Below are 72,089 nucleotides of genomic sequence, written 5' to 3' on the forward strand. Positions count from 1 at the left end.
CAGGGTTCAATTCCCACTGCGGTCTGCATGCAGCTTTTATGTTCTGCTTGCGTGGGTTTCCTCTGGGTGTTCCAGTGGGGTTCCTCTGGGTGTTTCAGTGGGGTTCCTCTGGCTGTTCCAGTGGGGTTCCTCTGGGTGTTCCTGTGGGTTTCCTCTGGCTGTTCCAGTTTCCCTCCCACAATCCAGACAGGTTTCAATGCACACACGAGACAGATAAAGCCTATCTTTCTGTTTCTCTGAAACCAACCGCACTTGTTACCCCTCAACTATCAGGCCCCTGAGCAAAAGGGGGATAACTACACTGACTTGCCCATCCGTTGAGATGTTCCCACAGCCAGTGGCCTCACTTTAACATCTCTTTATCTCACTGTTATCTCATGTTCTCATTATTTATTGCTATTATTTATATTTGCATTTGCTCAGTTGTCTTCTGCACTCTGGTTGATCTTTCACTGATCCTGTTATAGTTACTATTCTGTAGATTTGCTGAGTATGCCCACAGGAAAATGAATCTCAGGGTTGTATATGATGACATATCTATACTTTGATAATAAAATTTACTTTGAACTTTGAACCATGAATGCTCCACGGGCACTAATTCTTCCTTCTTTTTTTTGCATTATATATTTATTTTGGAATTGAACTATCTTTATTGTCTTTGCATCGTACAATTTGTCATGCACCAATACAATGAAAATGAGTTTGCAACTCTCGTACTCAATGCTATAAAACAACAAATAAAATAAATAAACAATAAATAAAATCAAGTAACCAGCCAGTACAAGCAATGTCCAGCAGTACAAGAGCACAACTCAGATGCCTGACAGCCATAAAACCAGTATTAAAGTAGCAGTATAACAAATTTATGGATGATGCTTGATCGACTGGTTCAGAGCAATTGTAGCTCTGGGGGGGGGGGCAGTTATTTTTCAGTCTGGAAGTGCGGGCATAGAAAATTGGTATAGTGTTTTGTCTCTGCACTTTACTGATGCTGCAAGTTTCATGTCATACCAATCAGCGATAATAAGCCTGATTCTGACTTGGGGTACTGCGCTCAGTTCTGTTCACCCAACTATAGGAAGAAGCTCAGTCAGCTGGAAGAAAGTGCAGGGAAGATTCGGGGTGATGTTACTGGGAATGGATAAGGAAAGATTCCGTAGGCTGGGGCTTTCTCATGCATAGGATTGCAGGAGGCAGAGAGGGAAACCTTATGGAGTTTATAAAATAATACAAGGCATCTGTGGTGGATAGTCAGAGTCTTTTCCCCGGGAAAGGGGAATCCAAAACTAGAGGGCATAGGTTTAAAGTGAAGGGTCTTGATTGGGAACATCAATGGTCCATTTTCCTCCCCAGATGCTGCCCGATCTCCAGCATCTTGGCCAGAATTGATGGGTTGGCCAAAGGGCTTGTTTCCATATTGGATGACTCTGTGACTTTAAGATTAGAGGGGCAGGTTTAGGGGAGATGTGTGGGACAAATTTTTTTACACCATGAGCGGTGGGTGACTAGAACGAGCTGCCATGGGGTAGATGCAACTGCGGAGGTGAAGAAGCACGTAGTCAAGCATATTGACGATGTACAGACAGAAGGGATTAGACCATAAGGCACAGGAGCAGGATTAGGCCATTTGGCCCATCGAATCTGTTCCACCTTTTCGTCATTATCAGCAACGCCAGCATACCGACTGCTGCAGAGCATGGAGAAACAAGTCAAGGGCCATCGCTATATGGCCTAATGAGGCAATCTCTATGCTCCAGGACTGCTTTGACTGGATTAACTGGCAGGTGTTCAGGGAGGCTGCCACAAATGGAGAAGACACAGACCTTGAGGAATATGCCTCGGCTGCATCAAGTGTAGACAACACTGGTACCTCAAGATTAGCCATCTCACACCTGCAGCAGAAGCCCTGGCAGAACACGGAGGTGTGCTCCTGGCTAAAAACCTGGGATGCTGCCTTCACGTCCAGCAATAGAACAACTCTCACAGCAGCCGAGAGAAGCCTCATCTTAGGCAGTAGGAGGGCAAAGACACACAAAATAATTCAGCAACACCTGTCTATTAACAGTCCCCAGTGTATGTGGCTGGGCACCAAGGAAACACACCATCGACCGTACCAGAGGCTCGTCCCTCCCTGATGCTCTAAACAACTTTGATGCATGATTCGAGGGGTGCAACGCAACACCGGCCATAAAAGCTACCCCCCCACCCCCGTCCCAGGTGAGCAGCCCCTGTCTGTAACAGCAGCAGATGTGAGAAGGACCCTGCAGAGATCCTGCCCCTGTAAGGCAGCTGGGCCAGGCAAATCGCAGGCCGAGTGCTCGGGGATTGTGAACAGCAGCTCGCTAATGTCTTCGCGGGCATCCTGGCCACTGTCCCCCAAATCAGCCACCATCATCCTGTACCAAAGATTCAGAACTAAACAGTCACCATCCAGTGGCACTGATGCTTTGTACACAGATATCGACAACTCCACTCCTGCCACGACGGACACTCGCCAATATGCTTACTGACAGAACCACTCTATCACAGATGCCAGAGCATCTGTCATGCACCTGGCCCCGACACACCCAGAAAACAAGACACTTATGTCAGAGTGAGGTTTCTGGATTTCAGTTTGGCATTCAGCACTATTGTCCCACAGACCCCAGTGAACAAACTCCTACTCTTCAGTCTAGGTACCCCACCGTGCAACTGGGGTGTATTCAGGACCTCAGACAGTCAAGATCCACAATCACTCCTCCCTCCCCATCACCCTCAACACCAGTTACCCCCCAGGGCTGTGTGCTGAGCCCACTGCTGTAGGCTCTGCACGCACACAACTGCACGGCCAAACACACGAGTGATCACATTGTCAAGTTTGCCGATGACACGACTGTGCTGGGGTTCATCACCAACAACGATGAGACAATCATCAGAGAAGAGGTGGAAGAGCTCGAAGCCTGGCACTAGGCAAATAACCCCTTCCTTAACGTCAGCAAGACAAAAGTGATGGTTATCGACTTGAGGAGAATTTGCCCCATTCACACCCCTCTCTATATAGGTGGTACAGCAGTGGCAACTGCAAGAAGTTTCAAACTCCTGGGAGTGCACAGCAGATACACCTTAACTGTGGGTGCCACCGTAGGGTAGCGGTTAGCGCGGCACTATTACAGCTCTGGCCATCAGAGTTCAGAGTTCAATTCCAGCGCTGTATGTCCTCCCCATGGGATGTGTGAGATTTCTCCGCAGTCCAAAGACGCACCGGGCAGGTTGATTGGTCGATGCAAATTCTCCCGCCATTAGGTTAGGGTTACATTGTTGGCTGTCAGGGGTTGCTGGGATGGCGTGGGTTGATGGACCAGAAGGCCTACTCCACGCTGTATCACTAAATAAATAAACAAACAACCTCTCCTGGACCCAGAACACAGTTAACAAAACTCATCAATGCCTCTGCTTTCTGAGGAGGCTGAAGAGAGTTGGGCTTTGCACATCTCTGCTCACATCATTCTACAGAAGTCTGGTTGAGAGCATCACTGCAGGGTACGGAAACTGCACTGGGGTGGACAGGGAGGCTCTACAACAGGTAATCAAAACTAAAACTACCCAATGTATCACTGGCACCAGCCTTCCCACCATCAAAGTACAAAGAACATTTATTCGTATACTACTGTGTCAGGGAGGGGTAGCACCTCTGGCGGGGGAGCATGTCGCGTCCTTTTCAAGGCGGGTAGCCCACCTTTGGTCCCCACGTGGCACTCAGCTCTCACCTGTGGCTCCCCGTAGCTGTTTGCATGCGACAGCAGCCACACCCTGGGCAACGGCTGCGACAAGCTGGCTAAACCAGGTGAGGGTAGCCGACAGGTCTCAAACCCTCGGTGAGGTAGGGAGTTGTCTATACCAGCATGTGAAGACAGACTCTGGCGGATTGAGCGGACGAGACCAATGGAAGGTCCAACGGTCAAGAAGGCGGTTTCTGCAAGCGTCGTGGAATGTGTAGAGCAGGACAAGACACAGAAGATGTCCTGGTCATCCACTGCGCCTAGTCCCATCTCCAGGAAGAGAGAGTGAGGCTGACGCTGCACAACTCTCCCTCACTTAAATCCAAATCACGCACTAGTCTCAATACCATCATAATGGTGTTGAGGTCCTCATTGACATTGACGATGGACGAACACACGTATACTATATACAACACTGAGATTTATCTTCTTACAGACAGCCACAAAACAAAGAAACCCACAAGAATCCATTAAAAAAAGACTATTAAACATTCAATCAATCTATGTATACAAACTATCTTATGTATTTATATTTATGGTGGTTTTGTTATTATTTTGTTTTTTAATCTTGTGATTTTTTTGTACTGCGTTGAATCTGAAGTAACAATTATTTTGTTCTTCATACACTTGTGTACGGGATATGACATTAAGCAATCGTGTGTTTTTTTTACCCCTCTCAACCCATTCTCCTGCCTTCTCCCCGTAACCTTTGATCCCCTGTAACAACCTGCATTGCCAGAAGGATGTGGAAGCTTTAGAGAGGGCACCGAGGAGATTTACCAGGATGCAGCCTGAACAGGACAGCATGTCTTATGAAGGTAGGTAGATAGAGCTAGGGTTTTTCTCTTTGGAGAGAAAGAGGATGAGAGGAGTACAAGTTGATAAGAGGCATAGATCGAGTGGAAGACAGAGAATTTTTCACAGGACGGAAATGGGTAATACCAGAGGGCATAATTATAAAGTGGTTGGAGGGAGGTATAGGGGTGCCAGAGGTAGGAACTTTACACAGAGAGTGGTGGATGCGTGGAATAAGCCAGGGGAATCGCTAGAGGTAGGTATGTTAGCGGGCTTTTAAAGACACATGGATGACAGAAAACAATTGAGGGTTGTGTAGTAGGGGAGGGTTAGAGTAGGGTGAAAGGTCAGCACAACGTTGTGGGTCTGTACTGTGCTCTGACCCATCAAGCTCCGCTTTAAAGTTTCATCTGCATCAGGGTCGGCACAGGCGGGATGGGCCGAAGTGGCTGACCTTGTTTTGTACTGCTCTGAGCGCTCTCGCCTCCTTTAAACGGGTTTGTGTGTTGGAACTGGGAATTGTTTGCCTGGGAGAGCCGAAGTACAGAGGCAGATCCCGGCGCCTGATGACGCTGGGGGTGTGAATCCGGCCTCGCCAATTGAAGACTGGTTCGTGAATTTAGAATGGGAGGGCAGGGACGCTGGCAGAGACTGTTTCAAGCAGGTGTTCTTCACTTCTCATTTTACAGCCAGGACTCTGAAGAGTTAAATGCATTTTTTTGTTCTCCCGTCTCTAGATCGATTGAATCCGAGGTCCGCTCCCCAGCCCCACCCCTCTTTCCCTCTGGACGCTGTCAGTGTAGGGGAGGGCAGTGCCCGCGGTTCAAGATGCTAAACAGAGAGCGCCGACTCGCCCCTCCGCCCTGGGCCGCCCCGGATCGCGGCAGAGCCGGCGAGAGGCTGCGGGCGGCCGTAGCGGGACTGCAGGAGCTGGAGCTTCTGAAGGTGCGGCAGAGGGAGCTCGTCATGAGGGCGCTGGGGACCGAGGCTGCCCCGGTGCAGGTAGGCGCCGAGGAACAGCGGCTGGAAGCCACCCTCAGCGCCTTGAAGGAGCAACTGGTAAGGACCTCTCTTCCAGCTTAAAATGGTCCTCACACGCAGCGGCGGCTGTAAAAATTAATATTTACAACAGATCTACACGTTAGTGTTTATATGATGGGTACTCTTCAAACGTTTTACTTCATACACCGCGAACAAACTGGAGAGAGACCTCTCCGTAAAGTTTGTTAAAAGAGTAGAACAGCTCAGGAACAGCCCATTCGGCCCACAGTGATGCGCCGAACCAATTAAACTATTAATCAAACGGTCGATTAACCTAATCTCTTCTTCCTATACAATATACATTTTTTTTCTCATTTTCGTGTGCCTATCCAAAAGTATCTTTAAAATCCTTAATGTATCTACCTCTACCGCCACTTCGGCAGCGCACACCAGCCACCCACTACTCTCTGTGTGTAAAATAAAATTTGTCCCTCGCATCTCCTTTGAAATTAGCCCCCCTCATCTTAAATGTAAGCTGTCTGGTATTAGGCGTTTCAACCCTGGGGAAAATAGATATTCTGTCTACTCTGTCTATGCCTCTCAGAGTCGTATAAAACTTTATCAGATCTCCCCTCACCCTCCGCCACTCCAGAGAAAACAACCCAAGTTTGTACAGCCCCTCGTTATAGCACTTGTGTGACATACATTTATACAAAGTACCTATTTGTCTCAATTTCTTGCGTATTTAACTCAAAATTTACTGCTAAATGTGTTAACCATACATTGATAAATGTATACTGAATCCGTCAGAAATGTACTTCTATCAGTTTTAAAGACGCGGCTAGCGAAGTTTTACGACCCGTGTACTGAGCTGCTCTGATCTCTTCGGGATTAATGTTGCGAAGGTTGTATCTGACAGAACCGCGCACTTCAAAGTGGCCACAGGTTCAACAAGGGCTCCAAAAGGGTTTTGCCCGCGGAGAGACTAACGCAATGCAAGTCCTTCTATTGTTTAATGTCTGGGCAGGAATTGCCCAGCGCTTTAACCCTTTCACCTTTGTGTTTGTGAGTTATGTGTTCAGAAGGTACTGGTGATAAAAGTGAATTTCACCTCTGATTCTGGATGGGAATTTCAGTGCTTGAATGTGCTTAACTTAAATTTATATGAAGGCACCGGAGGTGATGGATTAAAGGTGAAAGCTGCAATGATTAAGGGGAGAATGAAGGGGAACTCCTTCATCAGAGAGTGTGGAACGAGTTGCCAGCACTAGTGATGGATGCGGGGTCGATTGTAACATTTAAGAGAAATTTGGAAAGGCACATGGATGCAGGTGGATGGGACTAGGAAGAATAATAGCTCAGCACGGACTAAGATGGGCCGAAGGGCCTGTTTCTGCGCTGTCCTGCTGTATGGCTCTGTACCTCAGACTGGAAAGCCAGGGTTTATATATAAAAAAAATCGCTCGACACCCACAGAAAGAAGAACTTTATGGAAGTCACTGAATACCTAGCAGTTTTTATGTGTCGGAATCTCACCATAAGGGATAGGTGCAGAATTAAGCCATTCGGTCCATCGAACCTGTCCCGCTATTCGATCATGACTGATTTATTATCTCTTCTCCCTTCTCCCCGTAACCTTTGACGCCCTGACTAATCGAGAACCTATCAACGTTCGCTTTAAAATATAGCCGATGACTTGACCTCCACGGCGATCTGTGGCAATGGATTCCGCGGGTTCACCACTCCCTGCCTAAAGACATTCCCCCGAATCGCTGTCCTGAAGTGATCTCTCTTCAGTCTTTCCTTGGTAGTGAACACGTTGACGGGATTAAAAGTTTAACGTACAAAACACCTTTGTTTCAGTCGCTTTCGGTCAAACGGTGCCAAGAAACGGCTCATCTATTCCAGTGATGCCCACGGCGGTTGGATAGTCCGTCGAGACTCAATCCACATCGAAGGCAGCCAACCCATCAGCAGTTCATTAGCTGGGTGTGAATTCTCGGCGGGTCACCCGGACCCGGCTGTTTCTTTGTCTCGCATGACTGCTGCTCCGGATCACGGAAATCTATCGAATATTGAAAGGCCTGGTTAGAGTGGAGGAGCCTAGGAGCAGAGGGCACAGCCTTAGTACTGTACATTCATTTATAACAGATGAGGAATTCCTTTAGCCCGAGGCGAGTCTGTGGAATTCGTTGCCAAAGGCGGCTGTGAAGGCCAAGTCATTGGATATGTTTAAAGCTGAGGTAGATAGGCTCTTGGAGTCAAAGGTTACAGGAAGAAGGCGGGAGATTGGGATGAGGGAGATAATAAATCGACCATGATGGAATGGACTTGATGGGCTGAATAGCCTAATTCTACCCCCCGCCCCCCCCGTCTTGTCTCATGTTCATCCTCTGCAAATGCACGTTCCACTAGCCCCCAGTCCCATCCCCATCCCTATCCCCTCCTTTAGCCTTCCCACTGGGGAAATCACAGCAGAGGTTTCCACTCAGTAAATGGCCAAACTTTCTTGAGAAATGCCTTTTATGTGGCTCTCCTCCAGTCCCCCGCTAAAGAGAATCTCTGTCAGGCTTATTATCACTGATGCAGGTCATGAGATTTGTTTTCAGCAGAACAGTGTGCTACAGAAAATAAATCACTATAAATTACAGCAAATAAATTAGACATGCAAGGATAGTTAGATGTACAGAGTGTGAAAGGGAAATAGCAAGCTAGTGTTCACTGTCCATTCAGAAATCCGATGGCACAGGGGAAGAAGCTGTTCCTGAAATGTTGAGTATGGGTCTTTTGGGCTCTTGTACCTTTTCCCCATTGGGTAGGAATGAATAAAGGAGATGTCCCAAATGTCCCATTAATGATAGAATGAGCTTCTAATGATGTCCTTGATGGTGGGGAGGGTCGTTCGTGCCTGTGATGGAACGATCTGGGTCTACAACCCTGTGCGGTGGAGCCCCATACCAGATGGAGTGCTGTCCATGGTGCACCTGTAGAAATCTGCCAGAGTGTTTGGTCACAAACCACATCTCCTCAAACTCCTCTTGCGTTACAGCTACTTCCACCCTGACTGCCTCAAAGTGCTGGGCCCATGGTTGAGCCTGGTTTGGAGATGCAAGCCTCCTAAGGGACGTAACAGAGCAGGAGTGGGAGCAGGCCACTTGGCCATCAAACCTGTCCCTCCATTCAATATGATCCGCACCCATCTCCTGATCTGTGCCAGTTTTCCTTCACCCTCCGTTCCATGATCTTTCAAAGCAAAGGCTGTCTGCCTCTTACAGGGACAGTATAACACAGGAACAGGCCCTTCAGCCCACAACCTTGTGCTGAACCAACTAGAAAAGCAAATTTTAAAAAAATACCAAAAACTAATCCCTTCTACCTACACAATGTCCATATCCTTCCATCCTAAGTATAGGCATATTCAACATCTCTTAAAAGCCTTTACACCAAACTAGGCAGCATGTTCCAAGCATCCACCACTCTCTGAGTAAAAAAACAATTTACCCACCGCATCCCCTTTGAACCTGCCCCCTCTCACCATCAGTGAATTCCCTCTGGTGTTAGACATTTCTATAAACACCTCCAATGGTGCACCCTTCACAATCATCTTAGGCAGAAGATTTAAGGGGCTCAACAACCTCTGTGAGAAGTTCCTACACGCCCCAGTTCTAAATGATTTTCTAACTATGTGCCCTTGCTAGAGCTTCTCCCATCATTGGAAACATCTTGCCATCTACCTGGTCATATCCCCTTAGGTAGTTAGCTGTATGTTTCGGTGAGACGTCGTGACCAACACAGTTAATGTGAGCCGAATGGCCTGTTCCATTGATGTTTTAAGCTCTCCCCCATTTTCTTTTAAACTCCAAATAATATTTAAAGATTAGCTTTATTTGTCACATATACATTAAAACATACAGTACTATTCATTGTTTGTGCAATGATTAACACAGTCTGAGATAAGCTGGGGGCAGCCCACAAGTGCCACCATGCTTCCAGCACCAACATAGCATGAACACAACTTACTAACCTGAACTCATACGACTGCAGCACGGATGTGAGAGGAAACTCGGGTATCTGGGGAAGTCCATGAACGTACAAACCGGTTACAGGCAGCAACAGGAGTTGAACCCTGATTTTACCATCGCCTGTCTTGGCAAACATTACATTGTCTTTAAATCCAAGTTGTAAATTGGTTGATCGTTGTCACATGTACAGAGAGTAGAGTGAAAAACTGGGCATGCTCTCTTCTCTTTCCCCCTCCATCAAGCTGAAGGTACAAAAGCCTGAAAGCACGGACCACCAGACTTAAGGACAGCTTCTGCTCTGCTGTTATAAGATAATTGAATATTTCTGTGTATGATAACATGGACTCTTGGCCTTACAGTCTACCTCGTTGTGACCTTGCACATCAATGTCTGCACCACACTTTCTCTGTAGCTGCTACACTTTATTCTGCACTGTTACTGTTTTACTTTGCTCTACCTCAATGCTCTGTGTAATGAATTGATCTGTATGAATAGTATGCAAGACAAGCCTTTCACTCTACCTCAGTACATGTGACCATAGTAAACCACTCCCAATTCCATCACTTTCCAATTTCATCTGCACTTTCTTTGTGAGAAAGTGCCATGCAGGCAAATGCTCAGAATCAGGTTTAATATCATTAATGTATATTGAGAAATATGTTGTTTTACAATAGCATTACAGAGCTACATATATATATATATATATTGCTAATTACATCTGAAATTTGATGGCAGTGGGTAAGAAACTGTTCCTGAAATGTTAAGTGAGTGTCTTCAGGCGCCTGTATCATGTCCTGGGTGATGAGGGTCCAGCATTGCCTTTTGACGGTGTCCTAGATGCCGGAGAGGCTAGTGCCCACGATGGAGTCGGCAGAGTTTTCAAACCTCTGCAGCTTTTCCGATCCTGTGCAGTGGCCCCTCTTTTTCCAGACAGTGATGCAACCAGTTAGAATGAGTTAGATTGGGAAATCTAATTCCTTTAGCTACCTCTAATTGGACTGTATGGGACTTGTATCCGCTTCCAAGGGTGGATATAAAAGATATCATGGCCACCTTGTTAGAGAACCAGGAGCTGGCCCAGTGCACTCACTGGGGTAAATGTACAAGATGATAAAAGGCATTGATCAACTTTTCCCAGAGTGGAAATGGTTAATAACAGCAGACATAACTTTAAGGTGTTTGGAGGACAGTATAGGGGAGGGGATGTCAGAGGTAAGTTCTTTCCACAGAGAACGGTGGGTGTGTGGGATGCTGTTCCTGTGGTGGTCATGGAGGCAGTTACATTAGGGGCATTTAAAAGGCTCTTGGATAGGTACGTGGATGATAGAAAAGTGGAGGAGGGAAAAGTTAGATTGATAATAGAGTGTGTCAAATGGTGGAACAGATTCAGAGCACAGTACATGGCGACCGTTTAATCTAACCTGTCTCTCCCACATAGCCTTCGAATTTTCCATCAACCATGTTTAAAGATCTTAAAAACTGATGGTGCCTTCTGATTTTTTTTTAAATTGTAAACAGAATGGGTTGCTATGGTAATGCAGGAAGAGCAACAGTGAATTTGTTGACAACACAGTCCAGAATCAAAATCAGGTTTATAATCACATTCTTGTATTACATGACATTTGTCTAGTGTTAGCAGTACTAAACAAGACGTAAACTTACCATAAACCACAAAATACATGTGGAACAGAAAGGAATGGTGAGGTGGTTAGCCTTTTACTCTAATAAACCTGTGACCTCTAGTTCGGTCTCATCCAAACTGAGGGGAAAAATGCTTGCATGTAATTACCCTATTGATACCCCTCAGAATACCTCGCAAACCTCTATTAGGTCTGCCCTCATTCTCCTACCCAAGTCTCAACTTCTTCCCGTAAATTGGGTCCTCAAGTTCAACAACATCAACATCTATAGGAATTTGCTAGAGTCTTTAGTGACGGTACCAAATTTCCTCAAACTCCTAATGAAGTCGTGCCTGTCTTTGTGATTGCTTCAATATGCTGGGCCTGGATGGATCATCTGACACACAGCAACTAGAAGCTGCTGACCCTCACTGAGGACCGGTGTGCGTTCTCCCGACTTCCCCTTCCTGAGCACCTTCAGTTCCTTGGTCTTACTGATGTTGAGTGCAAGAATGCTGTTGCAACGCCACCCAACCAGCTGATCTATCTCACTCCTGTACACCTCCTTGTTGCCGTCCGAGACGTCTCGCACAAAAATGGGATGGCAGAGGTCTGAAGATGAATTTTTGTTATGCTGAGTGAGCGATTTAAAAAAATTAGGTTGGGACGAGAGGGAGCACCCTCTATCATCTGCTTATATTTGTTGGATTGCTCAGGTGCTCCAGGGAGGGGGATAGGGCCTGGTCTTGGTACAGCTGGGACAGCAGCCGACGCACAACATCCGGGGTTCCGTTCTGACCTCTGGTGCTGTCTGAGTGGAGTTCGCACGTTCTTCCTATGACCGACTGCACGGTTTTTCTTCAGATAGTCAATATTCCTCCCACATCTCAAAGTCTGGGAAATTGGTGGGTAAATGGGTTGCTGTAATTTGCCCCTAGTGTGTGTGTGTGTGGGGGGGGAGTTAATGGGGATGCGTGGAGAATAAAATGTCACCTTGTAGGATCAGTGTACATAGAACGTAGAACACTCCAGCACAGTACAGGCCCTTCGGCCCATGATATTGTGCTAACCTGTTAAACTACTCCAAGATCAATCTAATCCTCCCATCAACATGGTCCTCTATTTTTCTGTCATCCATGTGCCTATCTAAAAGGTTATCCACCACCTCCCCTGGCAGGGCATTCCACACACTCACCGCTCTCTGTGTAAACAACCCTACCTCTGATTTCCTCCTTATACTTTCCTCCAACCTCTCTAAAATTATGCCCCCTGGGGAAAAGGTCACTGGCTATCCACTCATTCTGACACTTGTCATCTTGTACACCTCTATCAAGTCACTTCTCCTCCTCCTTTACTCTAAGGAGAAAAGCCCTAGCTCATACAACCTATCCCTATCAGACACGGTCTCGAATCCAGGCAGTATCTTGGTAATCTCCTTTGCACAATCTCTTAAACCTTCCACTTCCTTTCTATAATGAATCGACCAGAACTGAAGTGTAAGCAGGTGGTTGGTGGTCAGTCTTGACCTGCTAGGCTGAAGGGCCTGTTTCTGTGCTGTATCTCTCCAAGGCTGTGAGAGAGAGGACCTTTGGCAATGTAGCCTCTCCTTACTTGGAAGTCATCCAAGTTGGAGGCAGGAGGGAGGGAAGGTGTGAAATATTTCAAAGCATCTGGATCCAAGAGATTGCTTTACTGATAGACAGAAAAGATAAGATAAAAATGTTTAGGAAATGGAAATCCTCGGAGAAGAATAGGGCATTGAAGAGGAGGGAATGACCTCGGCAAACATTGACTCTACCTGTTAATTAAAGGTAGACAGGGAACAATTGCCTTCAAGGCAAATCTCTCTGGCTCACTGTGCCTAATTTAAAAAAAGCCCTGGGCTGACAGGTTCCAGATAACACAGCACTTCCGGGTTGAATCAGAATCGTGCTTAATATCGCCAGCATTTGCCGTGGAAATTTGTTGTTTCACGGCAGCAGTACAGTGCAATGTGCGAAATGTACTATAAATTACAATAAGAATATAAAAATGTGCACAACAAGAGAGCGAAATGTGAGGTGGTGTTCATTGATTCATGAGCCGTTCAGAAACTGTTCCTAAAACGTTGAGTGTTCACACCTTTAGGCTCCTGTACCTCCCCCCGTTGATGGTATTGAGAGTGGGGCATAGCCAAATGGTGAGGGTCGTATGCCATCTTGAGGCCCTGCCTTGTGATTGGTGGGCGGCTACAGCTGACAGAGCTGGCTGACTTTACAACCCTTTCAATTTCTACATTGGGGCCTCCGTTCTAAATTGTGGTGCCATTGGCCAGAATGCTCTCCATGGTATACCTGTAGGAATTGGGACGAGTCTTTGATATACCAAATCTCCTCGAGCTCCAAGTGCATTACAGGGGCTGGTGTACCTCCTTCGATGTGTTGGTCCCAGGATAGATTCTCTGAGGTGTTGACGCTCAGGCTGGGGACAGAGGGCTACCTTTTCCCTCTGGATTGTTCTCCTGCCCCTGTGTGGACACCTCCTGCCAGGTCAGAGAGCTATTCGCTCTGGGGGCTGGACCCCAGCTTTGTGCATCTACAACCCAAACAAAGTGCTTGCTGGCAGAGCTCAGCAGGTCAGGCAGCGTCTATGGAGGGAAACCAGCAGTCGACAATTTGGGCCAAGACCCTTCATCAGGACTGGACAGGGAGGGGGAGTGCATGTACATTTTTTATTGGGAGGTGCACAGCGAGTCATCAGTGCTCAGGAGTGTGCACCTCACCCCCATCCCACCCTCATAGACCCTCTCTACCCTGGCTCTGAGGAACCACTGATATCCTCTAATACCCATCCAACAGAAGCACAGAAATAGAAGTGGGTAGTTTATCTTTGTTATTCCAGTATTTGTCCATATACTTCCTAAATACTGTGGAAAAACTTGTGGAACTTTTCAAGTCTGGTGGTGGTGGGGCCAAACTGCCAGTTAAACGGAGAAGTCTTTTACGTTAACAAGTATAGTACCGTGTGCTGTTCTGGTCACCCAGCTACAGCAAAGAGGTCTATAAGATTGAGGTGTGCAGACAAAATTTACAAGGATGTTGCTGGGACTTCAGGACCTGAGTTATAGGGAAAGGTGGAATGGGTCAAGACTTTACTCCTTGAAGTGTAGAAGAACGAGAGGAGATTTGATGGAGGTGTACAAAATTATGAAGGGTAAAGAGTAAATATAAGCAGGCTTTTTCACCTGAGGTTGGGTGAGACTAGGTGAAGAGTGAAATGTTTAAGGGGAACCAGAGGGGGAGATCTTCTTCACTCAGAGAGTGGTGAGAATGTGGAACAGGCTGGCAGTGGAAGTGGTGGATGTGGGTTCCACTACAACATTAAAGAGAAGTTTGCAAAGGTGGGAGGGCTCTGGGGGGGCCTCCTCCCAGATGATAGTAATACAAAGGTGGCGTGTCCTGGATGGTGAGGGTGCTTTAAGATCAATGCTGGCACTGCCTTTCGAAGATGTCCCTGGTGGGGGCCTGTGCCCATGATGGAGCTGAATGAGTCTATATCCTCCTGAAACTCTCCCAGATCCTGTGCATTGGCACCTGCATTCCAGACAGCAATGCAGCCAGCTCTCCGCTGTACGTTTTGCTAGAGTCTTTCCACAAACCTCCTCAAGCCAGCTGGACTGTTCGATTGAAGAGCTGGCAATGCAAATTTCCGTGGCAATTGCTGGTGATATCAAACTTGGGGAGCGCACCATCAAGTTGGGCCGAAGGGCCTGTTTCTGTGCTGTGTGACTCTATGGCTTGGTGTCATGGAGACATTTGACTCTTGTCTGCTGTCCACTTGGAGTATGCACATTCTTCCCATGGCCACCTGGGTACCACTGTTTTGTCGGGGGGGAGGGGGGGCTGCAATTTCCTCCCATGTGCCAAAGATTCAGTCAAAGCTTATTCGGTCTCGGTGCATTGTCCCCGGTGCAGGAGGTGTCTGGAAATTCATGGGGAATAGTTGAAGGGCAGGTTAGAGGGAAGTAAGTGGGGAATGGGATTGCTTTCATGGCCAGCATAGACTGATGGGCTGAATTGCCTCATTTTGTATGAAAATATGAAAGTTGTCTTCCCTGTGCTTGTTTACAAATATGTCTCGTTCCTTTATTTCCTAATTTTTACACTTTAACTTTTCTTTCTCCCTCTTTCACCCCATCCTCCCTCTCACTCACCCCCTTCACTTTCCCTCCATCTCTCCCCCTCTTCCCTGTCCCTTCCTCCTTCCTCTGTCCTTTTGCTCTTGATTTGCCTTCCTCTTTTCTTTGTCTCCTCTCTGCCTCGTCCACTCTATCCCCTCACACCTGCCCTCTGGTTCCCCCTCTCTTGCTCTCCATCGCCACCCACCCCACCCCACCCCCTTTCTGAAGCTGTAATTGGAGGAAGCTGAATCCTCTCCTCAGGTAATCACGATTAATGCCTTTGTTTTTCTGGAAATGGTTGAAATGAGATCGTGGTGATGTTCTAAATTATCAATGACCGTTGTATATCTTCAGGACAGTTTCTGTGACCCGGAGCCATCAATCAGGACTGTCTAGACTGGGACGCTCTGGCAGTGCATTATTCAATTCCTAGAGTGGATTGGGTCATTGGAAAACTATAAACAAGACACGTGAGAATAAATCACTTCACAGTCTGTCATTCCAAGGGGTAACTCCATCTCTTTTTTTCCATCTCATTGAGTAGTTTCATCTGGGGAAAGAGATTGAAAACAGTTAATATTTCTGAAACAATAATCTCCCTTGACTGCAGTGAGACCACTCATTCATTCACAACAAGGAAGGTGGGTATTCAGTAACTAGTCTGCTTCGAGCTGCACCCTATAAATTCTTGTTTGCAAACTGCCAGAGAAAGAGTGGGTTAGGTCAAGAAAAGGTTATTATCACGTGCACGAGTACAGTGAGGGGAGGGAAGATGATAAACTGCTTGCAGCACTACAGGCCAGGAGGATCTTCACTGACACGAGATGGTGGAAATGTTGGAATTGTATCTGTACCTGTAAGACAGAGCAGAATTAGGCCACTCAGCCCATTGAATCTGCTCTGCCATTCCATCATGGCCGATTGATTATTCCTCTCAACCCCATTCTCCTGCATTCTCATCGTAACCTTTGACACCCTGACTAATCAAGAACCTGTCAAACTTCATTTTAAATACACTCAGTGATTAGGCCTGCACAGCCATTCCACAGATTCATCGCCCTACGTACTAATGCGTCTGACGATAAACTTGATTTCCCAACCCTTGAGCCTGCTCCTTCACTTCCGGAGATCGTTGTGATCTCCACGCACCTCTTTCTTCCTCATTACCTTTCCTCAGGTTACAAAACAATCTCGTGTGTAAAATAAGCACTTGACCTTGAACTTGTTGCCACTGGGCGAGGAGCTCTGGATTTTAACCTCGGTGTACGCTGATTGCCGAATTCACCCTTGAGCAACCCCCGCCTTGAATCCGCAGACGATCTGCACTGTTCGGGTTCTCAAATCTGCAGAAAGCGCAGCACAGTAGTTGTTAGTGGAATGCTATTACAGCGCTGCCAGCAACCCGTTTTAGATTCCAGCCGCTGGCCGTAATCTTCCCGTGACCATGTGGGTTTCCTCCCACATTCCAAGCACGTCCAGGTTAGTAGGTTAATTGGTCACATCGGTATAAATGGCAGGCTCATTAGTTGGAAGGGCATGTTACCATGCAAATAACTGTCAAGAAAAAGATAGATATATAAACTTTTTATTTCCCAGCAGAATACTAACTTATGAATCTTGTTAACTTGTGTTTGTGCTTTTTTTTTTCGAGTAACCAGTCCTCATTTGCTTTCCAGTCACATCTACGAAAACAAGATGTTGGGTTAAAGGTTCACCTGCAACACCTGGACCGACAAATTAATGAGCTGAAACTGGACGTCAGCAAGGCATCCTCAGAGCAACTGGAGACTGACAGCAGGCCAAGTTCAGGTGAGTTTCGTGTGGTGTGGACGAGGGGTGTTGGTTCCTGTATTGTACTATTCTATACTCAGTGGTCACTTTATTGGGTAAACCTGCTTGTTAATGCAAATATCTGATCATGTGACAGCGGCTCAATGCACAAAAGCATGCAGACACGGTCAAGAGGTTCAGCTGTTGTTCAGACCAAACATCAGAACGGGGAAGGAATGTGATCTAAATGACTTTGACTGTGGAATGATTGTTGGTGCCAGACAGGGTGGTTTGAGTATCCCAGAAACTGATGATCTCCTGGGATTTTCACACACACAGTCTCTAGAGTTTATAGAGGATGGTGTGAAAAACAACAAAAAAAAATCCAATAAGTGACAGTTCTATGGGTGAAAATGCTTTGTTAATGAGAGAGGTCAGAGGAGAATGGCCAGACTGGTTCAATCTGACAGGAAGGCGACAGTAACTCAAATAATCATGTGTTACAACAGTGGTGTGCAGAAGAGCACAGCACATTGACCTTGAAGTGGACGGGCTACAGCAACAGAAGACCACAAACACTCGGTGGCCACTTTATTGGGTGCAGGAGGTTTCTAATAAAGTGGCCACTGAGTGTGTCTGAACGTTGATAATATATTTACTTTGAGCTTAGAACGTTGAGTTGTGATAGCATTTTAAAAGTGGTTTATAATTCTGACATAGTTTTGCAGCAGGATAGTGTAGTGATTAGCATACACTTCACCACACCAGTGATCAGGGTTCAATTTCAGCCACAGTCTCTAAGGAGGTTGTATGTTCTCCCTGTGACCACGTGTGTTGTCCTTTGGGTGCTCCGGATTCTGTCCACATTTTGAAGGTGCAGGTGGGGTATGCTGTATTGGTGCAGTAAGCATGACCATAGGAGCTGAATTGGGCCACTTGGCCCATCGAGTCTGCTTTGCTATTTCACTATGGCTAATCCGTTTTCCCTCTCAGCTTCCATCTCCTGCCTTCTCCCCATATTCCTTCGTGCCCTGACTAGTCAAGAATCTATCAACCTTTGCATTAAATATACCCAAAAAATTGGCCTCCACAGCTGCCTGTGGCAACAAATTCTGCAGATTCACCTCTCTCTAGCGAAAGAAATTCCTCCTCATCTCCGTTCTAAAAGGATGCTCCTCTATTCCTCTGGTCTTAGACTCCCCCTACCATAGGAAACATCCTCTCCACATCCACTCTGTTGAGGCCTTTCAACATTCGATAGGCTTCAATGAGGTCACCCCTAATTCTTCTGAATTCCAGTGAGTAGAGACCCAGAGCCATCACATGGCCATGCCTGTGAGCTGCTACCAGCATATCCTTGGACTGTATGTTCTGAGGTGTTTGAGAAATGAAGCTACTATTTAATAGACACAGAGACACAGTGACAGACAGACACAGAAAGGAAGACACACACACACACACACACACACACACACAAATATATAGAGAGAGAGACACAAACGTGCCATTTAAAACTGAGTGGGGAGACAGTATTGTTCAGGCTCAGTGGGACAAGAAACCTGATACAAGAGCATTCAATGTTCACACAATTAGACTGGGCTGTGCAGCCTCCCGGTTCCTTTTAGCCTGCTGCACTCTGTATGCAACAGAGGGAGCCCAGCCCTGAGCAAGTGTGCGATTATCTGATGCTCGCAAAGCAGAGAAATAGGGCTGGTTTACATTGTAGCTCTGAAAGGGGCCATTTGGCACAACAGCCCCGTGGTAGCTCACAGCAAGAGAAATCCAGGCAGCCCCACTCCGAACGCCTTCTTCCTCGATACCAGTATCTTTGCGAAAGCCACCTTGGACTCTGCTTCCACCAGCCTGCTTGTCAGGCAGTGAATGCCAGATTGAGACATAAAAATACCCCTGAGTCGCGGACCTCCTTGGGGTTCAGATCCACTTCCAGCCCTCCAGATAACAGCATGGAAAGGGACCAGTACCCCTAGTCGGTCAGAGCTTCTTTCAAGCCTTTTCTCACCCTGTCTGCAGGGTGCATCATTATAGGGCAGTTGGCAGGATTCCAGGGAGCAACTCCAGGAATGGTGGACGGTAATGGGAATCTCGCCACCTTCCGGAGCTCAACAGACTTCTTGTCAAGATGGAGCTGAGCTACAATGCTTGGCAAGGTCATGGCCCAGACTTTGGGTTCGTAGGGGTAGTTTAGGGAGGTAAGGGGTCAGAGTTGGAGGTCAGGGGCAGGAGCATTATGAAGGACCCCACGCATCCCTCATACAAACTCTTCTCCCTCCGGCCATTTGGCAAAAGGCACCAAAGCATTCGGGCTGTCACGACCAGACTATGTAACAGTTTCTTCCCTCAAGCCATCAGACTCCTCAATACCCAGAGCCTGGACTGACACCAACCTACTGCCCTCTACTGTGCCTATTGTCTTGTTTATTATTTATTGTAATGCCTGCACTGTTTTGTGCACTTTATGCAGTCCTGGGTAGGTCTGTAGTCTAGTGTAGTTTTTACGTAGTTCAGTGTAGTTTTTGTATTGTTCATGTAGCACCATGGTCCTGAAAAACATTGTCTCATTTTACTGTGTACTGTACCAGCAGTTATGGTCGAAATGACAATAAAAAGTGACTTGACTTGAGGAGCTGCTGGTCAGAGACCAGGCTGGAGAGCTCCTTGATCGATTGCTGGTAGTTGGACTGACAGGGGCTGAGGATGAATGCCAGTAACACATTAGCAGAGAGTTAGTGTGACGCTATTTCTCGGGGCACGTGGCCAAGTGGTTAAGGCATTGGACTAGCGACCTGAAGGTCGTGAGTTCGAGCCCCAGCCAAGACAATGTATTGTGTCCTTGAGCAAGGCACTTAACCACACATTGCTCTGCAATGACACCGGTGCCAAGCTGTATGGGTCTTAATGCCCTTCCCTTGGACAACATCGGAGGCGTGGAGAAGGGAGACTTGCAGCATGGGCAACTGCTGGCCTTCCATACAACCTTATCCAGGCCTTCGCCCTGGAGAGTGAAGACTTTCCAGGCACAGATCCATGGTCTTGCAAGACTAACAGGTGCCTTTATTTATTTATTTCTTTATTACTCGGGGTGGGGGAGGGAGTTTGGAGTTCAATTCTGACTCCATGTGCACAGAGTTTGTATGCCCTTCCCGTGAATGCATGTGTTTCCTCCCACGTTCCAAAGATGTACTGGTTCCCAGGTCACCGTAAATTGTCCTGTGATTAGGCTAAGATTAAATGGGTGGTTTGCAGGGTGGAGTGCCTCGTTGAGGCAGATCCTTGAGTAGTGTTGGTTGTTAACACAAATGACGCATGTGTCTCCATGTGACAGAACATGTGTGTTCGTTTCTCAGCATGCTGGTGTGCAGGTGTCTCTGTGCATGTAAGGCCATAAGATACAGGAGCAAAATTAGGCTCTCGAGTCTGCTCCGCCATTTCATCACAGCTGATTCAATTTTCCTCTCAGCCGCAATCTCCTGCCTTCTCCCCGTATCCCTTCATGCCCTGACCAATCGAGAATCTATTAACCTCTGCCTTAAATATACATAAAGACTTGGCCTCCACAGCTGCCTGTGGCAAAGAATTCCACAAATTCACGACACTGGGTAAAGGAATTCCTCCTCATCACCATTTTAAATGGATGCCTCTCTATTCTGAGACTGGGTCCTCTGGTCTTAGACTCCCCCACGACAGGAAACATCCTCTCCACATCCACTCTGTCAAGGCTTTTCACCATTCGATAGGTTTTAATTAGGTCACCCTCATTCTTCTGAATTCCAGTGAATACAGGCCCAAAGCCATCAGATGCTCTTCATGACAAGCCATTCAATCCTGGAATCATTTTCGTGAATCTCTTTTGAACCCTCTCCAGTTTCAGCACATCCTTTCTAAGATAAGGGCCCAGAGCTGTTCAAATGCTCCAGGTGAGGCCTCACTAGTGTTTTATAAAGTCTCAACATTGCTTTTATATTCTAGTCCTCTTGAAATGAATGCTAACATTGCATTTGCCTTCCTCACCACAGACGTAACCTGCAAATTTACCTTCAAAGACTCGCAAGTCCCTTTGCACCTCAGATATTGTATTTTCTCTCCATTTAGAAAATAGTCAACCCTTTCATTCCTCTACCAAAGTGCATGACCATACACTCCCCGACACTGGATTCCATCTGCCATTTCTTTGCCCGTTTTACTGAAGTCCTTCAGCAGCCTCCACTTCCTCAAAACTACCTGCCCCTCTAACCCTCTTCACCTAAAACCTGCCTGTATGTAGGCATGTGTCTCTGTGCATGGCTGTGTCTTATACCGATTTTAGTGTGCGTGCATTGGAAGTATATGTGTGAGTTTCACTTGGGGTGTTTGTGTTCAGTGTGTGTGTGTACACCAAGGTCAGTCTGATCCCTACAGCTGGATGGAGGGGTGGGGTCAGGGGGTGTTCAACAGGGATTGAAAATCGGTAGAGCGACCTTGAAGTAGAGACAAGTCTGCGCTGACAATGGCCCAGCAGACTAACATTCGATCCGAGGATGCCTTGTTGACGTCCAGCTTCAGCTCATTAGCATATCCCTGTGCTAATGTGTGCATGCACGTACTGGACGTGTGCCTCCTTTATACTTTATTTTCGATACACCAGGGTAACAGTCTGATGAGCCTTCACCGCTCAGTTGCTCCCGTGTGACCAAGTAGCCTCCGCACCTCTACGTCTTTGGGATGTAGAAGGGAACTGGAGCACCCAGAGAATACCCCTGTGGTTCATAGGAAGGATGTACAGACATTTTATAGACAGCGACGGAATTGAACCCGGTCACTGGCGCTGTAACGGTGTTCCGCTAACCGCTACGCCACGGTGATGCTGCCCCAGTCTGTGTTCAAGTGTGGGTGTGTGTGTGCGAGTGGATCCGATGTCAGTGCAAACTTGCCTGTCTCTACTGGTTTCCTGTCCCTGATGAACCCCACCACCCACCCCGATGGAGAGATCAGACTGACCCTGGCACCCCATTACACCTGACTCCTTCAAGCAGTGGGTCAGCCAGCCATTCCTCCCCTTTTGTTTGGTGACCTCCTGTTGGACCTGGTATTGTGTGCACAAGATTTATAGTAATCAACAGTGCTTTTCACTGCAAGTTCAGACCGTGTTTAACGAGCCAGTTTAAAAGCCCAGACTGAAAGGGCTCTTTGTGTGAGGCTCTATTCGCAGAGGACAAGTGCACAGCACCTCCTTGCCTTAACTCTCCATGTGTCTGTCAATTGTTCCTTAATTAAATCCTATGATAGGTCCACATTTAATGGCCACTTGATCAGTTACCTTTTGTACCTAGTAACGTGGTCACTGAGTGTATGCTCGTGGTCTTTGGCTGCTGTAGCCGTTCACTTCAAGGTTCAATGTGTTTTGCGTTCAGAGACGCTCTTCTGCACACCACTGTTGTAACGTGTGGTTATTTGAGTTACTGTCACCTTCCTGTCAGCTTGAACTAGTCTGGCCATTCTCCTCTGACCTCTCTCATTAACAAGGTGTTCTTAGCCACAGAACTGCCGCACACTGGATGTTTTTTGTTTCTCACACCATTCTCTGTAAACTCTTGAGACTGTTGTGTGTGAAAATCTCAGGAGAACAGCTGTTTCCGAAATACTCAAAACTATCCCATCTGGCACCCAACAATCAAGTGATCTAAAGTCACTTCGATCATGTTTACATTTCTTCCCCATTCTGATGTTTGGTCTGAACAACAACTGAACCTCTTGACCATGTCTGCATGCTTTTATTCTTTGAGTTGCTGCTACATGATTGGCTGATCAAATACTTGCATAACAGCGGGTGTACCGAATAAAGTGGCCACTGACTGTATATTTAAAGTTAATCATTTTGATTTTATCACTTCTCGGCGATAATCTGGATAAATTTTCCCTATGTTCTTATTTCCCTCCTGAGATATAGAAACAAAGGGACCATTCAACCCGTTGTGCTGTGCTAGCTCTTTGATGCAACAGGCTGGTTTGGGTATAGGTCGTACTCTGCCTGTAAATCTCACATTTGTCTCTGTCAAAACACAAACTGCTGGAGAAACTCATATGGTTGGGCAGTCTCTGTGGAGGGAAATTGGTAGCCGACATTTTAGATCAAGGTTCCAGATGAAGTGGCTTGGCCCAAAACGCCGGTTGTCTGTTTCCCTCCACAGAGGCTGCCTGGCCCACTGAGTTCCCGCAGCACTTTGTGCTTTCTTCTTCAGACCTCTGCGCCTGCCGTCTCCTTGTCCTTGTCAACTCCGCTTTGAAGTCACTGATGAGATGATCATTACTGACGTACCATCTTCCTGGGTTAGCATTTTCTAATCCGGGCAGCTCTCTGAGTCAATTAATGTCTTATCTCCCATCCAGGTCACTTTCAACCAGTTTAATGCTCTTTCAGCACTGGTTATTGACTCAATAACCTGGGCTGCATTTTCTCAGCCTGCCATGGCCAACATTCTCACCTCCCAGAAAACTTCTACTGGGTCACCTTGGCGTCCTTAGTTTTAGATTTTTCAGCCTCTGAATGCATCCCATTTTCTCTTTCTCCCCACCACCACCATCCCCCTTCCATGCAGCACACACAAAATACTGGAGGAACTCAGCAAGTCAGTAAGCATCCATGGAGGAGACATTTCGGGCTGAGTTCCTTCATCAGAACTGTTTCTCTCTTGCTCTCTTGTTCTTTCTCTATTTTCCTTTTCTCGCTCTTTACTCCCTCTCTGTCTTCCTCCTCCCCTTTCCACCTGGTACCTTCTCAGTTCCTGCCTTCTGAGACAGTAATTGTATTTCTCCCTTCTCCACTGGACCCCATGGTGTCTGACTGCTCCCCCCCCCCCCCCCCACAAAGGGATTCCTTGTTGTTAATAATGTTCGGCAATGCCTCAGCGTTCCTTTTGGTTCTGATCCACAGGGTTTTATGAGCTGAGTGACACAGGCTCCTGCTCTCTGTCCAACTCCTGCAACTCCATGTGCAGTGATCTGACTTCATCCTCGCAGGGCAGCCTGATGTACCGCGGTCAGCTGGGACCGGGGAAGGGCAGCGGCCGGCCGGAGAGCCGACCTCAGTCGGCCGATGAGATCACCGTGCGGATGGCAGGCCTCGTCCCCCAGGGCAGGCGACCCGGCAGAGGCATCAGGACCACGGCTGATCCAGTGCCTCCCTTGAACTTCGGGAGACTGGGATTTGCCAGGCCCAGACCGGTTTCCACAGGTAGGCCCGTTCTCAGCCTCTCTTGAGGAACACCCCTCCTAAAAACACTAGCAGGTAGCACGGGGCCTTGGTTAGTGGAACCACTGCCTCAGGACCGCAGTGATCCAGGTTCTTTTCCGACCACTGGCACTGTCCGTATGGATTCTACGCGTTCTCCCTGTGGCTGTGTGGGCTTCCGGATGCTTCACTTTACTCCCATGTCCATGATCACGGGTGATCTGACTGTACGCATAAGCCCTGAGCTCCATCTACCCAAGCCCAACTTTGCTCCGATACCCTGATACACAAAATAGTCAAAGGTTCTGATTTAAGATTGTTTAACGTCATTTTCAGCACACAAGTGTAAGGGAGAACAAAATAATTGTTACTCCAGATCTGATGCAGTAGGAAAAAAAACACAATAAGATATCAAACACAATAATAATAATAAAAATACACAATAAATATAAATACATAAGCAACACTCACAACATGCTGGAGGAACTCAGCAGGTCGGGCAGCATCCATGGAAAAGATCAGTCAACATTTCGGGCCAGAACATTGACTGATCTTTTCCACGGATGCTGCCAGACCTGCTGAGTTCCTCCAGTGTGTTGTGAGTGTTGCTTTGACCCCAGCATCCGCAGAGTATTTTGTGTTAAATACATAAGATAGCTTGTATGACTATAAAATGTGGAGGGGTGGGTTAGTGGGTGCCTGACTGCTTGGGGAAAGTAACTGTTTTTCAGTCTGATGGTCCTGGCATGGATGCTACGTAGCCTCCTGCTTGATGGAAGTGGGACAAACAGTCCATGAGCAGAGTGGGTGGGATTCTTCATGGTGTTACGAGCCCTTTTCCAGCACCTTTCTGTATATGTGCGAGCAGGCTGCTGCGAGGGATGCAACGGGCAGTTTTGATGACCTTTTCTGTCCACTTTGGGGAAGAGGGCTCCCAAGTCCCTCTAAAGCAGGGGTTCCCAACAGACCCTTCTGTTAATTATAAGGGTCCATGGCATAACCAAGGTTAGGAACCCCTGCTCTAAAGGCAGAAATTCCTTCTCATTTCTGTCTTCAAGGTGAAACCCTAATTTTAGAGTGTAAAGCTGCACCTCATGGAAACAGGTCCTTCAGGACAGCCCATCGATTCCAAACATGTTGCCTCCTCAAGCTCATCCCATTGTCCTGTTTTAAGACTATAAGATATAGGAGCAGAATTAGGCCATTTTGGCTGATCTATTTCCCTCTCAGCCCCAATATTCTGCCTTCTCCCCGTATCCCTTTATGTCCTGACCAATCAAGAAACTATTAATCTGTCTCCAGAGCTGCCTGTGACAAATGGTTCCACAGATTTACCATTCTCCAGCTAAAGAAATTGCTCCTCATCTTCGTTCTAAAAGGATGCCTCTCTATTCTGAGGCTGTATCCTCTGGTCTTCGACTCTCCCATTATAGGAAACTTCCCCTCCACATCCACTCTGTCAAGGCCTTTCACTGTTCATAGGTTTCAATGAGGTCACTCTCATTCTTCTGAATTCCAGTGAATACAGGCCCAGAGCCATCAAACGCTTTTCATATGACAAACCATTCAGTCCTGGAATCACTTTTGTGAACTTCCTTTAACCCTCTCTAGTTTCTGCACATCCTTTCTAAGATAAGGTGTCCAAAACTGCTCACAATACTCCGTGAGGCCTTACCAGTGCTTTATAAAGTTTCAACATTACATCATTGCTTTTATATTCAAGTCCTCTTGAAATGAAAGCTAACATTGCATTTGCCTTCCTCACCACAGACTCAATCTGCAAATTAACCTTTGGAGAATCCTGCATAAGGATTTCCAAGTTCCTTTGCACTTCAGATATTTGGCCAATATCTCCCTGAACCTTCCCTGTCCATGTACACGTACCTGCCTAAATTCCTTATAAGCTTTGCAACCCTACCCACTTTTGCCATTTCCTAGTTCCATCTACCCAACATGCTCTGTCCACATTGGTCTTCTTCACATTTTCTTCATGCTCCCCTTAAACCTCTGCCCTTCCGTGACAATTCCCCTTTTCTAAACCTCTCTCATGATTTTATATACCTCTGTAAGGTCAACTCCTCTGTCTCCCACACCCTGGGGGAAATAACGTCCCCAGAGTCACCTTGTAAGACAAACCTTCCAATCCCAGTAATGTCCTTGTGACTCTTTCCAACTTAATGATATCCTTCCTTTAACAGGACAGCAGAACTGCCCACAAGGTGTGGACTCACCAGCACCTTCCCCCTCCCACTCAAAGCCCTAACTCAGGGGCAGCAAACCTTTTAGAGAGCATGTGCACACCATGGCAGAGATTATCGTTATTAATGAAGTACTAATAATAAAGACCTGCCTGGTGGTGTAGTGGCATCAGTGCCGGACTTCGGGACGAAAGGTCCCGAGTTCGAATCCAGCCGGCTCCCCTGCACGCTTTCCATCCGTGCTGGGTTACGAGCTGGTGATCTCTTTGGAAACTCACCCGACAGAAGGCAATGACAAACCCCTGCTGTAACTTGCCTCGTACGCGGTTCCCCACTACGTCAGAGAGGCGTGGAGGGCAATCGTCCGCTAACCGGAGAAACTCCGGATGCAACGTTTCTTTACTAATAATAATAATAATAATAGACTTTTTTTTAATGAAAAACAATGAATCCTGTTGATTTTTTTTTTGTTTTACTGTTAAAGAAAGTAGAACAGAGATAGGTTGAAATAAATGAAGCATTTTAGAAACCCTGTTCAAAGATTATGGGTCTTATGAATTCAAAAATGACTTCATTCCTGAATAGCATTGTTATTGTAACCATTTACTATCGGAATACTGAGGTGTTCAGCAGGTCAGGGAGGATTTAAAAATGTACCATGTCCTCGTAACCGTCTAGCTGGCGCGTGACATTTCCTCTGAAAGCATCCCACTGATGTCGGGTTGTAAATAAATCATTTGCGGCTTCATTTGGCAGTAAAGATAATCATTAGGTGCCTTTTTATTAAGAGTGGGGTTTAAAGAATCGCGATGGTGGGGGGCACTCCCAGCAAAATTTTTGGCACAAGCCATTGGGATCCTGCCCCTGTTGAAGCAAAGAAAGCAATTGTGCCGAACGGTTGATTCACCGTCCTGCTTGCCTGCACTACCAGCAGCTTTCACGTGTACCCCTCCCTCCGGCTGTTCTACATCACTCCGATTTATCTAATAGCCACAGGAGGTACTGCGGATGCTGCAAATCTAGAGCAGTACACTCAATGTGCTGGAGGAGCTCAGCACGCGAGTCCTGATGAGGGTTTCGGCCCCAAACCTCGACTGTTTATTCCCCTCCGTAGATGCTGCCTGACCTGCTGAGCTCCTCCGGTGTGTATTGCTCTGATTTATTTAACACATGCCCAAAGTTCAAAGTACACTATCTAAGTACGTACACACTGTACAACTTTGACATTCGTCTCCTTACGGGCAGACACAAACGAGAAACCCCAAAGAACCCATTTTTAAAAACAAAAGGCTGACAACATTCAATGTGGGGAGGGGGACACTGCAGACACAAAATATTCAGTGAAATGTGTCAATTGCGTTAACGACAAATGTGGTCTGAGGATGTGCCAGGGACAAGTATTACCACACACTCTGGCACCAACATAGCATGCCAACAATGTTCAGCAGAACAACAAAGGCTGCAACAACAAAACAGGCCCCTTTCCTGACACACAGACACCCAACCCCAGGACGGTCTGCCTCTGGGCCTCTGACCACCAGTTCTATGCTCTCAGACTAGTCGACATGAGGCCTCGAACCTCTGGTCCCTGGCTCAGACTCTCCAGCCTCTGACCTCGCAAAGACCCTGCTATTTAGACAGCCCCTGGTACGCGGTGGCCTCTAGCTCTGGGGAAAGTTGTGAAATATGGGCAAAACAACATTGTGACCTGTTTTTCTCCTTCTTGTCCACGGTCCAGGTGACTTGGAGCGATTTGTACCTCTGCAAAAGGAGTGTAAGTCTTCTGAGCAAAAGGGCGTCCAGACTGACGACGTATTGGACTGGAAGTATTGTTGCAACCTGGTTTCCAAGAACAGTGGCGATGTCTACAATTACCCCAGCCCCCTCCATGCAGTTGCCCTACAGAGTCCTTTGTTTAGCCTCTCCAGCAGGGTACTTGGGGTGGAAGATAAGTACTGTCTGTCAGGCACGGCGTTCACTTGTCCGGAGAGCAAGCTAGTTCCCCCTGAAGCCGGGCTTGGCTGTTTAAATAATCAAACTGAGAGAGCCCAGCTCAGCAGGGGTGAAGGGAGCTGTGTCCCAGTGAGTCCAAATGCTGTGTGTGAGGGGATGTTAGCAGGTTCCACTGAGGCCCGGAAAGATATCTGTGTCTATAACAAAATCAGGGGGAAGCATGAGAAGATGCCAGCGCAGTGCCGGGGGGACAATTGGCAAGGTGCTGGGCTCCAAGGGGAAACACCTGCCAAAACTAATCTGAGCCACAGGGAGCTGTCTGGCGGTGCGGATACCTCGGCCCCAGCTGGTCGGCTGGGAGGGGATTCTGAGGTTGCTGGCAGTGACTGGCAGCTCAGGCCGGCGGTAAGAGGCTTGATTACCGCAGGTTCCTGTTTGGGCCTACGAGTGGCTCATGGAGCAAGTTCCTCAAGCCTGCCCATGGCTCATGGGTCAGGTTCCTGCTTAGGCCTATCCACCAACCAGGGAGCAGGCAACTGCTTGGGTGTACCCACTACCCAAGGAGTAGGCTCCTGCTTGGGCACGTCCAATGCCCAAGGAGCAGGCTCTAGCTATGGCCTAGTTGACTTGTCCGTCAGCAGCCAGCCAACCAGCCAGGCTCCTGGCTTTCCTGGCGCTGACATTTCGCATGGGATGGGCCGGAACGGGCGGTGTGGTGTGACTCAGGATGGCTTTGTCCAGGCCCGTTTTGTGGGCCCTGAGTCCCAGCTGCGACTGCCGAGGTGGCCGCCCAGTGGCAAAGCCAAGGTGACCAGGATCAAAAGGAGGGGCAGCGAAGCTGGGCAGTGTGGGGTGGGGCCAGAGGCTGTCCTCAGAGCTGTGACAGAGGGGAATCGACCTGGCAAACATGGCGCCCAGTTGCAGTGCCCCCCTCTTGCCCAGACCCCTGCCTGTACAGGCTGGGAGCTGGCAATGAGGCCTAGCCCACCCCCTGTGGGCCGGGTGGCTTTGGGGCGCCGGCCTGCCCCACAGCGCAGGGTAGGGAGGAGACTCTCTGGGAATCGCGGGACCTGCGCCGGGCGGCGGCGGGAGCTGGGGAGTCGCCTCTCCGGCTTCAGCGACTCGGAGCAGTCCGACCGCGGCTCCCTCTCCCACACTGCCGTGGCTGGCAGCCGCAGCAGTGCAGATGAGTGCAGTGACCACACGGCTGACCGCTTCGGCGATGCCGAGTCCAGCGGCAGTGAGTGTGGGCAACCGGCACCACAGGCCGGGGACCAGCATGCCCTCGGGAACCGCGGCCGCCGGTCGGAGGCCAGGATATGCCGGATAAAGGCCTCCCGTGCCCTAAAGAAAAAGATCCGGAAATTTCAACCTGAGGCTTTAAAGGTTATGACCACTGTGTGAGGAGATCTCACGCTGGGCACTGTTGTCTAGCTAACAAAAGAAATTGCCCTTCAGATGCAAGGGAAATCCAGTCACGAACTGTGTTTGAACTCTGCTAAAGCACAAGACCCTTTGCCAGAGACTGTTCCTCGTCCTATGTATGATAATTATTGTCGTTATTTCAATTGTTGCAAAGTGCATTGTAGAACAAGGTGAATAAAATTGCTCTTTGGAGATACCAGACTCGGCTCCATGGTTTTGCGTTTCTCTCCTGGTTGAGGATGTCAAAATGACGGGGGACATACAACACAGAACATTACAGCACAGTACAGGCCCTTTATCCTATGATATTGTGCCAACCTCTTAACCTGCTCTAAGATCCATCTAACCCCTCACTCCTGCATAGCCCTCTATCTTTCTGTCATCCATGTGTCCTTGAAAGACATTCTCCCTAATCCAGGCCGTATCCTGGTAAATCTCCTACACACTCTGAAGTTTCATAGTTCACTGGGAATTGGCTGTGAAAAGACTATGGCCATCCACCTTGTCCATTCCCCACATGGTATGAATTTCTATTTGGTCACCCCTCATTCTTCTACCCTCCTCGAAATAAGGATCCAGCCTCTCTCAATAACAGCATGGTAGCGATTAGCGCAATTGCTTTTCAACACCAGCGATCTCTGAGCAGGGTTCGATTCGAGCCGCGGTCTGTAAGGAGTTTGTATGTACTCCACGTGGCTGGCCCTGCTTCCTCTCGGTGCTCCGGTCGGTCCTCTCCCACGTTCCAAGCAGGTCCGGTTAGGGACAGGGTTAGTGAGATGTGGGCATGCCGTTTTGACACCAGAAGTGTGGTGGTGACACGTGCACAATCCGTGGACTGTGTTGATGTAGAATGATACATTTTCACTGCACATTTCTCTATACATCTGCCAAATAAAACTAATCTTTATTACTCAGGCTCTCTGGTCTAGGTGGCATCCTTGCAAATCTCCTCTGCACCCTCTCCAGCTTGCCGTTGTCACTCCTATAACAGCGTAAACCAAATGGTGCATAATACTCTTTGCCATAACATGTCCTTGCCAACAATTGTGTAAGTGCGACACACCGTCTCTCCTGCTAAACTCAGTGCCCTGACTGATGAAGGCCAGCATGCTGAACGCCTTCTTCACTGGAGTCCTGGTGGCATTCTCATAAATCTTCTTTGATGGGATACTTCAATCAAACCTGCATTTACTGCCCTACCAAACACTTACTTTGTAAGAAAGTGTTTGCTCCTGAAGGCTCTGGTTCTTTAGCAAATGGCATGCAGTCTGTGCCCCATTGTTACTGATCTACGTGTAACAGAAAGAGGTGTGGTAGGCTGCCTGATAAAGACTTGGTGGTCAGAGTTCTGCTGATGAGGAAAAGGCTGACTGACAAAGGAAAGGCCATCTGTAAATTTAAACCTTTTGCTTGTATGTGTCCAAGCTTCTGAAGGAAACACTGGACAGTGCATATGAATAGGATTCCAGGGGCAGCTGTGGGGTTGCCTCTGAAGCTGCTCGCATGACAATAGTTTGACCTGGAGAGCGAGTTTGGGCCTGGGTCACTTTGCAGTGGGGAGCATGGTATGTAGACGGCTCAACCTCTGATTGCCTTCAAGAAGAAAGGACCTCCTGTGGGGTGCATGCTCTATTGTGTTCTATGCCAGAAGAACATGTCATTTCATTCCAGGAATGAAAGGGTTAACATAGAGGAGTGTACCTAGGCCCTGGGCCTGTACTTGCTGGAGTTTAGAAGAATGAAGGGGAGATCTCATTGAAACCTATTGAATATTCAAGGACCTATGTAGAGTGGATGTGGAGAGGATGTTTACTATGGTGGGTGAGTCTAGGACCAGAGGGCACAGCCTCAGAATAGAGATGAGATGAGGAGGAATTTTTTTTTGCCAGAAGGTGGTGAATCTGGAATTCATTGCCACAGTCAGCTATGGAGGCAAAGTTATTGGGTATATTTCAAGTGGAGGTTGATAGGTTCTTGAGTAGTAAGGACTTCAAAGGTTATGGGGAGAAGGCAGGAGAATGGGGGTTGAGAGGGATAATACATCAGCCAAGATGGAATGCTGGAGTGGACTCAATGGGCTGAATGGCCTAATTCTGCTCCTATGTCTTATGGTTAAACATGAAAACCAGAAGCGGGAGCACTCGACACAAACTTCGTTACGTCAGTCTCACCAGCCCTAACAACACACAAGATGCTGGAGGAGCTCAGGCAGTACCTATGGAAAAGAGTAAATAGTCCACCTGGACTTCTAGCATCTGCAGATTTTCTCTTGTTTGTCAGACCTAAGCCTGGACTTCCCTGTTAATATTTCCAGCTGATTCTAGCTGTGGACCAACTGGAAAAATGGGAGATGGAATTTAATACAGGCACTGAGGAGTGCGGTAGAACAGAGAGATCTAGGAATGCAGATCCATAATTCCTTGAAAATGGTGTCACAGGTAGATAGGGTTGTAAAGAAAGCTTTTGGCACATTGGCCCTCATAAATAAATAGAACATGGAAGAGTACAGCACAGGAACAGGCCATTTGGCCCACAATGTTGTGCTGAACCAGCTAAAAAGCAAATCAAACACACCCAAACACTAATCCCTCCTACCTACACCGGTCCATATCCCTCCATCTTCCTTACATTCTTGTGTCTACCCAAGCATCTCTTCTTTCAAAGCCTCTAATGTATTTGTCTCTACCACCATACCAGGCAATGTATTACAGGCAGCTACAACTCCCTGAGTGAGAAATTACCCCTCACATCCTGTTTGAACCTCCCCCTCTCACCTTCAATGCATCCCTCTGGTATTCAATATTTCACCCCTGGGAAACAGATACTCTCTGTCTGTGTTGAGTTGAGTACAGGAGTTGGGGGGGATTTTATGTTGAAATTGTATCTGATGTTGGTGTCCAGTTCTGGTCACCTACCTCCAGGGAAATGATAAATAATGATTGAATGGGTGCAGTGTAGTGCAGAAAAGATTTACAAGGATGTTGCCAGGACGCAAGGACCTGAATTGGAGGTTAAGGTTTAATGGGTTAACACTTTATTGCCTAGAGTGTTGGAGAATGAGGGGAAATTTGATACGGCATATAAAATTATGAAGGGTATAGATCGGGTAAATGCCAGCAGATTTTTTCACTGTGGTTGGGTGGGACTAGAACTAGAGGCCATGGGTTAAGGGTGAACGGTGAATTGCTTAAGGGGAACAGGAGGGGAACCTCGCCGCTCAGAGGGTGGTGAGAGTGGAGAACAACTCTTAGCAGAAGTGGTGGATGCGGGCTCGATTTCAACATTTAAGAGAAATTTGGATTGGTAAATGGATGGCTCGGGTGCAGGTCTGTGGGACTTTGCTGATTAATAGTTTAGCAGTCTAGTGGGCCAAAAGGCCTCTTTTTGAGCTGTGGTGTTCCAGGCCTCTTGTCTCGCTTACTGTTTATGCAGATCAAATCATTAGTCGGCACATTGAGGTAGAACAAGGTAAAACGTAAAACAGTGATAGAGTGCAGAATGACGTGTAACAGCATCAGAGGAAGTGCAACGCAGATAAACAATGAAGTGCAAGATCATAACGAGGTTAGTAAGAGTCCTTCTAATTGTACAGGAGACAGTTTTACCTCTTGGCCACATTTTCTGTGTGTTAGTCGTGGGATTGTACCTCATGGACCCAACGGCCCAACTTGTCTACGCCAACCAAGATGCCTGACCCGAGCTAGTCCCACTGGCCGGCATTTGGCCCAAAAACCTTCTGAATCTTTCTGATGCACGTACCTGTCCACTCTCCTTTAGGTATTGTAATTGTACCTGCCTCAAATCCTTACTCCACATCGATATTACCCTTTGTGTAAAATAGTTGCCCCTCGGGTTCCAATCAAACCTCACCCCCCCCCCACCTTAAACCTCTACCTTCTAATTCTTGATTCTCCCTCCTGAACCTGAGGGTGGTGAGAGTGTGGGACGAGCTGCCACTGGAAGTAGTTCAGGTTCAGCATGTACGAGGTTTGAATAGGTACATGGGTGGGAGGGGTATGGGGGGGGGTATGTCAATGGGATGAAGCAGAGTAACAGTTTGGCATGAACTAGATGGGTCAAAGGTCCTCTTTCTGTGCTGTAATGCTCTGTGACCACTGCTGTTCTTTCCCGTGCTTTGTGGCGTATAAGGTGGCAGTCTTGCTGTTTCTTTAGCATTTCTCTCTGTTTTTTTACGAGGCCAAGTTGCTAGCTCGATGCGCAACCCAGCACGGATGAAAAGTGTGCAAGGGGCCGGCAGGATTTGAACCCGTGAACACTCGCCTCGTCCGGTGCGGTTGCAGCTACACCATGGGCCAACACTATGCCTCAAAAACCCTTGGAAAAAGGCCATTGCTCTATCTGTGCCCCACATACACAGCAGTAAGATCACCCCTCCGTCTCTTACAAAGAATAAAGTCACAGTCTGTCCAACCCCACCCCATAACTCTGGCAGCATTCATGTAATTCTGCAGATGCTGGGAATCAAGAGTATCACACACAAAATGCTGGAGGAACTCAACAGATCAAGCAGCATTTGTGGAGGGAATCCCATAGATGCTGCCTGACCTGCTGTGTTCCTCCAGCATTTTGTGTGTGTTATTCAGTAAATCTTTTCTGCTATCTTTCCATTTTAATAACATGCTTCCTTTGGCAGGGTAACCAGAATGGTCCTCTTGAAGTTGCTCTGAAGAGCAGGGAGCGAACCCAGAGTTTTTTTCTCCCTGAAAGTCACATTATTGAAGTACTTCCCTCTAACCTACCTGACTTTGTGTCCATCAGCCTTCACCCCTCCTCAGTCCACCTATCGCCTCCTGACCCCTGTCTCCACTCTCAATCCTGATGTAACGTATTCCCCTAAAACTTCGGCGATTCCTCTCCCCACAGCAGATGCTACTCGACCTACTGATCTCGTCCAGCAGATAGATTGTTGCTCTGGATTCTCTCTCATTTAACTGGCTTACTTGATCATACTCAACTTTATTTTAAAAATATCTTTAATTTGCTTAAACCAGGAATATGGGTACATATTACTTTATCTGTCTTACAGAACAGTTGATCAGCATCAGATTTATTATCATCGACATATGATGTAAGAATTCCTGCAGTACAGAGCAAAGTTATGAAATGTAATGTATGTTTTTGAAATGTGTAGTAAATTATAATAATTACACTTTCAATGAATCTAAGCCTCAATTAAATAATATTAATTTAGTCCAATTGAAGAAAAATTAACTTGCTCGGAGTGTCCTTTTGGAAAAGGAGGTTAGATGTCGGAACTGAAAGAAATGTAAGATTGCTAGGTGCCTCTGGAGAAGAGGCTGATGCTGACACGTGCCCAAAGGCAGCCCTTGCTGTTAGGATGCCCAGTGAGCGGGGGAGGGGGTGTGATGTTTGTCTTGTTATTGGGGGAGGGAGTAAGATCATCACAGTCAGTGAGTGATAACTACCGGCCAGGTAATGGTGAGTGGTGAGATTACTACCCTCCTCGTGGGCTGAGTAAGACTGAATCAGTCCACATTGTTCTCTACTGCCATGATTAGGCCAAATTTAGGTTGCTCCTGTTCCATCTGGGTAGCCTCCAACTTGATGGCGTGAACATGGATTTCTCAAACTTCTGGTTTTTTCTCCCTCTCCCTCCACTTTCTTTTCATTCCACACTCTGGTTTTCCCCCCACCCCTTCTCAACTGCCCATCATTTCCCACTGATGCTCCTCCTTCCCTTTCATCCATGGTCCTGTATCAGTTTTCCCCATCTTCAGCTAGTTACCTTTTCCACCTATCAGCTCTCAGCTTCCTGTTCTCTCCTCCCTCCTTGTACACTGTCCTCTCCCCTTATTCTGGCTTTTGCCCCCTTCCTTTCCAGTCCTGATGAAGGGTCTCGGTCTGAAATGTCAACTGTTTACTCCTTTCCATAGAGGCTGCCTGACTTGCTGAGTCCTTCCAGTGTTTTGTGTGTGTGTCACACTGTTCTCCTGCCTCACCACTTTAGTATGTGCTTTTAATTTGCTTGCTGTCTGCATCTTCCCTGTCTCCAGCCTCACGTTGAATCAGAATCTGATTTTTATCACTGACAAACATTGTGAAATTTGTTTTACTTATTTATCTATTGAGATGACCTGGCTGGTGGCGTAGTGGCCTCAGTGCCGGACTTCGGGACGAAAGGTCCTGAGTTCGAATCCAGCCAGCTCCCCTGCACACTTTCCATCCGTGCTGGGTTACGAGCTGGTGGTCTCTTAGGAAACTCACCCGGCAGAAGACAATGGCAAACCCCTGCTGTAACTTGCCTCGTATGCGGTTCCCCACTATGTCAGAGAGGCGCGGAGGGAAATCGCCTGCTAACTGGAGAAACTCCAGATGCAATGTACCCTTTCCTTTTTATCTATTCAGATATGGTGCGGACCAGGCCCTTCTGGTCCTTTGAGCCACGCTGCCCAGCAATCCTGAATTTTTATCCTAACCTAATCACAGGACAATTTGCAATGACCAATTAACCTACCAACCTGAAAGCCTTTGAACTGTGGGAGGAAATCAGAGCACCAGGAGGAAACCCACATGGTCACAGGGAGAACGTACGAACTCCTTACTGGCAGCAGCAGCTATTGAACCTGGGTTATTGGTGCGTTGTGCTAACTACTATGCTACTGTCCCTCCCCTTCTGTGGCAGCAGTACAGTTAAATAAATTTTAAAAAGTCTCCTATAAGCTACAGTAAAAAATAAGTAGCAGAAAAAAGGGATAGTGAGTAAATATTCATGGGTTCTGGACCACTCAGAAATCTGAAGGCAGAGGGAAAGAGGTTGTTGCTGAAATTCGAGCGTGGGACTAAAGGCTTCTGTACCACCTCCCTGAACGAGAAGGGGGCGTGTCCTGATGGGGGAAGGTCCTTCACAGTGGATGCTGAATTCTTGAGGCACCATCTTTGAGGGATGTCCTCGAGGGTGGGGAGGGTTGCAGCTGTGATGGGGCTGGCTGAGTCTGCAGGCTGCAGCAATGGAGCTTCCACACCAGGCTATGATGCAACCAGTCACAATACTGTACCCTCCATGGCACATCCGAGGAGGGGAGGCATTGGGTGCCTCGGTACCTGGACTGGTGTGCTGATGGGGTGTGAACAGGAGGGCAGTTGTCAAATCTCTTGAAGAATTGGTCTAACTAATTAGCCCATTCACGGCTGCATTCCCAGGCTCTACAGCTAGGCCAATTGAGGCCAGTGATGGTTCTATTGGGTTTCCTTGTTTTGTGGCTGCCTGCAAGGAGATGAATCTCAGGGCTTACTTATAATAAATATACCCTGAAATTTTTTACTCTTGAATGAAGCAGCATGTCAGGACGCTGGAGCAGGGATCCAATCGCAGACCCAGTACTATGCACCCAGTGATATTAATTGAGTAACAAATCCTGAGGTGCAAACAAAGTCAGAGTCAAAGTTCAGGCAGAGATCAAAACATACAGAGAAATCTGAAAAAAACAGAATCGGGAAACAGGCAGAGTCGATATTCAGACAGACCAAGTACCGATACAAATGCTGGAAAGGCACAGGAAAATTCACTAGCACAATCTGGCAACAAACAGGTGAAAACACAGGACTGAAATACACTGAGCAATAGACAGAGAGGCAGATGATAGGTGGAGCACAATGAGACACAGGTGGCAGCAATACAGGTAATAATGAGAAACAGGTGAGAGACGGAGTACTCAGTAATACAGGGGCCGGGGTAGAGCAGGAGCACGTGGCAATACAAAACCACATACTGACAGCTAGGGGAAAACACACAAAAAGTCAGAATTCAACTGGAGGTACTGACACAGCAGTACAGTATAAGACATAAAAGTTGCTGTAAGTTACATAAATAAATAGTGCAAAAGGAAAATATTGAAAGGTTTTTGATTGGTTGAGATACTAAAGGCGACAGGGAGAAAGTGGGATGATAAAATTGAGAAAGAAATTCAGCCATGATTGAATTTGGGGTTGAGAGATTGGATCAGCCATGATGAAATGACAGAGCAGACTCAATGGGCCAAATGGCCTAATTCTGCTCCTATATCTTATGATCTTATAATTGATAACTGTTTGCACAGAGGCCCGTGAGGGAGGAAATTGAAGGTACAGGTTAGCATCAATGGCTTTATTCATTCCTAGCATCTACTCAACAAGTTCTGATCCGTTGAGTTCATCAGGTTAGGTGCTAGCTGTGATAACGTGATTCTTTCAGAACTCACAGAAAGGAGCATTGAATTTTCCATGAATAATCATACTAACTGGAGCATCCATTGGCAAAGGTTTTCTCCTTGAATTGTGCTGAAAGAGTGTTAACTCTCTGTAATCCAGCCAAATGTTTGCCTGGGCTCAGGAAGTTTAAATGAGGTTAAAAAGGGTTGCAAATACAGTGGTGGGCAGGAGCCATCCGCAACTGAGAAGTGATAAGAACTGAGTTGATTGAGAAATGCAAGTTGGTTACTGTAATATTTTATAATTCTCAATGATCTGTTCCTTAATTAGATTTTAAATTGCAACAGCTTGGTGAGGAAGGACCATACCCACAGGGTTTTATTTATTTATTCATTTTATTTAAAGATACAGTTCACAGCAAGTCCTCCCAGCTCAATGAGTGTGCCACCCAGCAACCCACTCATTAATTCTTGCCTAATCACAGGGCAATTTGCAATAACCAATTAACCTACCAACCTGTGCGTTTTTGGACTGTGAGAGGAAACCTACACAGTAACAGGGAGAACCTACAAAATCAGTGCCGGAATTGAACTCCAAACTGTGACAGAGTCGCACTAACTGCTACAGTACCAGTTCTTCAGCGACTGGAGAGGGAGGGGCCCGAATGAATGAGGAAGCCCCTAAATTATTGCACTAGCGCACCACCCCTGGGAGCCACAAGGGTGGCAACAGAACTATTGGTTTTAATGAAGGTAATAGAACAACACTGGAGGCACTGACTATCAATGTAAGAATGAAAATGTTTGTTCTTTGAAGTAGCTTTGTTATAGGATATAGTTCAGAGTTTTTAAAATTTTCAGGTTATAGGCCTTGTGTGAGATACAATTTATGGTTTGATGTGGTACTTTATCAAAGACATAGGCAGAATCAGAATCAGAATCAAGGACTCTGTCAAGGAGTTTGTGCATTCTCCAACCATGGCCCCGTGGGTTTCGTCCAGGTTCTCCGGTTTCAAAGACATGCGGATTAGGGTTAGTAAATTGTGAGCATGCTACGTTAGTGCTAGAAGTGTGGTAACACACTTGTGGTGACATCCTTGGATTGCATTGGTTATTAACACTACAGCACATTTCACTGGATGTTTTGATGTTTGGATGTTCTTGTGACAAATAAAGCTATTCTTTAAAAATCTTTAGAGTCAGAATTGAGTCAGGTTTATTGTCTCTAACTTATACGACATGGAGCAACCGTGTGGTGCAAAGACATAAAACTATTATAAAGTACAACATTAAATAAATACAGGTCGAGTGCCACTTACCCGAAATTCAAAAATCTGACATAATGTCGCAAACGGCTTTGGGAAGGTTCCCAGGCAATGTGCAGGTGTCTGTGCATCACAGACAGTTCTGAAAAGTGACCTCACATACGTAATTAACAGGAGTTAATGAGAAAACCGCTGCATAAAACAGAAAGTAATGTGAATATTCAGCAGGTTGGTTACAGAAATTTTAAGAAAAAGCATGGCATTAAATTTTTAAAGATTTAAAAAAGTTTAAAGATAAAGTAACTGCTGATTATGAAGAAACGTTATTTTTAGAATCAGTATCAGAATCAGGTTTATTATCACTGGAATGTGTCATGAAATTTGTACAAGAAAAACATAAATAAGTAAATCAATTACGGTAAGTATATATACCTATATTAAGTAGATTAAAAAATAGTGCAAAAATAGAAATAATACAAATTTTTAGAAGTGAGGTTGTGTCCATGGTTTCAATGTCCATTTAGGAATTGGATGACAGGGGGAAGAAGCTGTTCCTGAATCGCTGAGTGTGTGCCTTCAGGCTTCTGTACCTCCTTCCTGATGGTAACAATGAGAAATTCCATGTCCCATTCCCATTCTGACATGTCTATCCACGGCCTCCTCTACTGTCAAGATGAAGCCACACTCAGGTTGGAGGAACAACACCTTATATCTTGTCTGGGTAGCCTCCAACCTGATGGCATGAGCATTGACTTCTCAGACTTCTGTTTACGCCCCTCCTCCCCTTCTTACCCCATCCCGTATTTATTTATTTACAATTTCCCCCCCTTTTTTCTCTCTCTCTTTTCTCTCCCTCTGTCCTTCTCACTGTAGCTCCTTGCCTGTTCTCCATCTTCCTCTGGGCTCCCCTCCCCCTTTCTTTCTCCCTAGGCCTCCCGTCCCATTCTCCCCCTTCTCCAGCCTTGTATCCCTTTTGCCAATCACCTGTCCAGCTCTTGGCTCTATCCCTCCCCCTCCCATCCTCTCCTATCATTTTGGATCTCCCCCTCCCACTTTCAAATCTCTTACTAACTCTTCTTCCAGTTAGTCCTGACGAAGGGTCTCGGCCTGAAACGTCGACTGTACCTCTTCCTAGAGATGCTGCCTGGCCTGCTGCGTTCCACCAGCATTTTGTGTGTGTGGCTTAGAATTCATTTGAGTTTGCCAAGATTGTTGCTGATGAAAATCTAACACCAGAACAAATCTACGATGCTGATTGTTTTTACACCAAACATAAAATTGAAAAAAAGAGTAAAATACAAATGCAGTATACTGTAAGCTTTTAATGAAAACACGGCATGGTGGGTGGAGACCGAGAGCCTGTCATTGTGTGTTGTTGTTCAACAGTTGTTTCAGGTATTCTCCCGGTGCTGCTGTGCTGCTTATCTTACTCAGAGCACACTGTATTTTCATTATATTAATGGTATGGTAATATTTACTGTTAAGTTTATGTGTGTGATGAGCAAGTATAAGACAAGGACCGGTTACTGGTAGCACATCAATTCAGAGTCGGAAATGATGGTGATCCCAAACTATCTCATTATACGTTCCAAAGTCGGGCCCCACATGTTTTGGATAAGGGGTACTCAACCTGTAGTGCCAAAAAGAAATAACGAGATAGTGTTCATGGGTTCATAAAACCTAGTGGGAAGTCATGTACCATAGAATCATTTGAGTCATACAGCACTGAATCAAGCCATTCGGCCCATCTTGTCCTGACGACCATTAGTTACCCAAGTATTCATCCAACACCTGCTCTCTAGCCGGCTTTACCATAGTGACTTGAGTGATTGTCCAGATGTTTCCAGCTGCTGTGACAGTATCCACCTTCACCTCCTCAGGCAACCTTCCAGGTTGCAGCCACGCCCAGGGTGAATGTGCTTTCTTTAGATTGCCTCCGACCCTCTTTCACCCTTCACCTTAAGCCAATGTTCTCTGATTTTAGCTGTTTCCATTATGGGGAAATGTTTCCAACTTCCCGCTATGTCTTCGAACAGTACTGCACAGGAACAAACCCACCAGTCCACAATGTTTGCACTGAACACCAAGGCTGAATTAAACTAACACACACAAATTGCCGGAGGAACTCAGCAGGCCAAGCAGCATCTATGGAGAAAAGTAAGCAGTCGACTTTTTAGGCCGAGACCCTTCTCCAGGACTGGAAAGGAAGGGGAAGGGTCATGGTAAGAAGGTGGGGGAGGGGAGGAAGATGTACAATGTGGTAGGTGATAGGTGAAACCAGGAGAGGGAGAGGGAGAGGGGGAGGGGTGAAGTAAAGAGCTGGGAAGTTGTTTGGTGAAAGAGATAAAGGGCTGGAGGAGGGTGAATCTGATAGGAGAGGGCAGAAGACCATGGAGGAAAGGGAAGGAGGAGGAACACCAGAGGGAGGTGATGGGCAGGAAAGGAGATAAGGTGAGAGAGGAAACAGGAATGGGAAGTGGTGAAGGGGGGCATTTACTGGAAGTTCAAGAAATCGATGTTCATGTCGTTAGGTTGGAAGATACCCAGATGGAATATAAGGTGTTGCTCCTCCAACCTGAGTGTGGCCTCATCGTGGCAGTAGAGGAGGCCATGAACTGGTATGTCGGAATGGGAAGTAGAATTAAAATGGGTGGCTACAAGGAGATCCCCCTCTTTCCTTGCAGACTGCGAGTAGGTGCTTGATGAAGTGGTCTCCTAATCTACGTAGGATCTCACTGATGTACAGGAGGCCACACCGGGAGTACCAGACAGAGTATACAACCCCAACAGACTCATAGGTGAAGTGTTGCCTCACCTGGGAGGACTGTTTGGGGCCCTGAATTGTAGTGAGGGTGGAGGTGTAGGACTTGTTCTGCTTGCAAGGATAAGTGCCAGGAGGGAGATCAGTGGGGAGGGACGAATGGACAAGGGAGTCGCATAGGGAGTCATCCCTGCAGAATGCAGAAAGTGGGGTGGGGGAGGGAAAGGTGCTTGTTGGTGGGATCGCTTTGGAGATGGCAGAAGTTATGGAGAATTATGTGCTGGACATGGAGGCTAGTGGGGCGGTAGATGAGGACAAAAGGAACTCTATCCCTGGTGGGATGGTGAGAGGATGGGGTGAGGGCAGACATGTGCGAAATGGAAGGTATACTGAGGGGGGCAGCATTGATGATGGAAGAAGGGAAATCCTTTTCTTTGAAAAAGGAGGACATCTTAGTTGTTCTGGAATGAAAAGCCTCACCCTGAGAGCAGATGCAGCGGAGACAGCGGAACTGAGAGAAGGGAATGGTATTTTTACAAGTGACAGGGTGGGAAGAGGGATAATCCAGGTAGCTGTGAGAATCAGTGGGTTTATAAAAGATATTAGCAGATAGACTGTCTCCAGAGATAGAAGCAAGAGAGATTGAGAAAGAGGAGGGAGGTGTTGGAAATAGACCAAGAAAATTCGAGGGCAGAGTGCAAGTTGGGGGCAAAGTTGACGAAGTCGCTGAGCTCAGCAAGGGTGCAGGAAGTAGCAGCCGATGTAGCTAAGAAGAGTTGGGGAGTGATACCAGTGTAGGCTTGAAACAGAGACTGTTGCACATAGCAGACAAAAAGGCAGGCATAGCTGGGACCCAAGCGAGTACTGTTTATTATTTCTGTAAATGCTGTTTGGCCTGCTGTTTTCCACCAACATTTTGTGTGCGTTACATCTGATAGGAGAGGACAGTGGACCATGGAAGAAAGGAAAGGAAATGAGGAATGAGAGGGAAGTGATGGCCAGGTGAAGCAAAGAGAAGGGTTAAGAATAGGGGTTGGAAAGAGAAAGAAGGGGGGAGGGGGGGATACTCATCAGAAGTTAGAGAAGTCAATGCTCATACCATCTGTTCTATGGCTACCCAGATATAATATGAGGTGTTGCTCCTCCTGTCTGAGCTTAGCCTCATCGTGGCAGTAGAGGAGGCCATGAACAGACATGGCAAGAAGGGAATGGGAAGTCAAATTGAAATGGATGGCCACTGGGAGATCCTGCCTTTTGTGGCATATGGAACAAAGAGAACAACACTGATATTTTAGGTCCGTTCCTTTTCATTGGAACTTTTTGTTTTGATTAAAAACAAGAAATGAAATGTTGACCATTGTGGCTGGTCAAAGCCAAAGAAACCTGGTGGAAATGGTGACCATTGCGAGTGGTCAGGTCAAGATGGCATCCTTCAGTTAACATCTTCTGGATAAATCGTGAAACCATCTATTTCACTTGTTTTATGTCTTTTACGTTTGTTTTTCATCTTGAATGTGATTCTGGAATTGTTGGAGATTGTTTGGGTGTTCCAGTGCTCTGCAGTCTCTGAGAGAATTCCGGAAGGCAGAGGTGGTGAGTGCAGCAGTATACTGTATTAGTATTTTACTCTTTTTTTCAATTTTATGTTTGGTGTAAAAACAATCAGCATCGTAGACTTGTTCTGGTGTTAGATTTTCATCAGCAACAATCTTGGCAAACTCAAATGAAGTGTCTAATCATTGGCTGAACATTGGTGTCAGCCAAAGCTCGACTCCATTTCTCTGACTAAAGCTTCCATCGTCCCCGCATCAAAGAGTGAGGGAGATTGAAACCTTTAGGTGAATGTGGATGTTTGGTGATCGTTTGGGATCACTCTGCTGTCTCCGAGAGGATCCTGGGAGACAGAGGCAATGTGCGTGAGCTTCATGGCGAGAAGGCTGCGGGACAGGGACACAAGGCGTTATTCAACTCCATTTCACTGATGAAAGCAACGAGGGAGATGGAAACATCAGGGAGTATGTGGACGGTGAGCACCAGCTGCCTGCCTTTTGATGTCTGAGGATCGCTCCGCTGTCCGAAAGGGGACGGATGCCCGGAGAATCTTGCCCATGTTTTCTGCGTTTTCGATGTGAACTTGGAATACAGACTTTATAATCAGTCCTACAAATTTTTGTATTTTTCGCCTGATCTTTCTTATGTTTCTTGTGTGTGAGGTTAGGGATTTGGGGGCTGACGTGCCTGCTCCGATTTTGTTCACTTTTGTGGATTTTTGGGGTTGATGATCGCGGCCTCTCCGGTGATGAATATCTGTTATCTGTCAAGTAGGAGGCCGTGCACAATTCTGATTTGATGGAGGCAGATGTGAGTGCATGGAGGAACATCTGGTGAAACTTCTGAAATGCCTGCTTCACTGCTGCTGCTACTGTGTGATCCAGAATCTCCGGAGGGGAAGGCCCCGAATCCTCGGCTTTGCTTGTCGCTTGGTGGCGGGGGCCAGGGTCGAAACACTCGGCAGAGATGGTGCTTGATGCTTGGTGTCGGAGGGCTGGTCGGAGGCCCAAAGTTTTCAGACGGACTCAGAGTTGGACTACGGCTGGGTGCTTCCAGGATGCTGCATCGGCAAGTCTGCGGCGCTGGTAGCTCATGGCAGGGAGAGTTTCTCCCTTCTACCGTCTGCGTGAGATGTTGGGGCTATCGAGATTTTGAGACTTTTTTTTACCGTGCCCATGGTCTGCTCTTTATCAAATTACGGTATTGCTTTGCACTGTTGTAACTATATGTTATAATTATGTGGTTTTGTCAGTTTTAGTCTTGGTTTGTCTTGTGTTTCTGTGATACCATACTGGAGGAACATTGTATCGTTTTTTAATGCATGCATTTCTAAATGACAATAAAAAGAGGACTGAGTGTCCCCATAATCTAAATAAAGTATGTATATGTCATCGTACACAATCTTGAGATTCATTTTCTTGCCTGCGTTTGTAGTCGAACAAGGAAATACAAAAATCAATGAAACACTATGCGCTAAGGTTGAGAAACAACCAACGTGCAAATGAAAACAAACTGTTCAAATACAATAAAGACACAATAATAAATAAATAGATGAATGAGAAAATAAATAATACAGAGAACATGAATTGTAGAATCCTTGAACTATTACTACGTCCACTCAGGCCTAGGGGGCCTAGAATCCTTGAAAGTCAGTCAATAAGTTCAGTTCAGTGTTGAGGTGAGTGAAGTTATCAATACTAGTTCAGGAGCCTGATGGTTGAAGGGTAATAACTGTTCCTGAACCTGGTTGTGTGGGACCTGGGGCCTCTGTACCTCCTTCCTGACGGCAGCAGTGAGAAAAGAGCATGGCCTGGTTGGTGAGGGTCCTTTGTTTTAAATGTGCAATGGTTAATCAGTCTCTGACGCAAGTTTCACAAATGATCTTACCCTTGCCGCCTGTCAGAAGCTCGGCTAGTGATTGCCATGTCAAACCAAGGGTATAAACTGGAATGAGAATAGAATCCAGTCTGGGTCTTTCTTTGTCTTTCTACGTTTGATAGTGGTCCTTGACAGTTTGAGAACATATTTCCGTGAAACTGTATCTTGTCACATAGTGTGGTCTGATTCACTGATTCACAATGCTGAACCTGTAGCACGCTGCAAACTACATAATTCTCTAGAGGGGAATTAGGTTCCACTCTCAGACACCTGCTCCTCAGTAATCCCTTGTTCTGAAAATAGTCATCGCGGACAGAGAGATTCACAAAGATATCCAGCACGAAAATAGGTCCTTTGGCCCATTGAGTCTGTGCCAGCTGTGTATTAATCCCATCCTTGTTATTCAAAGCAAATTTATTATCCGCGTACATACAGTATATGTTAACATATACAACCCCGAGATCGTTTTCTTGCAGGCACAATCAGTAAATCCAAGGAACATCATGAAGTCAATGAAAGAGCCAACAGGACAGGCAAACAACCAATGTGCAGAAGACAATAACCTGCAAATACAAAAGAAAAAAAGAAATAATAATAATAATAATAATAATTAAATAAGCAATGAATGTCAAGAACATGAGATGAAGGGTCCTTGAAAGTGAGTCCATATGATGTGGGGACAGTTCAGTGATGGAGCAAGTGAAGTTGAGTGAAGTTATCCCCTTTGGCTCAAGAGCCTGATGGTTGAGGGGTAATAACTGTTCCTGAACATGGTGGTGAGGTCTAAGGCTTCTGTACCTTCTTACCATTGGCAGCACCGAGAAGAGAGCATGACCTGGATGGTGGGGGTCCTTGCTGATGGCTGCTGCTTTCCTGCGACAACGCTCCGTGCAGATGTGCTCAATGGTGTGGAGGGATTCACCTGTGATGGACTGGGCCATACCCACCACTTTTTGGGGCAATTCCTTCCAGCTCCCTCTGGATTCTGCCATTCACTACACACAACGGGCAGCTTACAGAGACCAACCCACACGTCTTTCGGATAGGGGTGAACACTGGAGCATCTGGAGGAGGTTTGCCCAGTCACGGATCGCTCGTGCAAACTCACAGCAGCGGAGGCTGGGACCGAGACCTGCACAGGAGTGAGAGAGACTGGCTGGCTGAGTTGTGGTGTAACAACAACCTTGCGCTCAACGTCAGTAACACCAAGTGATTGATTGTGACTTCAGGAAGGAGAGGTCGAGAAAGCACGCCCCAGTGCTCATCGACAAGGAGTCAGCAGTGGACAGGGTGAGCAGCTCCAAGTTCGTGGGTGTCAACATCTCTGAAGATCTATCCCGAGCCCAACGTACTGATGCAATTGCAAAGAAGGTACATCTGCATTTATATTTCATTCGGAGTTTGAGGAGATTTGGTATGTCGCCAAAGAATCTAGCAGATTTCTACAGATGCACTTTCATGGGGGGCATTCTAACTGGTTTCATCACCGCCTGGTATGGAGGGGCCATTGCACAAAAATTATTTATTTGTTTATTTCACGATACAGCATGGAGTACGTCTTTACAGCTCTTCAAGCCATGCTGCCCCAGCAACCCCCCGACAAACCCGATTAACCCTAACCTAATCACGGGACAAGTTACAATCGCCAATTCACCTTCGGTATGACCTTGGACCGTGGAAGGAAACTGGAGCACCAGGAAGAGCCCATGCACCCCACGGAGAGGACGGACAGTGCCAGAATTGAACTCTGAAGGCTGGAACACCCCGGGCTGTAATATCGTCACTCTGACTGCTACGCTACCGTGGCACAGAGCTCGGCACGGGAAGCACTCTCGAGGGTTGTAAACTCAGCCAGCTCCATCATAGGCACTAGCATTGAGTACGTCTCCAAAAGACAAAGGCGGCATCTGTCATTAAGGTCCCTCACCACCCAGGACACGCCTTCTTCTCACCACTACCATCAGGGTGAAGGTACCGGAGCCTGAAGGCCCACACTCAATGTCTTAGTACCACTACAATGATGATGGCGGAAAATTCCTTCAGAAGATATCATGGTCAGGACTCGGCCCAAGCACTGTATATTCCCCTCCATAGATGCTGCATGGCCTGTTGAGTTCTTCCAGCATTTTCTGTGTGTTGCAGAATCTTCAGAATCGCTTGCATTCATTCAATAATATAGCTGTCACTTCCCTTCCGACAATTCCTTCTGCTGAGGATAGGCGGAAGCCTCTACATGCCGCGCTCCTGGGGAAGGGCGTGGAGGTGAACGAGTTGGTGTTGATCAGTTGGCATGGCTGTTCATTAACAGAGTCAGAGTGCTCAGGTGACTGGCAGGGACACTGGGAGGCCAGGCCCCGCTCAACTCCTTGGGATCAAACTTATCAAAATAAGACTTCAACCAGTACTTTGGAATAAAGATAATCCCACAACGTTCCCTCCTCCACTGCTACCCAAGGTGCTGGGTTGTAGAACGTTGAAGAAAAATACATACTTCATACTTTATTTATTGTTTTCCTTCTTTATATTTGCACTGTTTAGACCAGTGGGGATACCACCAGGTCAGCTGAATGTTCCTCATGCGGGATGTGGGAAGGCAGGGAGACCTCCGGTGTCCCTGATGACTACAGCTGCAAGAAGCGCATCCAGCTGCAGCTTCTAACACTCCACTTTAAGGAGCTGGAGCTGGAACTGGATGAACTCTGGATCATTTGGGAGGCTGAAAGGGTGATAGATAGGACATACAGAGAGGTAGTTACACCCAAGGTGCAGGACACAGGAAACTGGGTGACAGTCAGGAAGGGGAGAGGGTTAAACAGACAGTGCAGAGTCCCCTTGTGGAGATCCCCCTCAAAAAACAGCTCTACCATTTTGGATATTGTTGAGCTGAATGACGTAGCAGAACAAAGTCACAGTGGTCTGGTCTCTGGCATTGAGAATAACTCTGTGACACAGAAGGGAAGTTGGGAGGAGAAGAGGTGAGTTGTGGTGATAAGGGATACGTTAGTTAGTGGAACAGCACAGAGGTTCTGTGGGTGAGAGCGAGGTTCCGGGATGGTACGTTAGCTTCCTGGGTGCTTGGATCTGGGATTTCTCCCATCAAGTCCTCAGCATTCTTAATTGGGAGGGTGAATAGCCAGAGGTTATGGTCCATGTAGGTACAAATGACATGGGGAGGAAGAGGGACGAGGTTCTGCAAAGTGAGTTCAGGGAATTAGGTGCTAAGTTAGAAGGCAGGAACTCCAGGGTTGTGATCTCAGGATTGCTACCTGAGCCAATTGCTAGTGAGGCCAGAGCTATGAAGATCATACCGTTTAACATGTGGCTGAGGAGTTGGTGTAGGAGGGAGAGTGTCAGAGTTTTGGATCATTGGGCTCTCTTCCAGGGATGGTGGGAACTGTAGAGAAGGGTCGTTTGCACCTGAACTGGAAGGGGAACTAATATCCGAGCAGGAAGGTTTGTTAATGCTGCATGTGGGGTATCAACTAGAGTTGCAGGGGGATGGGAACCAGAGTGCCGGAACAGTTAGTAGAGAGAATGCGGAGGCAGATGTTGGAAAGACCTCAGACAAAGTCAGGAATCAAAGCGTTGAGCACGGTGTGACTAGTGTCCCGAGTTGCGTATATTTCAATGCAAGAAATATCATAGAAAAGGCAACTGAGCTGATGGCATGGATCAACACAAGGAATCATGATATCATAGCCATCAGTGAGATTTGGTCGCAGTAGGGGAAGGACTGGAGGTTCGATATTCTGCGGTTCCGTTGTTTTAGAAGTGACAGAGCGGGAGGGATTAAAGGGGGACAGGTTCATTACTAGTCAGGGAAAAAGCCACAGCAGTACTCAGTCAGGTCAGACTGGAGAACTCTTCTAGTGGGGCTTTATAGGTGAAATAAGAAGAGTATGAGCACAATAATGGGGCTGTATTATACACCACCCCCCTGGAGGCGACATGGTATCATAGTGGTCAGCACAACGCTTCACGGTACAGGCAACCTGGTTTCATATCCCACCCGCCGCTGTCTGTAAGGAGATTTCACGTTCTCCCCGTGACCGTGTGGGTTTTCTCCGGGTGCTCCAGTTTCCTTCCACAGTCCAATGATGTACCTGTTGGTAAGTTAATTGGTCATTGTAAATTGTCCCAGGATTTGGCTAGGATTAAATCAGGGGATTGATGGGAAGCACAGCTTGATGGGCTGGAAGTGTCTATTCCATGCTGTATGTCAATAAATAAGCAAGCAAACAAACAAATAAATAAATAAATTCTGCAGGAATTAGAGGAGTAAATCTATGGAGGGATCGCAGACTGTTGCAAGAAGCATTAAGTTGTTATTGGAAATGACTTTAACTTTCCACATATTGACTGGGATTCCCATACTGTGAAAGGACTAGATGGGATGGAGTTTGTCAAATGTGTTCAGGGATGTTTCCTTCATCAGTACATAGAAGTCCCAAGGAGAGAGTGTGTGATACTGGCTCTACTATTAGGGAATGAGACAGGGCAGGTGATAGAAGTTTGTGTAGGGGAACACTTTGCAGTTGGCAACCTCAGTGCCAGTAGTTTCAAAGTAAATATGCAAAAAGATAGGTCTGGTCTATGGGTTGAGATTCTGAATTGCAGATGGACCAATTTTGATGGTATCAGAAGGGATCTGGCAAGTGTGAATTGGGACGGGGTGTTTTCTGGCAAAGTTGTATTTGGTAAGTGGGAGGCCTTTAAAAGCGAAATTTTGAGAGCATAAAGCTTGCCTTGCCTGTCTGAATAAACGGTAAAGATAACAGGGTTAGGGAGACTTGGTTTTCAAGAGATATTGAGGCCCTGGTTAAGAAAAAAAGCAGATGCATAGCAGGTACGGGCAGGTAGGAACAAATGAGGTACTTATGGAGTATAGGAAATGCAAGGGGACACTTAGAAAGAAATAATAACTCATCAGGGGTGATTGATAAGTTCGTGGCCTAAGGTAGAAGGAGATGAGTTATTAACTTCAAACTTTCTGCATAATCACTCAAAGCATTGACCTGCATGTGCATGTAATGAGAGCTATATAACTCACCTCCTTCTACCCTAGGCCACGAACTTATCATTCACCCCGGCTTTGGGCACTTTCTGGAGGTCCAAGATCCGTATGCTCCACGACCGCTGGACTAAGTGTGTAAATGTAGGAGGGGACTATGTTGAAAAATAAATGTGCTAGGTTTTCTAAAATTGACTCCTTCTACCTTAGCCCACAAACTTATCAATCACCCCTCCTACATTAAATATATATATATATAAAATAGTTAAATAAGTAGTGCAAAAATAGAAATAAAAAAATTAGTGAGGTAGTGTTGATGGGTTCACTGTCCATTCAGGATTCGGATGGCAGAGGGGAAGATGCTGTCCACTGCGTGTGTGCCTTCAAGCTTCTGTACCTTCTTCCTGATGGTAGCAATGAGTACAAGGCATGACCTGGCTGATGTGTATCCTCAAAGATGGATGTAATAGTCTTATGATAGTGGGGTGGAAGCTATCCTTGAGCCTGGTGGTATGTGTTTTCAGGCTTTTGATCTTCTGCTGGATGGGAGAGGAGAGAAGAGAGAATGTCTGGGGTTTTGGAAAGGTTTCGAGTGATATGGGCCATTTACAGTTGGATGGGATTAGTTTAAGAGCATACCTTGTTTAGTATGAATGAAATCGGCTAATGCGCCTGTTTTTGTACTGTGCCACGCTCTGACTCTCCCCAGTCCCCTCGTTACCACCAAACAGCACAATGAAAAATCCCTGTATGCTACCAAATGGAAAAGAGGGCAGTTGTCTTGTACCCAGCAAGACCCCACTTGCGATCACAACCCAAGTGTGATGTACTGTAGTTCATCAGAGAAAACTCTCTTCCTTGGAATCTGCTGTTAGAAGGTCTCTGGGTTCAAGGAGAGTTCGAGTATGAATTTTAGACTGCTGCTTCAGTGCAGCACTGAGGTAGAGCAGCTAACTGTCCGGATTATACATACAGAGCAATACAGCACAGTCACAGGCCCTTCAGCCCATCAAGTGGCTGCCAGCCTTCAGCCAGCCAGTTTTAGACGAATCTTACATTACCCTACTCACTCTGCCACAGTCTCATCAATTTTCCCCTGATCCTACCACTCACTAACACACCGGGACAATTTACAGTGGGCTTTGAACTTACTGATCCACACAGGAAATCAGAGCACCTGGTAGAAACACACATATTCACATTCCACAGCACCGGAAGTCACGATTGAACCCAGGTCTCCAAGAGAGTGGGGCAGCGACACTACCAGCTGAGCCACCGTGTGCGTTTACTTTTTCCGCTTAAGATACATGAAGAACTGCACAAATGTTCAAAGACATGTGTGTGTGTGCATGTTAATGTGTATGTGTGTGCGAGCACGCATGTGTGTCTGTGGGTGTGTGTCTGCGTGCGTTTGTGTGTTTGTGCGTGTGCACGTGTGTCTGTGTGTGTGTGTGCATGTGTGTGTGTGTTTGTGTGTATCTGTGTGTGTGTGTGTGTGTGTTTGTGGCGCGCGCGCGCAAGTGTGTGTGTCTGTGTCTGTATTTGTGTCTTTCTGTGTAAATTACAGTGTATGAATGTGCGTGTCCATTAGTATGTATTCATGCCTCAGTGGAACTGTGTGGGTGCATGCGTGAGAGAGAGAGTAACCTAAATAAAATGTAATCTCGCAATTCAGACCGAGAGCTGGTGTTTGTTTTCAAAAAGAGTAGGACTTCAAAGTGTCAGTCTATCAGCACTGATTGCAAATATTCTCACGTACGTACACTACAAGTGACGGATGGATTAGTAACTCCTCTAATTGCCAGCACTGAAATCTGACCAGTGTCTATGACTCATTTCTAAGTCAGCTCTGTCAGTCAGTGCCACTCTCAGACAGTGAGAAGATAGATCTTAATGTTAGACAAATCTCCCACAATCTGTCACCGCCTCACCCACCGACCAGGGGAGACTGACAGTGAGAAGGGACTCAACAGTGCTCTCCTTTCCTTCTTTGCTTATTGTAGGAAAAAAGTGTCCAGGCCAACATTTATCTTTCACTAATATTTGCCAAAACATCAGATTAGGCTGGAACACTCTTTGACCTGAATCATTAACTCTGATCCTGTGTCCACAGATGCTGACTGACCTGCTGAATGCTTGCTTCCACAGTTATTACCCTTATTTCACATTTCCCACACCTACAGTTCTTCAAATTTCAAAGGCATCAGTGAAATTATTAAGGACCCTCACCATCTGGGACATGCCCTCTTCTCATTACTACCATCAAAGAGGGGGTAGAGGAGAGTGAAGGCACACACTTACTGTTTTAGGATCACCCCCTTCCCCTCCGCAATCAGATTTCTGAATGTTCCATGAACCCATGAGCACCACATCACTACGAATTTCTCTTTTTGCACTATGTTTTTATTTCTTGCAACTCCTCTTTTGTCGACTCCAGGAGGAAGAAGCCAAAGGCTATTGACTACAGGAGGAAAAAGCTGGAAGTTCCCTGACTAAACTATTTTCTAAATGGGGAGAGAAATTCAGCAATCGGAGCCGCAAAGGGATTTGCCAGTCCTCTTGCGGGATTCCCTAAAGGTTAACTTCCAGGTTGGGCGTACAAGAGCAAGAATGCAGTACTGAGATTTGTTGGGCATTGGTCAGGCTGCATTCGGAGTATTGTGAGGAGTTTTCAATAGGTTTGATGGGTACATTTAACGTCAGAGCAATGTATACAATATACATCCTGAGATTCTTTTTCTTCGCAACACATCCACAAAAACAGAGGAGTGCCCCAAAGAATGAATGACAGTTAACTGTTAGAATCCCAAAGCCCCCCACCAACTCCCCCCTCCCACGCGTAAGCAGCAGCAAGGCAATGACCCCCTCCCACCGGCAAAAAAAGCATCGGCACCCTCCACCAAGCACTCAAGTGTGCAGCAAAGCATCAATAAAGACACAGACTTGCAGTACCCCAAAGGACTACCCATTCACCCAATAATTCGACATACCACAGGCTGTCTCTCTCTCCCTAACAAGGGAAAAAGTGGTGTTCCCGTTTCACAGCGAGAGCAGAGACATAACAAACAACTCGCTGATATACGATGTTAAAAGTCTGTTGCATCACTTTTTTTGAGCTCTGTGCCCAGGGAGTCGGCCCCAGGGCTCGGGTCTCTGGATACACAGACAGCACCTAACCCGCTGCTTCCGATGCTCTGTGTTCTCCCCTGATGCCTCAGTTAAGGGCATCGGCCTTGAATCAGCCCGTCTCCAGATCCACGAAAATCCGACACCCTGAAGGTGTGCTAGTCTTCCAGGCCGTGTCCTTGGGATATCAAAAAGTGGCCGGCCGTGAGGCCCTGAAACCGGGTCGCATTCCTTCAAAGAGTGTAACTCCAGGTCAGGGTCTTCAAAAGAACCTTGAAAAGAAAAAAAAAGAGATATCAAAGATAGAAATAGAGCTGTTTCTGAGGATGACAGCAAAGGAGTCGCCGTTTAGCGCCACCTTGACTTTGCTCCGCCCTCCTTATCTAGGAAAGGATGTGCTGGCTGGAGAGAGGTCCACGAGAATGATCCTGGGAGTGAAAGGGTTAACATGTGAGGAGGGTTTGATGACTCTGTACTCACCGGGGTTTGGGAGGATCTCATTGAAAGGCTTATGGATGTGGGGAGGATGTTTCCTGCAGTGGAGGAGTCCAGGACCAGAGGGCTCAGCTTCAGGATAGAAGGATATCCCTTTTAGACAGAGATGAGGAGGAATTTCTTTAGCCAGAGGGTGATGAATCTGTGGAATTCATTGCCACACATGGCTGTGCAGGCCAAGTCATCAGGTATATTGAAAGCGGAATTTCTGAAAGAAATGGCGCTAGTGAACAACGTGACCAAAGACAACGTCCTTCGGACAGTCCACGAAACTACTTCTCTTCCATCTCTTCTTTCAAATATGATTCTCTTACTGAGCTTGGAACCTGTAAGTTGCATTCTGATAGGGTGTTTTCAGGCCGATTGAGAGATCTGGTGCCTTGCTGTCTGCCAGGGCGTTCAGTGAGGTTCTGAGCGGAGTGTGCAGCCTGGAGACCATGATTGACTCCATTTCTCACCAATCTCGCTGATTAAGTGTCAAGCAAGATTGAAGTCAACGAAGACGAGCAGGTGCTCAGTGCTGTCCGCCTGCGTTTGATCGGTGTCTCTCTCGCTGCTCCCAGGTGCTGCTTGCATTTGACTTCTCTCTCCCTCTCTCTCCCTCTCACTCGATGCTTGTCTTGCATTGTGTTTTTATGAACCTGTCCACATTAGGGGATCGGAGGTGGTGAGGGACAGCAGCTTTAAATTCCTTGGAGTTAGCATATCAAAGGCTCTCTCCTGGGATCAGCACAAAGATGGCATAACCGCACCTCAACTTTGTTAGAAGTTTTTGTACACTTGGCATGTTACCAAAAACTTTGACAAACTGTCATAGGTGTGCAGTGGGGGATATCCTGGCTGGTTACATCACAGCCTGGTATGGAAACGCCAGTGGGTTAGGGGCCAGTACTTCACAGGTAAAGCCATCCCCACCGCTGAGCATATCTACAAAGTGCACCACCACAAGAAAGTCGTTTTTGTTGTCAAAGAGCCCCATACTCTCTTCTCACTTCTACCAGTGGGCAGGAGGCACAGAAACCTTAGGTCCCACACCAGCAGGTTCAGAAACAGTTGGTACTCTTCAACCATCCAGCTCCTGAACCAGTGTGGATAACCTCACTCTCCACAGCTCTGAACTGATTCTGCAAACCATCGACTCACTTTCTAGGACTCATGTTCTCCGTATTAATATTTTGCACAATTTGTCTTCTTTTGCACATTGGTTGTCTGTCTGCCTTTGCTTATGTAGAATTTTTCATACATTCTATTGTATTTCTTCATTTTCTTGTACATTCTTGCAAGAAAATGAAGTGAGGCCACACATCAATTGTGAGTCTCCTAGGATCGTCCATTGTGTCCAGTGCTCCTGATGCAGCCCCCACTACATTGGTGGGACTCAACATAAACTGGGGGACCGGTTCGTCAAGCACCTCCGGACCATCTGCCACAAGTGGAACTTCCTGGTGGCCGAAGGTTTTAATTCCAATTCCCATTCCCGTTCCGGTGTGTCAGCCCATGGCCTCCTCTGTGAATAAAGAGATATTCCTTTAAAGAGCTTCTGAATAAAGAGACGAGGAGGCACTTCTTAGCCAGAGGGTGGAGAATCTGTGGAATTCATTGCCATAGAGGACTGTGAAGGCCAAATCATTGGTGTTCTTAATGCAGATATTTATAAGTTTTTGACAGGTGTGTTGTCTTTCTTTGGTTCCGACACTGAGTTCAAGAGCCATGAAGTAATGTTGCAGCCTTATAAAACTCTGGTTAGACGACTCTTGGAGTATTGTTCAGTTCTGGTCACATTATAGCAAGCTTTAGAGAAGGTATCAACAAGATTTTACCAGGATGCTTTCTAGTTTGGAGAGCATGCTTAAGAAGGACAGGTTGAGGATCGAGGGCTTTTCTCTTTGGAGCGAGGGAGGATGAACGGTGACTTGATAGAGATGTGCAAGTTGATAAGACGGAGAGAAGAGGCAACAATTTTTTTCCCAGACTGGAAATGTCTAATACAAGAGGACATAATGTAAAATTGATTGGAGGAAAGTAGAGGAGGGATCAACACACACAAAATGCGGGAGGAACTTAGCGGGCCAGGCAGCATCTATGGAGGGGAATAAAGAGTTGATGTTTCGGGCCAACACCTTCATCCGGGGGACGCTAGAGGTAGGTTTTCCACACTGAGAGTGGTAAGCTGGCGTAACACTCTACCAGGGGTGGTAGTAGAGACGGATACATTCAGAGACTCCTAGATAGGCACGTGGATGAAAGAAAAATGGAGGGCTTTGTGGGACGAAAGGGTGAGATTGAACTTGGAGTAAGTTAAAAGGTCAGCACAACATTGTGGGCCAATGGGCCCATACTGTGCTGTACTGTTCTACGTTCTGCATTTTTATTTGTTAATGCTTTTTATGAAACACGTCTGTTAAAACATTCCTACTGTTGATGTTAAAGTTTGCAAGTAAATGAGTAGGGACGAGTCCAGTCCAAGCTGGTAACTCTTTGACCCACGGCTTTGCATGGACTGACCAGCCCCAGAAATGCAAACGGTTTCCAAGGCAACAGAGAGCTGGCCATGCCACGTCAATTATCACTCCGCTGCTTCCTAACACAAAGGCAGGAGGTCGAAGGGTAGGAGAAACTATGTTTTCACAGCTTTAGACGGCGTGAAAATCGATTCAACAAACAGCCCAATTATTGACATACTTTCCCTGTGTGACCAGCTGACCCATCAACAATCATCCCCTCAGTCACCAGCAGGCAGTAATTGCTGGCCAGTCTCCTTCTGTGATGGTCTTAGTAGAAAAAATGAGGTCTAGTCAGTAATTAACTAACCTCAGGAGCAACGCGGGAGTGACTACTGGTTTACCACGTTCATTTTGCTCTTAGACAATGTTCTTATAGAGCCATAAAGAGGCTCTTCAGGCCTCTGACCAACCAGCATGCTCTTACACTCACTCATCCTATTTCAGGGTAGAAGATTCTAAAGTAGGGACACACATGCAGTAGCTGCTTTATTGCAGACACCCCACCTCTCCTGGAAGTTCTGGGAGTTTCCTGCATATGGATAGCAGCTCCCCAACGCCCGGAAATTACATACAATATCCCAGAAATTGAATTTTTTTGAGAGGGAGAGCGCGAGGGAGCATCCTGATTGGTCTCTCTTTGTGCTAAGTAGACCTATCAGTTTTCTCTGTGGGCAGGCTTTACAGTCGACCTCAAAAATAATGACAGTGTTGCTCGCTGCACTGTTTGCAACAGTGACTTTTCTATTGTCCATGGTGGGTTAAAATGTAAAAGACATATTGAGGTGAGTTTAACAGGTGTCATTCGTTCATTAGCATAGCTAACGTTATTTAAACTAGCCGGCTAGCTGCTAAGGAGGTACTCTATTGATGTCCTACGTGATGAGGCCAAACTCCCTGTAGACTTGCTTAAAGTTGTAATAGAATAAACATGATAATATAATATAAGTACATATTTTAACGTCATATTTTCTGCATATACCCAACTTGGTTTACAGATTAGACAAAATCACTAAACAAAGTATTACATACACCCTTGGAGGTCGACTGGGGGGGGGGATACGGGGTTGCAGGGGGCGGGGATGCTTCCTCCCTGAAATGGTGGTGCTTCCTCCCTGAAATGAGTTTTCACAGGGTGGGATGTCTTTTATTGGGTACCTCTTGTACCTAATAAACTGGTCACTGAGTGTATGTTCATGGCCTTCTGCTGCTGTAGCCCATCCACTTCAAGGTTCGATGTTGTATGCATTCAGAGACACTCTCCTGCACACCACTGTTGTAACACATGATTATTTGTTCATGACAGCCTTCCTGTCAGCTTGAACCAGTCTGGCCCTTCTCCACTGACCTCTGTCATGAACAAGGAATTTTCAGCTGCTGAACTGCTGCTCACCGGTTGTTTTTTGTTTCTTGCCCCATTCCCTGTAAACTCCAGAGCAGGGGTTCCCCAGCTTTTCATGTCTCAGACCAATACTATTAAACAAAGAGTCCAGGTTGGAAACCCCTGCTCTAGAGACTGTTGTGTGTGAAGATCCCAGGGGATCAGCAGATCTCAGTGTGTCTGAGACACTCAACCCACTCCATCCGACACCAACAATCATTTCACGGTTAGCCACTGAACTCTCACTCTGATGCTTGGTCTGAACAACATCTGAACCTCTTGACCATGCCTGCATGCTTATATGCATCGAGTTGCTGCCACATGATTGGCTGATCAGATATTTGCATTAAAGAGCAGGTGTTCTGGTGTACCTAATAAAGTGGCCACTGACCATAAACATAAGATGAAAGTGGCAGAGGATCACAGTTCAAAAACTTTAATTCTCAAGGTTCAAAGCAAATTTATCAAAATGCATATATATTTACTAACTCGAGTTTTATTTTCTGGCAGACAAAATGAGAATCTGTTTGATTATCACTGACTTATGTCATGAAATTGATTTGTTGTCTTTGACAGCAGAACGGGTCAAGACATAAGGTTACAAACAGTAAATAAGTGGTGTGAAATTCAAAGTCAAATATATTATCAAAGTACAAATATGCTAACATTTACAACCTTGAATTTCATTAATACAAGGAAGTCTGCAGATGCTGGAAATCCAAAGCAACACACACAGAACACTGGAAGAACTCAGCAGGTCAGGCAGCATCTACGGAGAGGAATAAACAGTCGACGTTTCAGGCTGAGACTCTTCTTCAGGACTGGGAAGGAAGGAGGAAGATGCCAGAATAAAAAGGCGGGGCGAGCGGACGGAGGCTAGCTGGAAGGTGATAGGTGAATCCAGATGGGTGGAGAAGAAGGAATCTGATAGGAGAGGAGAGTGGACCATAGAACAAAGAGAAGGAGGAGGGGACACAGGGGGAGGCAGAAGAGGTGAAAATTAGAGTGGGGAATAGAAGAGGGGAGGGGGAGTTTCTTACTGGAAGGAGAAATCGATATTCATGTCATCAGGTTGGAGGCTACCCAGATAGCATATCTTGGCACGGTGCCACCTGTTTGCCGTCTCCATGGAGACGGTGTGGCACAGCATCCATGCTGGTAACACTTTCTCCCTGTAACATTTGATACCTTGTCCAATCAAGAACCTGTCAATCCCTGCCTTAAATACACCCAACGACCTGGCCTTCACAGCTAGCTGTGGTAACAAATTCCACAAATTCACCACACTCTGGCTAAAGAAATTTCTCCACATTTCTGTTTTAAATGGATGCCCTCTTGTCCTAGACTCTCCCACCATGGGAAACATCCTTTCCACATCTACACTGTTTAGGCCTTTCAACATTTGGAAGGTTTCAATGAGATTCCCCCTCATCCTTCTACATTCCAGTGAATCCAGACCCAGAGCTATAAAACGTTCCTTGTATGATAACCCTTTCATTCCCAGAATCATTCTTATGAATCTCCTCTGGGCCCTCTCCAAAGCCAGCACATCTTTTCTTAGTTGAGGAGCCCAAAACTGTTCACAAAGCTCAAGGTGAGGCCTCACCAGTGCCTTATAAAGCCTCAGCATCACATCCCTGCTCTTGTATTCTAAATCTCCTGAAATGAATGCTAACATTACATTTGCCTTCCTGACCACCAACTCTTCCTGCAAGTTAACCTTTAGGGTGAAAATAGTCTGCATACTTATTTCCAAAGTACATGACCATGCATTTTCCAATATTGTATTTAATTTGCCACTTTATTGCCCAATCTCCTTATCTGTCTAAGTCCTCCTGCAGCCTACCTGTTTCCTCAACACTACCTGCTCCTCCACCAATCTTCGTATCATCTGCAAACTTAGCAACAAAACCATCTATTCCATCATCTAAACCATTGATAGACAGCATAAAGAGAAGTGGTCCCAACACCGACCCCTGCAGAACACCACTAGTCACAGGCAGCCAACCAGAAGAGGATCCTTTTATTCCCACTCACTGCCTCCTACCAATCAGCCAATGCTATAACCATGCCAGTAACTTTCCTAATATACCATGGGCTCTTAACTTGGTAAGCAGTCTCATGTGTAGCACCTTGTCAAAGGCCTTCTGAAAATCAAATATACAACATCCACAGCATCCCCTTTTTCTATCCTGCTTGTAATCTCCTCAAAGAATTCCAACAGGTTCGTCAAGCAAGATTTTTCCTTGAGAAAACCATGCTGACTTTGTCTTATCTTATCCTGTGTCACCAAGTACTCTATAACTTCATCCTTAACAACTGACTCCAACATCTTCCCAACCACTGAGGTCAGGCTCAATGGTCTATAATTACATTTCTGCTGCCTTCTTAAAGAGTGGAGTGATATTTGCAATTTTCCGGTCCTCTGGCACCATGACAGAGTCCAATGATTTTTGAAAGATCATTACTAACGCCTCCACAATTTCTACTGCTACCTTTCTCAGAACCCTAGGGTGCAGTTCACCTGGCCTGGGTGACCTATGTACCCTTAGAAGTAGAGGTCATAGGTTTAGACGGGAGGTGATTCTGAGGGGGATCTTCACTCAGAGTGTGGAATGAATTGTTAGCAGAAGTGGTAGATGTGGGTTCAATTGTAAAAGTTAGAGTAGTTCGGATAGGTGCATGGGTGAGGGGTAGGGAGGGCTATGGTTCATGTGATGGGTCTGGGCAGACCAGGCTCGCAAGGACTAAATGCGCCAAAGGTCTGTAGTGCTCCTTGAATCTATGATCCTCCGCTGAAGTTTATAGCTGGCAAGCAGTGGCATCATCCCATGGGTTGGGTCACGAGGAAGGAAGTATCCCACTCTCTCAGCCTGTACATAAGACCTTGGCCCGATGGCGCTGAGGTAATGACAGACCACAAGCTTGCAGGCAGAGTCAAACTGCTTAATTTAGAGTTCTATGACTCCACCACATATGATCATCCAGCTGTTTCTGGGTCAGAATGAAAGCCAACAGCTGGACTTACATCTCCCGTCTCTGGCGAACAGATGTGCTTTGAAGCTGGGTGAAGGGGTTTCAGAGGGAGAGTCAACTTGTGGCCTGAGCACCTCGGGACAGTCGAGAGGTCTGGAGCACAGCTGTTTCCTTTCACTGAAGAAGCAACGTGACAATTTTACCTGCTATAAATCAAAAGCCAGAGTTCCCAGCTGATGTTAGGCCCAGAGAGAAGGTTGGAGAAAGATTGAACAGCTCAGAATCTTCTTCAGAAGGGATTAATAGCATCTATCTATGATATAATTATGAAATTACAGCCAGGTATATCTGATAAAATTAAAAATGAATGAGAAAGGGAACTTTAATTTTGTCTACCTATAGAGAAATGGGATAAAATTTTTCAATTAGTCAGTACTTCCTCTATATGTGCTAAACATACATTAATAAAGTAGTGCATAGAGCCCACATGTCTAAAGATAAATTAGCCCATTTTTATTCCCATATAAACCCTATTTGTGACAGATGTCATTCTGAGGTGGTTTCTTTAACTCATATGTTTTGATCCTGTCCTCTTTTGGCAAAATATTGGAAAGATATTTTTGATATTATCTCAACAGTTTTGTGTTTTGATTTACAACCCCATCCTATTACGGCAATTTTTGGATTGCCAATGGTAGAACATAGATCTTTATCTTCTTCAGCCTGTCGGATGATCGCATTTGTTACTTTAATGGCCAGAAGATCTATTTTACTGAACTGGAAGGAGACCAGTCCTCCTACTACATTCCAATGGTTTTCCCAAACTATATTATGTTTAAATTTAGAAAAAATTAGAAGTGATATTTTTGATCCTTCCGTTAAATTTGAAGAGACTTGGAAACCATTTATTCAACATTTTCATATGATGTATGAATCATTTTCATATGATTCATATATGAATAGAGGAGTGGAGTTAACGATATTACTGAACGTGTTCGATTTAAGATATTGGTCTAGCCTTGCTTTGTTCTGTTTGATTTTTTGGGCTTAGTATTTAGTTTTTTTTGTTTCTTTTTTGGGGTTTTACTTTGTATATTTTTTTCTTTTTATTTCTTTTTTCTCTATGATTAATTACTTCATGAGTTAGGAAGTCTATTATACCTGTGTTATCTGAAATCTTTTCTGTATATGTTTATTAACAATAAGATTATTCCAATCTCTTTGTATCAACATTGTTATTTTGTTTATAACTTTGGAAAAACTAATAAAAAGATTTAAAAAGAAAGAAAAGAACAGTTCGGATTGCAAAGGCAATCGGTGTCTTGTCATATGCTGAGGTTTTTCTCTTTGGAGCAAAGGGAGGATGAAAAGTGACTAGATGGAGGTGTGGAAGATGATAGAAGCATAGACGGAGGGGTCAGCCAGAGACGTTTTCCCAGGGCAGCAATAAGCAGACACATTTTTAAGGAAATTGGAGGAAAGAATAGGGGCATGACAGAGGTTTGGTTATACAGAGGGTGCTGGGTGCAAACGCACTGCCAGGGATGGTGGGAGAGGGATTCGGGACATTAAAGGGCCTCTTAGATAGGCACATTGATGATACAAAAATCACCGTTCAAGATTCAGGATTGTTTACTGTCATTCTTTAGCTCCCAAGTGTAAAGGAGAACAAAATGATTGTTACTATGGATCGACAGCTATGCAGGAGGGCAGGGTTATATTGATTTTGGAGTAGGTCAAAAGGTCATCATAACCCTGTGGGTCCAATGGCCTGTACTGTGTGGCACTATGTCTATTGGCGTGCCACCTTAACGTAGCGGTTAGTGCGGTGCTGTCGCGGCTCTGTGTTGGGGTTCGGCCCTCAGTTGCGGCGCTCTCTATAGGGAGCTTGCACGTGACCGCGTGCGCTTTCTCCAAGTGCCCTGGTTTCCTCCCACAGTGCAAAGGTGTACAGGTTGGCAGGTCGATTGTCCTGTGATTAGGCCAGGGTTAAATAGGTGGGGTTGCTGGGTGGTGCGGCTCGTAGGGCCGGAAGGGCCTGTTCCAAGCTGTATCTCTAACTAAATAATAAAAACATTGGAACCCCATAATCAACCCGAATACACTCCCCATGTCTAGGGAGAGACAGAGGGTCATTCCAAACTCTGGGCAGGTCGGATGGGTGAGTTAAGAATGTCCCCACTGTGGCGCTGCCTGATGTTGTCCGTGGCTTCCATTCCTTCCCAGCTGGAGCTAGCTACCTCTGCTTCGGTCGTAGTGGGTCCTAGATTTGTTCAATTTCCAGACCGATGGAGCCTAATTCTCTCTTCTCCTGATTCCTCTTCATCCTCTTAAAAATAAAGATGCTTTTTGTTTCCAGAATCAGGACTATTCTCACTGACGTACGTTGTGTATTCTGTTGTTTTGTGGCAGGCTTCATAGATTAGTCTAAATTACAATAAATTAAAAAAATAGTGCAACAGAAGAATGGCCAATGGCGGTTCAGGGATCTGATGGCGGAGAGGAAGAGGGGAAGAAGTTGTTGCAAAGGCACTGAGTGCGGGCCTTCAGGTTCCTGTACCTCCTCCCCGATGAGAAGAGGCCTGTTCCGGGTGGATGCCTCCTTCTTGAGGTAGCTTCTTTTGAAGATGTCCTCGATGGTGGGGAGGCCTGTGCATTTGATGGAGCTGCCTGTGTCTAAAATGTATGATCCAGTGCATTGGAACCTCCCTGGTGGTAGTGTGATCTGGAACTGCATATGATATTCTGCTGAAGGAGTCGTCTATTGGTGGCTGCAGAGGCCAGTCCGGCCTCCACATACTCTGGTGCAGTGTGTAAGTGGTGGCTGTGGTCAGTGGTCGGGTCTTTTGTCTGTTCAGACTCTCCTGTCGCAGCTGTCATTTGTTCTCTGTGGCATAGGGGAGGTCGCTCTCTTGTAGCACAATTCCCTGTTGAATTTCCATATGGCCATAAGATATAGAAGCAGAATTAGGCCATTTGGCCCATCGAGTCTGCTCCACCATTTCATCATGGCTGATTCATTTCCCTCTCAGCCCCAATCTCCTGCCTTCTCCCCATATCCCTTCATGCCCTGACTAATCAAGAACCTATCAACCTCTGCCTTAGATACACCCAATGACTTGGCCTCCACAGCCACCGACAGCAACGAATTCTGCAGAATCACCACTCTCTGGCTAAAGAAATTCCTCCTCATCTCTGTTCTAAATGGACATCTCTCTATTCTGAGGCTGTGTCCTCTGGTCTCAGACTTCCCCATCATAGGAAACATCCTTTCCACATCCACTCTATCGAGAAATTTCTGGTTGGGGATGTGAAGGAAATGGATCAGCTGTGACAGAATGGCGGAGCAGACTTGATAGGCCGAATGGCCTAATTCTGCCCCTATGCCTAATGGTGTTATGTTATTGGGACTGAGAGTGTGCAGGGAAGATGGCCAGTATTAGAACTGGAATTGGTTTATTATTTTCATCTGTACTGAGGTACAATGAAAATCTTGCTTTCATACAGACACGGTCATAGAGTCACAGAACATTACAGGCTCTTCGGCCCATCTAGTACTTCCTGTCAGTATGAACCAGTCTGGCCATTCTGCTCTGACCTCTCTCATTAACAAGGCACTTTCACCCACAGAACTGCCACTCACTGCATTTTTTTTTGTTTTTCACACCACCCTCTATAAATTCTAGAGAATGTTGTGTGTGAAAATCCCAGCAGATTTTCCCTGTCTGGCACCAACAATCATTCACAGTCAAAGTCACTTGGATCACATTTCTTCCCCATTCTGATGTTTGGTCTGAACAACACCTGAGCCTCTTGACCGTGTCTACATGCTTTTATGCATTGAGTTGCTGTCACATGATTGGCTGATTAGAGATTTGTATTAATGAGCAGGCGTACAGGTGTACCTAATAAAGTGGTCACTGAGTGTAGATGCTTTAAGGAATGTCTGCAAGGTGAAGAGATGACCAAAAAGGTTTCGGGGTGGCTGGGGGCAGAGCTGAGGGCACAATGGTGAACCGTGAGTCAAAGGAAATGAAAGATCCGCAAGTGGTTTGTTGTCTAAACACTTTATACTGAGCAGTGATTGCCCACTCTATGAATGAATGAAAAGGAAGTGTCACTGTTTAATTTCCCATGCAATGTGTAATTTTGCCTGCCAATTAATTGGCACCAGCCGCATTACCTTGAGCTTTAGAAATAAGAACTCTAAGGAGAGAAATGCACACTGTAAGCTAAAACTTAAGAATAATTAATTGATGCCAGCTAAAATATTTTCACTGTGATTCAAACCAATTAAGCTAACAGTAATGTCACATTTGTCTAGCATAATTTCACTTTGAAACTTTTCAGTTTAATATCTGAAGAGTAACGGTCTTATTTATCTATTTATTTTTATTTCTTCTAAGGCACAAATCCATGGTCTCACGAGACTAACGGATGCCTATAACAGCACGGTAACCGTCCCCTCCAGCCAGCCAATTACACCCATGTGACCGATCAACGGACTGACCCGTATGTCTTTAGGATGCAGAAAGAAAGCGGAGCACCCAGAGGAGACGCACGTAGTCACAGAGAGAACGTACAAACAGCGGCAGGAATTGAGCCCGGGTCGCTATTACTATAATAGCATTACACCAACTGCTCCAATGCCACGCCGACCTTCCAAATATACAACTATATCTGATGGTAAGATATCGCTCTGGGATAGGTGGTATGGTCGGCATGGGAACACAAGAAGTGCTGGGGCAGGCCATTTGGCACCCTCAGGTCAGCTGAATATGATCATTACTGCCACCTCCGGTTTAAATTCCCACGCGGAATATTGTGGATGTTCAAATACCCCACTATGCTTCCTGATAACCATCTTCACTGTCTATACCACTTCCTAGTTGAGGTTCACCTGCACGTTTACTAACAGTGCCAGCCTGCTCGTCACGTAAGGAGAAAGACTTCTTTCCCCAGGCCCACTTGCTCTGGTAGCCTGTTGCCATGGCAGCAAATCCCAAGCACAACGATGTCATTGGAATCTCAGGGGGAGGTTAAGTGTCGACAGTCTACCAGACCGCTCTGTTGAAGGTCAAGCCCCGAGAAGAATAGTTGCCCTGCGGTGAGCAGAACACCAAATAATCCAGCACTTCCTCTGACATGGTATCTACTATGTTGCCACACGTCTCCCCGGTGACACACAATAGATCACTCTGATTTCAGCCTTTAGCATTCCTATAGGGCTGAGGCCTGAGCAGGATCCCATTGTTGTCACAATCACCCTTTACACTGTGACCATCCCTTTAACAGGATCCCGTTGTAGTCACAATCACCCTTTACACTGTGACGATCCCTTTAACAGGATTCTGGTGTTGTCATCATCACCTTTTATACTCTGACCATCCCTTTAACAGCCTCTGAGCCCCATATCTAAGAAAGTATGTGTTGGCATTGGAGATGGTCCATTGGAATTTCACAAGAATGATCCTGGATATGAAAGCGTTTGGAATGACATGCATTTGATGGCTCTGGGCCTATACGCACTGGAGTTTAGAATAATTGGGGGAGGGGGGATCTCAAGTCAAGGAATGGCAAATGGAGTTTAATTTGGATGAGTACAAGGTGTTGCATGAGGGTGGGAGGTTCATAGTGAATGGTAGGGTCCTGGGGAGCAGTGTAGGACAGGGCAGCTGTAGGAAACCCTGGATGGGACCAACCTGGAGTTCTGGTCGCCTCATTATAGGAAAGATATGGAAGAATTAGAGAGGGCTTAGAAGAGATTTACCAGGATGCTGCCAGGATTAGGAAACATGTTTAATGAAGATAAGTTGAGCGAATTAGAACTTTTCTCTTTGGGGAGAAGGCGGATGAGAGGTGAATAGATAGAGGTGTACAAAGTGATAAGAGGCATAGATAGAGTGGACAGCCAGAGACCTTTTGCCAGGGTGGAAATGGCCAATACAAGGGGGCATAAATTTAAGGTGATTACAGAGGGGATCTGCCTCTACTACCACCCCTGGCAAGGTATTTCACCCATTCACCACTCTCTATGTAAAAAACTTACCTCTGACTAGAGACAAATTGTCCACAGATATCTTTTCTAAACCCACTGATTTGCATGGCTCTCTTGACTATACCTCTTCCCACCCTGTCTCCTGTAAAAATGCCATTCCCTTTTCTCAGTTCCTTCACCTCTTCTACATCTGCTCCCAGGATGAGGCTTTCCTTTCCAGGACATCAGAGATGCTCTTCTTCAAAGAACAGGGTTTCCCTTCCTCCACCATTGATGCTGCCCTCACCCGCACCTCCTCCATTTCCCGTACGTCTGCACTCACCCTATCTTTCCACCACCTAAATAGGGATAGGGTTCCTTGTGGGCAATCATTTCAATTCCTCTCCCCATTCCCACTCCGACGTGTTGGTCTGTGGCTTCCTCTTCTGCCACGATGAGGTCATTCTCAGGTTGAAGGAACAACACCTCATATTCTGTCTAGGTAACCTCCAACCTGATGGCAAGAACATCGATTTCTCCAACTTTCAGTAACTTTTGTCCCCTCCCCCTTTCCCTCTTCATTTTCCCACTCTGGCCTCTTACCTTTTCTCACCTGCCTGTCACCTCCCACTGGTGGCTCACCTCCTTCCCTTTCTCCTACGGTCCACTCTCGTCCGCCATCAGATTCCTTCTTCTCCAGCTCTTTGCCTTTTCCACTTCTCACCTCCCAGCTTCTCACCTCATCACCACCCAGCTGGCTTCACCCTAACACCTTCTAGCTTGTCCTCCTTCCCCTTCCCCCACCTTCTTATTCCGGCACCTTCCCCCTTCCTTTGCAGTCCTGGTGAAGGGTCTCGGTCTGAAACGTCGACTGTTTACGCATTTCCGTAGATGCTGCCTGACCTGCTGAGCTCCTCCAGCATCTTGTGTGTGTTGTTCTGACATTCCCCCTTGCACTTTCCTCCAATCACCTTAAAATTGTTCCCTCTCGTATTAGACATTTACACTTGGGGAAAAGTCTCTGGCTGTCCACTTGACCAATGCCTCTTATCATCGTGTACACCTCTATTAAGTCACCTCTCAGCCTCCTTTGCTCCAGGAAGAAAACCCTAGCTCACTCATCCTGTCCTCATAGGACACACACTCTAATTCATGCAGCATCCTGGTGAATCTCCCCCGCACCCTCTCTAAAGCTTCACTTCCTTCTTATAATGAGATGTTCAGAACTGAACACAGTATTCCAGGTGTGGCCTAACCAGAGTTTGATACAGTTGCAACATTACCTCACGGCTCTTGAACCCAATCCCCTGACTCATGATGGCCTAAACACTACATGTCTTCTGAACAACTCTTTCTATATGGTTCCCAATAGCCGCCTCCTCTCATTGTGAAAGATTAAGCCTTCCAATCCCACTTGAGACAAGTGTACAGTCTCTGGACTGGCACTCCAGTGAAGAATGGGTAAAAGTGCCACTATTTGACAGTTGCTTTGAAAATCAGGAGTTATTGGTACAGACAGCCTGCATCTTTTTCCTCAGGGTTGAAATGTTTAATACCAGGTGTGTACTGTATTAAAGTTGAGAGGAGGTAATTTGAATGCAATGGTATGGGGTAAGACCCTTACTTTCAGAGTGGTGGGTGCCAAGGATGGTAGTGGAGACAAAGGCAATAGAAGCATTGAAGAGGAACTTAGATAGGCATAAGATGACTACCTCAAGATGAGGTAGTAGATTGGATTAGACATTGGCTTTGTGGGAGAAGCCAGAGAGTGGTAGTAGATGATTGCCTCTAACTGGAGGCCTGTGACTAGTGGAGTGCTGCAGGGGTCAGTGCTGGGCCCATTGTTGTATGTCATCTATATCAATGACCTGGATGATAATGTGGTTAACTGGATCAGCAAATTTGCAAACGACACCAAGATTAGGGGTGTAGTGGACAACGAAGAAGACTATCAGAGCTTGCACTGGGATCTGGACCAGTTGAGAAAATAGGCTGAAAATGGCAGATGGAATTTAATGCAGATATGTGCAAGCTGTTGCACTTCAGTAGGACCAACCAGGGTAGGTCTTACACAGTGAACGGTAGGGCACTGAGGAGTGCAGTAGAACAGAGGGATCTGGAATACAGGTCCCTAATTCATTGAAAGTGGTGTCACAGGCAGATAGGATTGTAAAGAAAGCTATTGGCAGATTAATCAAAGTATTGAGTACAGGAGCTGGGAAGTTATGTTGAAGTTGTATAAGACATTGGTGAGGCCTACTTTGGAGTATTGTGTACAGCTTTAGTCACCTATCAACAAGAAAGATGTAAATAAAATTGAAAGAGTACAGAGAAAATTGACAAGGACGTTGGCTGGTCTGGAGGACCTGAGGTATAAGGAAAGACTGAATAGGTTAGAACTTCATTCTCTCGGACATAAAAGACTGAGGGGAGATTTTACAGAGGTATACAAAACTATAAGGAGTATAGGTTGGGTAAATGCAAGCAGGCTTTTTCCACTGAGGTTGGGTGGGACTACAACATGGGTTAATGGTGAAAAGTGAAATGTTTAAGGCGAACATGAATCAAACAGGCAAGTGTTGTGCTGGGCAGCCTACAAGTGTCGCCATACTTCCAGCGCCAACATAGCAAGCCCTCAACTCACTAACCGTAACCTGTTATGTCTTGGGAGGAAACTGGAGCACCCGGAGGAAACCCAGCAGTCAGGGGAGAATGTACAAACTCCTTACTGACAGCAGCAGGAACTGAACCCTGATCTTACCGCTGGCGCTGCAGAACGATGCACCAACCGCACATTACGGTGCCACCCTGCCTACACAATGTGTGGGAATTGGGGGGATATAGGCATTGTGCAGTCAGACGGGATTAGTTTGGTCAGGTATTTAATTACTAATTTAATTAGTTTGACATAACAAGGTGGGCCGAATGGCCTGTTCCCAATGCTGTACTGTTTTATGTTCTGTATTCCATTTCTAAACTTGTCCTAGCCCACATTTATCTCATTAAAGACCAGACAATTGGGCAATTATCCCCACTGTGCTTGTGGGGACTCAATGTGCACAAGTTGGTTGTCGCACTTTCTCAATTATCACAGGGTACAGACACTCCATCTCTGCAAAGACTTTTGGATCATCCTGAAGTCATGTAAGCTGGGAGACGATTGAAACAGCACTACTCTACTTCCTCAGGAGGCTAAAAAAATTGTCACGTTATGCTCTTGGAGGACAGGACCCAGGCGCGGAGGGACGGCAAGGTTTCTCCGACACAGTGGGTGCTGGCACCGAGTCAGCCCAGGAGCTCCAGACAACAGTCCCTCTACTCGGCCCAGGAGCTCCAGACGGCAGGCTCTCGACTTGACCCAGGAGCTCCAGATGACAGGGTCTCAACTTGACCCAGGAGCTCCAGACAGCAGGCTCTCCACTCGACCCAGGAGCTGCAGACAGCAGGGTCCACACACAACCCAGGAGCTCCAGACGGCAGGGTCCCCACTCAACCCAGGAGCTCCAGACGGCAGGCTCTCGACTCGACCCAGCAGATCCAGACGGCAGGAGCTCCAGACAGCAGGGACTCCACTCGACCCAGGAGCTCCAGACGGCAGGCTCTCGACTCGACCCAAGGAGCTCCAGACGGCAGGCTCTCCACTCGACCCAGGAGCTCCAGATGGCAGGCTCTCCACTCGACCCAGGAGCTCAAGACGGCAGGCTCTCGACTCGACCCAGGAGATCCAGACGGCAGGCTCTCGACTCGTCCCAGGAGCTCCAGATGCAGGCTCTCGAATCGACCCAGGAGCTCCAGAAAGCAGGCTCTCGACTCGACCCAAGGAGCTCCAGACGGCAGGCTCTCCACTCGACACAGGAGCTCCAGATGGCAGGGTCTCCACTTGACCCAGGAGCTCCAGACGGCAGGCTCTCGACTCAACCCAGGAGCTCCAGACGGCAGGCTCTCGACTCGACCCAGGAGCTCCAGACGGCAGGCTCTCGACTCGACCCAGGAGCTCCAGATGGCAGGCTCACCACTCGACCCAGGAGCTCCGGACGGCAGGCTCTCGACTCGACCCAGGAGCTCCAGAAAGCAGGCTTTCGACTCGACCCAAGGAGCTCCAGACGGCAGGCTCTCCACTCGACACAGGAGCTCCAGACGGCAGGGTCTCCACTCGACCCAGGAGCTCCAGACGGCAGGCTCTCCACTCAACCCAGGAGCTCCAGACGGCAGGCTCTCGACTCGTCCCAGGAGCTCCAGATGCATGCTCTTGAATCGACCCAGGAGCTCCAGAAAGCAGGCTCTCAACTCGACCCGAGGAGCTCCAGATGGCAGGCTCTCCACTCGACACAGGAGCTCCAGACGTCAGGGTCTCCACTCGACCCAGGAGCTCCAGATGGCAGGCTCTCGACTCGACCCAGGAGCTCCAGACGGCAGGCTCTCGACTCGACCCAGGAGCTCCAGATTGCAGGCTCTAGACTCGACCCAGGAGCTCCAGAAGGCAGGCTCTCCACTCGACCCAGGAGCTCCGGACGGCAGGTTCTCGACTTGACCCAGGAGCTCCAGAAAGCAGGCTCTCAACTCGACCCAAGGAGCTCCAGGCGGCAGGCTCTCCACTCGACCCAGGAGCTCCAGACGGCAGGGTCTCCACTCGACCCAGGAGCTCCAGACGGCAGGCTCTCCACTCGACACAAGAGCTACAGACGGCAGGAGCTCCGGACGGCAGGCTCTCGACTCGACCCAGGAGCTCCAGAAAGCAGGCTCTCGACTCGACACAGGAGCTCCAGATGGCAGGCTCTCCACTCGACACAGGAGCTCCAGACGGCAGGCTCTCGACTCGACCCAGGAGCTCCAGATGGCAGGGTCTCCACTCGACCCAGGAGCTCCAGACGGCAGGCTCTCGACTTGACCCAGGAGCTCCAGACGGCAGGGTCTCCACTCGACCCAGGAGCTCCAGACGGCAGGCTCTCGAATCGACCCAGGAGCTCCAGACAATAGGCCCTCGACTCGACCCAGGAGCTCCAGATGGCAGGCTTTCCACTCGACCGAGAAGCTCCAGACGGCAGGGTCTCCACTCGACCCAGTAGCTTCAGACGGCAGGCTCTCCACTCGACC

The 72,089-nt window shown here is 46.8% G+C and overlaps 1 protein-coding gene across 3 annotated transcripts; it reads left to right on the plus strand.

Annotated features, from left to right (window-relative positions):
• Window positions 1-4,531: 4,531 nt before the first annotated feature.
• On the plus strand, window positions 4,532-30,093 carry LOC140202266 (uncharacterized). Of its 3 annotated transcripts, XM_072267150.1 has the most exons (5): window positions 4,532-4,576; window positions 5,291-5,612; window positions 17,011-17,143; window positions 24,033-24,332; window positions 28,266-30,093. In XM_072267150.1, exons 2-5 carry the CDS (start codon window positions 5,382-5,384, stop codon window positions 29,882-29,884), a joined length of 2,283 nt encoding a protein of 760 aa, XP_072123251.1. In that variant the 5' UTR covers window positions 4,532-4,576; window positions 5,291-5,381; the 3' UTR covers window positions 29,885-30,093. The 3 variants fall into 3 exon arrangements, with proteins under 3 accessions (XP_072123251.1, XP_072123252.1, XP_072123253.1); XM_072267151.1 differs by lacking the exons at window positions 4,532-4,576; window positions 5,291-5,612 and adding an exon at window positions 15,755-15,842; XM_072267152.1 differs by lacking the exons at window positions 4,532-4,576; window positions 5,291-5,612 and adding an exon at window positions 16,691-16,813.
• Window positions 30,094-72,089: the final 41,996 nt, after the last annotated feature.

The sequence above is a fragment of the Mobula birostris genome, chromosome 8, assembly GCF_030028105.1.
Source record: "Mobula birostris isolate sMobBir1 chromosome 8, sMobBir1.hap1, whole genome shotgun sequence".
Lineage (NCBI taxonomy): Eukaryota > Metazoa > Chordata > Chondrichthyes > Myliobatiformes > Myliobatidae > Mobula > Mobula birostris.

Coding starts and splice junctions, on each gene's coding strand:
- LOC140202266 (XM_072267150.1), top strand. CDS start 5,382: ATGCTAAACAGAGAGCGCCGACTCGCCCCTCCGCCCTGGGCCGCCCCG. Junction 5,613..17,010: donor GCGCCTTGAAGGAGCAACTG/GTAAGGACCTCT, acceptor TTTGCTTTCCAG/TCACATCTACGAAAACAAGA. Junction 24,333..28,265: donor GCCCAGACCGGTTTCCACAG/GTAGGCCCGTTC, acceptor TCCACGGTCCAG/GTGACTTGGAGCGATTTGTA.